Source organism: Hypanus sabinus, chromosome 2 (genome assembly GCF_030144855.1).
Source record: "Hypanus sabinus isolate sHypSab1 chromosome 2, sHypSab1.hap1, whole genome shotgun sequence".
In the NCBI taxonomy this organism is placed as follows: Eukaryota; Metazoa; Chordata; class Chondrichthyes; order Myliobatiformes; family Dasyatidae; genus Hypanus; species Hypanus sabinus.
The window spans coordinates 192,518,684-192,590,772 of NC_082707.1; positions in this window are offsets into that span (position 1 = coordinate 192,518,684).

Genomic DNA, 72,089 nt, shown 5'->3' on the forward strand with positions numbered 1-72,089 from the left:
TTAGGGAATGAAATAGGTCAGGTGATGGAGGTATGTGTTGGGGAGCACTTCAGGTCCAGTGATCACAATGCCATTAGTTTCAATATAATTATGGAGAAGGACAGGACTGAACCCAGAGTTGAGATTTTTGATTGGAGAAAGGCTAACTTTGAGGAGATGCGAAAGGATTTAGGAGTAGATTGGGACAATTTGTTTTATGGGAAGGATGTAATAGAGCAATGGAGGTCATTTAAAGGTGAAATTTTGAGGGTACAGAATCTTTATGTTCCTGTTAGGTTGAAAGGAAAGGTTAAAAGTTTGAGAGAGCCATGGTTTTCAAGGGATATTGGAAGCTTGGTTAGGAAAAAGAGAGATATCTACAATAAATATAGCCAGTATGGAGTAAATGAGGTGCTCGAGGAATATAAAGAATATAAGAAGAAACTTAAGAAAGAAATTAGAAAATCTAAAAGAAGATACGAGGTTGCTTTGGCAAGTAAGGTGAAAATAAATCCGAAGGGTTTCTACAGTTATATTAATAGCAAAAGGATAGTGAGAGATAAAATTGGTCTTTTAGAGAATCAGAGTGGACAGTTATGTGTGGAGCTGAAAGAGATGGGGGAGATTTTGAACAATTTCTTTTCTTCGGTATTCATTAAGGAGAAGGATATTGAATTGTGTAAGGCAAGGGAAACAAGTAGGGAAGTTATGGAAACTATGACGATTAAAGAGGAGGAAGTACTGGTGCTGTTAAGGAATATAAAAGTGGATAAATCTTCAGGTCCTGACAGGATATTCCCCAGGACCTTGAGGGAAGTTAGTGTAGAAACAGCAGGGGCTCTGACAGAAATATTTCAAATGTCATTAGAAACAGGGATGGTGCCAGAGGATTGGCGTATTGCTCATGTGGTTCCATTGTTTAAAAAGAGTTCTAAGAATAAACCTAGCAATTATAGGCCCATCAGTTTGACGTCAGTGGTGGATAAATTAATGGAAAGTATTCTTAGAGATGATATATATAATTATCAGGATAGACAGGGTCTGATTAGAACAGTCAACATGGATTTGTGTGTGGAAGGTCATGTTTGACAAATCTTATTGAATTTTTTGAAGAGGTTACTAGGAAAGTTGACGAGGATGTTGTCTATATGGACTTCAGTAAGGCCTTTGATAAGGTTCCACACAGAAGGTTAGTTAGGAAGGTTCAATTGTTAGGTATTAATATTGAAGTAGTAAAATGGATTCAACAGTGGCTGGGTGGGAGATGCCAGAGAGTAGTGGTGGATAACTGTTTGTCAGGTTGGAGGCCGGTGACTAGTGGTGTGTCTCAGGGATCTGTACTGGGTTCAATGTACTGGGTCATATACATTAATGATCTGGATGATGGGGTGGTAAATTGGATTAGTAAGTATGCAGACGATACTGAGATAGGTGGTGTTGTGGATAATGAAATAGGTTTTCAAAGCTTGCAGAGAGATTTAGACCAGTTAGAATAGTGGGCTGAGCGATGGCAGATGGAGTTTATTTTTTTTTCAAATCTTTTTATTATTATTATTCAAAATACACAGGTACATTGAAGTAACAACACTTACAATGCCTTAAAAAATTACCTTAAAGATTGAAAATTTTTGTGAATAAAAAAACCCCTACTAAGCAAGAAAAGAGATTTAATGCTGATAAGTGTGAGGTGCTACATTTTGGTAGGACTAATCAAAATAGGACATACATGATAAATGGTAGGGCATTGAAGAATGCAGTAGAACAGAGTGATCTAGGAATAATGGTCATAGTTCCCTGAAGGTGGAATCTCATGTGGAAAGGGTGGTGAAGAAAGCTTTTGGTATGTTGGCTTTTATAAATCAGAGCATTGAGTATAGGAGTTGGGATGTAATGTTGAAATTGTACAAGGCATTGGTAAAGCTGAATTTGGAGTATTGTGTACAGTTCTGGTCACCGCATTGTAGGAAAGATGTCAACAAAATAGAGAGAGTACAGAGAAGATTTACTAGAATGCTACCTGGGTTTCAGCACCTAAGTTACAGGGAAAGATTGAACAAGTTAGGTCTTTATTCTTTGGAGCATAGAAGGTTGAGGGGGGACTTGATAGAGGTATTTTAAGTTATCAGGGGGATTGATAGATTTGATGTGGATAGGCTTTTTCCATTGAGAGTAGGGGAGATTCAAACAGGAGGACATGAGTTGAGAGTTAGGGGGCTAAAGTTTAAGGGTAACACGAGGGGGAATTTCTTTACTCAGAGAGTGGTAGCTGTGTGGAATGAGCTTCCAGTAGAAGTGGTAGAGGCAGGTTCGATATTGTCATTTAAAGTAAAATTGGATAGGTATATGGACAGGAAAGGAATGGAGGGTTATGGGCTGAGTGTGGGTCAGTGGGATTAAGCATTTGGCACAGACTAGAAGGGCCGAGATGGCCTGTTTCCGTGCTGTAATTGTTATATGTTTATATGGTTATATTTGTTAGACATGAGCTCCCACACACAAAGCCATTGTTGACTATCCCTAAATACTCCCTGTTTAGCCAAGTACTTATATATTTAGTCTCTCTGAATACCTTTCAATAACCTTCCCACTATTGACATCAGGCTCACTGGCTTATAATTTCCTAGCTTATTTTTAGAGCCTTTTTTAAACAACAGAACAACATCATTTATCTTCCAGTCCTCACTCATCTCACTTGTGGCTAAGGACATTTTGAACACCTCTGCTTGGGCCACTGCAGTTCCTGCACTAGCCTCTCAAAAGGTCTGAGGGAATATCTCGGCAGGCCCTGGGAATTTATCCACCCTAAATTGCCTCAAAACAGCAAGCACCTCTTCCTCCTCTGTAATCTGTATCCAGTCCATGACATCACTACTGATTCGCCTCAGTTCTATAGACTCTGTGTCTGTCACCCAAGCAAATAGAGGTGCAAGCAAACCATTTAAGATCTCCCCAGCTCTTTTAGCTCCACACATGAATGCCATGCTGCTCTTCAAGAGAACCAGTTTCACCCGTAACTATCTGCAGAGGTCCTCGGCGTTCGCCTTCACCTTGTCTGGGGAGCAAACCCCTTTTTGCCCTCCCGATTTTCTCTTGCATTTCATATACCCCTCAAGTACATCATTTGTTTCCCGCTGCCGATACTTGCTTTACATCTCCTTCTTCTTAACCGGTGTCTCAATATCCTTCGAGAACCAAGGTCCCCTGAACCTGTTATCCTTGTCCTTTATTCTGATAGGAACATAGGAAGTCTGTACTCTGTTCATTTCTGAAGACCTCCTACTGAAGGGTCTTGGCCTGAAACATCGACTGATTATTCCCCCTTCCATAGATGTTGCCTGACTCGTTGAGTTCCTCCAGCATGATGTGTGTGTTACACAATCTCTGTGCAAGAAATACAGCACTGTGCAAAAGTGTTGGGCACATATATATAGCTGGCAAGCCCAAGAAGTTTGCACAGTGCTGTGTACTATGTCTTTCCAGTTACCAAATAATACTAATACTACTGAGCTAAATCAAAGCTAAGTACGCTTACTTCTGTTTTCCAGCCACCTTCCTATTTTAACCAATATACAGTACTGTATAAGGGTGGCGGGTTGATAGCTTATTCATATATTTCCTATAGATAGACCAGAACTGCACACAATGCTCCAACACACACAAAATGCTGAAAGAACTCAGCAGGCCAAGCAGCACCTGTGGAAAAGAGTACAGTTGATGCCTCGGCCCGAAATGTTGACTGTACTCTTTTCCATAGGTGCTGTCTGGCCTGCTGAGTTCCTTCAGCCTTTTGAGTGTGTGATGCTCGGATTTCCAGCATCTGCAGATTTTCTCTTGTTCACAACGCTCCACATTAGGCTTCACCAACACCATTCTTAGTACCGGAGGGTGGGGCCCCTTCTGGTCTGAATGTCAGCCAACCACAGCTCTCCCTCTTCTGGGTTTGTACCTATTCTGACTCTATCTCTTTTTCATCTCAGGAGGCTGCAACATGCTAACACAGGTCACTTCATCAACCTCGCCCCATTTTACAGAACCGAAAGTCAGCCTTTTCGAGATGCTTCTGGGGTGATAAGACGTCATTGCAAATGCGAGGCAGTTCTCACTGGAGCTCTGCTGTGCCGTGTACGCTGTCAGCAGCGTAATGCTGGTTAAGTGCTTGGGATTGGCTGTATTTTTGTTAGTATCTTAGAATCGTACATCACAGAAACAAGCTATGGTGTTTACTGCTGTTTTCTGATTTGCTTGTATTAGACCCATACCTCTGTACACTTCTATGTCTGTATAAATGTTGTAATTATATCTGCCTCCATCATCTCTTCTGGCAGCTGGTTCCGATTTCACCAGCCTTACCTCTCTGATCCGGAATCAAAGTCAGGTTTATCATCATCGGTGTGAAATTTATTGTTTTGCAGTCCATGGGATGCCGTCCAGGGAGCAAGGGGGCTTGTCGCTTCCATTTCGAGGCATCTCACTTACCTTTGGTCCTTGCTGGACACTCGGTTCCCCCCTGTGGCTCCAAGTAGCTGTTTGCACGCAACAGTGGCTGCACCCTGGTACACCACTTCAACAGACGGGCCAAGTCAGGTGAGGGTAGCTGGTGGCCTCACACCCTGGTGAGATAGGGACAGGCCTGTCCTAGCATGTGAAGTCAGCTCCGGCTGCTGGGTGGATGAGATCTACAGTGAGATCCAACGGCCACTAAGGCGGTACTGCCGCGCTCCACAGAGAGCGAAAGGTGTGACACGGCACAGAAGATGTCATGGTCACCCACTGCACCCAAGACCCCTGTTTGTGGCGCTTGTTCGTATACTGTAGGTGGACTTGGACTTCTGGGGTCACGAGAGTGGAACTGTCGTAGTGCAATAGCTTTTCCACTTCAAACACTCTCCCACACAGGTTTCCTGTCATCGTCGGACTTGATGGACAATCACACGGTGCAATATGTAAATTACAATAGGAATCACACAAGAAATAAAAATGTAAAGACAGAACAGAGTAGTGAGGCAGAGTTCATGGATTCATCGACCATGCAGAAATCTCATGGTGGAGGGGAAGAAGCTGTTCCTAAGATGTTGAGTACAGGTTCCTGTACCTCTTCACTGATGAGAAGAGGGCATGACCTGGGTGATGGAGATCCTCAATGATGGATGCCGCCTTTTTGAGGCATTGGCTTTTGAAGATTTCTCTTTAAATTTCTCCCTCTCTCACCTTAATCCTGTGCTCAGTAGTTCTGGACACCTCCCTCCCCCTACCGTGACCCCCCACCCATCCTTGGTAAAAGACAGTGACTATCTAACCTGTCTCTGCCCCTCATAATTTTATAAACCTCTATAAGGTCCTCTATGTTCCAGTGAGGATAAACCCAGCCTATCCTCTCTGACCACAGCCCTCCGTTCCAGGCTACATCCTGGTGAATCTCTTCTGCGCCCTCTCTATTGCTACCACATACTTCCTGTGACTAATCCAGGTAGGCAGATGGGGGAAGCAAATGATGAGTATGCCTTGCCTTGATTGTCCAGAAAGGTTGGGGGGGGGCAAGAGTGTAATAGGTGTAATCACTTTGTGGTTTGTCTCCCATTTTCCCTATTTCCTACTTATTCCCCTCCTCATGTCTGACAAACTGTGAATTGGTGCTGATAGTCTGAGGAGCATGTAAATGTTCAGGTGGCCCTGACAGAAGAGTGATGGCATTTTGAGGGCACTGGTGAACTTTATCATTGATACCCTCCTTCCAATGATAAAAAAGCTATCATTTTATCATTGACAGCTTCTTCGAAGATAACTATCCCGAATTCAACCACAGCCAATCCTAACCTCACATGAGCCCAACCACAGCCAACCAAAACCTTATGTGAGCCCAACCTCAACCAATCAAAACCTGACCTCAGTCCATTGATGGCCAATCCCAAATTGACCCAAGCCCAATCACAGTAAATACAAACCTTACATGAACCCAACCAGAACCAATCTAAATCTTACATGAGCCCAAACACAACCAATCCAATCCTGACCTGAAACCAGTCACGGCCAATCCCAACTTGACCCAAGGCCAATCCAAGTCTCCATCCAAACCCAATTACAGCCAATCCCAACACAGCCAAACCTAACCACAGTCAATCCCAACCACATCTGCATCTAACCATAGTTAATTTTGTCTCTAACCAACCCAACCACTACCAGTCAAAATCCAACATGAGTTCAATCACGGACAACCCCACCCTGATCCAAATCTAACTACGGCCAAACCCAACCTGACCTGAATTTAGCCATAACCAATCAAAACCCATCTGAGCTGGAGACTTACTGTATCTGTACTCGTCTGGGACCAATTTATCACACTGCTGTAAATTTAACAATCTCTAACCAATGTTACCTAAATGTCTCTCCCCTCCCTCCACCTTTCAAATCTACTCCTCAGCTTTATTTCTCCAGTCCTGCTGAAGGGTTTTGGGCCGAAATATCGACTGTACTTTTTTCCATAGATGGTGTCTGGCCTGCTGAGTTCCTCCAGCATTTTGTGTGTGCTACCTAGAGCAGTCCTGGTAAAAGGTCTCGGCCCAAAATGTCAACTCCCTATTCCTTTTCAAAGATGCTGCCTGACCTGCTGAGTTCCTCCAACATTTTGTGTGTGTTGCTCTGGATTTCCGGCATCTGCTGAATCTCTTGTGTCTAGAATAGTCTGTCTTTTTCACACACACACACACTCGCATACTAAAGTACACACATATGCACACACTCACACATATACAGTACATGCACACACACAAACTGAAACAGACATGCCCACATGCAAGTGCACTTGATATAAAGGTAGAGAGAATTGAATGTGCCCTCACAGGAACCTGCAGGTGTGGTCGTCAAAGTTTACAATCCCAGCGTAATAATTAAGGAGAAGGTTTCATTTTTGTGATGTGGCAAAGTTTGTACACCCTAGCTATCATGATAGCCCAGCACATGGGGAAACCCGATAAGCAATTCCAATAGCTTAAACTGTGGAAGCTAAATTAGTAAGTGATTCCATTTCAGATTGCAGCTTGGATCTATTTTCAAGATTAAAATCCAAGAGGCTGGCAGCGCTGAAAGGGTCCGGCAGTTCAATATGATTACTTGTGTCAGTGGACACCGTGCACTGTTAGTCTCTCTGATTCTCTCTGCGGTGGCTCAGGGCTCTGTTCAACACAAAATGGGGGTTACCTCCTGCATACATGTGGAGCAACTCTGCAACACTCACACACACACACACACACACACACACACACACTCACTCACTCACACACACACACACACACACTCACTCACTCACTCACACACACACACACACACACACACACACACACTCACTCACTCACACACACACACACACACACACACACACACACACACACTCACTCACTCACACACACACACACACACACACACACACACACACACACACACACACACACACACACCACACACACACACACACACACACACACACACACACACACACACACACCACACACACACACACACACACACACCACACACACACACACACACACACACACACACACACACACACACCACACACACACACACACACACACACACACACACACACACACACACACACACACCACACACACACACACACACACACACACACACACACACACACACACACACACACACACACACACAATGATGGAGGAATTCAGCAAGTCAGGCAGCATCTATGGAGAAGAATAAACAGTCAAGGTTTTGGGCTGAGACGCTTCATTAGGACTGGGAAGGAAGGAGGAAGAAACCAGAATAAAAAGGTGAGGTGAAGGGGAGGGAGTACAAGATGGTGGGTGATAGATGAGACCAGGTGAGGGGGAGGTTTGGTGGGTGGGGGAGAGCGGGATGAAGTAAGAAGCTGGGTGGTGATATGTGGAAGAGATAAAGGGCTGAAGAAGAAGAAATCTGATAGGAAAGGAGAGTGGACCATGGGAGAAAGAGAAAGAGGAGGAGAACCAGACGGAGGTGAAACGCAGGTGAGGACAAGAGAGCGGAGACTGAATGGGGAATATCACCTCCTAGATTATCACTTCAACCCCTGTTACCCATCAACCTGTCTTTCCCCTCACCTTCTTTCACTTCTTCTTATTCTGGCTTCTGCAAACTTCCTTTCCAGTTTGGTCACAGCTCGAAACGTTGACTGTTTATTCGCCTCCAAAGATGCTTCCTGCCCTGCTGGGTTCCTCCAACATTTTGGGTGTGTTAATCAAGCTTTGCAGAATCTTGTGTTTAGAATCAGCTGACTGAGCCTTCTTTTGTGCCATAAGTTCTGCAAGAAGAAACAGGAGGGTGGTTAAAAAGATGGTGTTTTGGAAGAACATTGTGGCCCCAGGCACCTATGAGCATTTGGTCACAATAGCTGGTCCCAAACTGTACTGAATCATCGAGGACAATGTGTGGCAATGTAGAAGCTTACAGAGCTTTTCTACACGATGTCAAAGTTCAAAGTAAATCTATTATCAAATTACGTATATGTCAACATATGAGATTCATTTTCTTGCAGGCATTCACAGTAGAGCAAAGAAATACAGTAGAATCAGTGGAAATCTACACAGAAAGAAAGATGGACAAACAAGCAATGTGCAAAAGTAGCCAAATTGTGCCAAAACAAAACAAACAAACAAACAAACAAATAAATAAATAAAGAGATAGTTAAATAAATGTAGTTTATCACACAATTGACTAGTTAGGTATTTGCAATAACGAGCAGGTGTACAGATGTATCTAATAAAGTGGCCAGTGAGCATATTTGCTCATGTTGCATATGGACAGTTTGCTCGGGTGGAATATGGGAGGGAAGAAGTGGGAAGATTTCCCCTCTCCTGTCAAAGAGTTGAAGCTAAGGGACAGGAATTTTAAGGATGGGGTCAGAACTGGGGTGAAGAATTGAGGGAATGGGATGAGTGCTGGTGCAGAGAGAGGGAGTTGTAAGAGGGTGGGTGGGTGGAGGAAGTGAGAATCTTATAAACAGAACAGGAAGGAGGTTCAGTAGAATTTTGAAAAACTGTCCAGCTTCTGCCCTTATCTTTCAACCAGTGAATGATGGGTGTCACCAGGAGCCAGATCCATTGGGTGACTGATGGGTGTCACCTGGGATTGGATCCATTGGGTGAATGATGGGTGTCACCAGGGGCTAGATCCATTAGGTGAATGATGGGTGTCACCTGGGATTGGATCCATTGGGTGAATGATGGGTGTCACCAGGGATTGGATCCATTGGGTGAATGATGGGTGTCACCTGGGATTGGATCCATTGGGTGAATGATGGGTGTCACCAGGGGCTGGATCCATTAGGTGAATGATGGGTGTCACCAGCGGTTGGATCCATTGGGTGACTGATGGGTGTCACCAGGGTTTGGATCCATGGGGTAAATGATGGGTGTCACCAGCGGTTGGATCCATTAGGTGACTGATGGGTGTCACCAGCGGTTGGATCCATTGGGTGACTGATGGGTGTCACCAGGGTTTGGATCCATGGGGTAAATGATGGGTGTCACCAGCGGTTGGATCCATTAGGTGACTGATGGGTGTCACCAGCGGTTGGATCCATTGGGTGACTGATGGGTGTCACCAGGGTTTGGATCCATGGGGTAAATGATGGGTGTCACCAGGGGTTGGATCCATTGGGTGACTGATGGGTGTCACCAGGGTTTGGATCCATGGGGTAAATGATGGGTGTCACCAGGGTTTGGATCCATGGGGTAAATGATGGGTGTCACCAGGGGTTGGATCCATTGAGTGACTGATGGGTGTCACCAGGGGTTGGATCCATTGGGTGACTGATGGGTGTCACCAGGGTTTGGATCCGTGGGGTAAATGATGGGTGTCACCAGGGTTTGGATCCATGGGGTAAATGATGGGTGTCACCAGGGGTTGGATCCATTGGGTGACTGATGGGTGTCACCAGGGTTTGGATCCATGGGGTAAATGATGGGTGTCACCAGGGTTTGGATCCATGGGGTAAATGATGGGTGTCACCAGCGGTTGGATCCATTGGGTGACTGATGGGTGTCACCAGGGTTTGGATCCATGGGGTAAATGATGGGTGTCACCAGGGTTTGGATCCATGGGGTAAATGATGGGTGTCACCAGGGGTTGGATCCATTGAGTGACTGATGGGTGTCACCAGGGGTTGGAACCATTGGGTGACTGATGGGTGTCACCAGGGTTTGGATCCATGGGGTAAATGATGGGTGTCACCAGGGTTTGGATCCATGGGGTAAATGATGGGTGTCACCAGGGATTGGATCCATTGGGTGACTGATGGGTGTCACCAGGGTTTGGATCCATGGGGTAAATGATGGGTGTCACCAGGGGTTGGATCCATTGAGTGACTGATGGGTGTCACCAGGGGTTGGATCCATGGGGTAAATGATGGGTGTCACCAGCGGTTGGATCCATTGGGTGACTGATGGGTGTCACCAGGGTTTGGATCCATTGGGTGACTGATGGGTGTCACCAGGGGTTGGATCCATTGGGTGACTGATGGGTGTCACCAGCGGTTGGATCCATTGGGTGACTGATGGGTGTCACCAGGGGTTGGATCCATTGGGTGACTGATGGGTGTCACCAGGGTTTGGATCCATGGGGTAAATGATGGGTGTCACCAGGGTTTGGATCCATGGGGTAAATGATGGGTGTCACCAGTGTTTAGATCCTTTTGGTGAATGATTGTTGTCTCCAGCTGTTGAATCCATTGGTGCTAGCTACATTCAAGCCAGACTCTTATGCCTGTTCATTCTCTGGAGGTCCAGCAGTATAGACAGACACTTTATTGATCCCAAAGGAAACTACAGTGTCACAGTAGCATTACAAATTCACAGATACACAAATATTAGAAGTAAGAAGAATAAAAAATAAGTTACCTTAAAAATAAGATGTACAATATTTCCAAGTCAAAGATTACAAGATCTTCAAGATTTCCAAGTTCACACTGGTAAGATGGTAATGCAAGTATTACCATAATATTATACAGCAATGGATGCACATTCACATTGTCTAGATAAGAAGTGATGGTTTTATTGCACAGTATGGCACAGGGTGTTCGTGATAGCAGGGTGTGGTAAACAGGGCTAAACAGAGCTCTGGTAAACAGAGGCTAACAACAGTCTAACAGGAGGGCTCATCATTTCTCCGGCTGTAGGTTGACTCATTGTAGAGTCTAATGGCTGAGGGTAAGAATGACCTCATATAGTGCTCTTTGGAGCAGTGCATTTGGTCTGTATTATTCAAAGTGCTCCTCTGTTCAGCCAAGGTGGTATGCAGAGGGTGAGAAACATTGTCCAGAATTGCTAAGATTTTCTGAAGGGTCCTTTGTTCTACCACAGCCTCCGGTATGTCCACTTCAACTCCTATGACAGAGACAAACTTTCTAATCAGTTTATTAAGCCTGTTGGCATCAATTGCGTTGACGCCATTGCCCCAGCGCACCACCATATAGAAGATTGTAGTGTCGACAAAAGATTGGTAGAATATATGAAAGAGAGGACTGCATACTCCAAAGGACCTCAGTCTCCTCAGGAAGAAGAAGTAACTCTGGCCCTTCTTGTACACAGCCTCTGTGTTGGAGCTCCACTCAAGTCTGCCATCCAGGTGAACCCCCAGGTACTTGAAGGCCCTCCCCACTTCCGCGTCCTCACATCAGTAGTAACAGGGACCAGTGCAGGCTTAGTCTTCCTAAAGTCCATCACCATCTCCATTGTCTTACTGATGTTGAGCTGGAGATGATTCAGCTTTCATCATTCGACAAAGTCCCCAGGGCACAGTATTCATCCTCCTGTCCTTCCTTAATACACCCAACTATTGCTGAGTCAACAGGGAATTTCTGAAGATGACTTGACTCAGTGTTGTATCTAGTCTGAGGTATACAGGGTAAACAGGGAGGGAGCCAATACAGTCCCCTGTGGGACCCCAGTGCTGCCTGTAGTACGTCTGACACACGGCCCTGAAGCTGCACAAACTGTGGTCTGCCAGTCAGGTAGTCCACTATCCAGGAAATACAATGGAAATACCAATCTGCATTGAATGGAGCTTCTCCCCCAGCAATGAGGGCTGTACGGTATTGAAGGCACTTGAGAAATCAAAATCCATGATTCCCACAGTGCTGTTTGCCTATCCAAATGGGAGAAAGCTCTGTTCAGCAGTTTCACATCTAACACTCTTGTATGCCAGGAGTGTGGTCCATTACTGAAGTTTGAAGATTTTTATCAACAGATTGTATGATATGGAAAAGAAAAATCCAAAATTCCTCTCTCCTCCTGGTAATGCTGTTTCTTATCTGTAACCTGTTACCTCCCTGCAATGCCCTTTGCACATTTCACCATTGATTTGACCATCTTGCCTCTTGAGTTACAGACTCCGCATTCAAAGTGTATTCAGAGAATTTAAGTCACGATTCTGGGGCACTTTAGTCCTGTGCCGAGGGAGTGCCTTGGATCAAACCTTAAACAAATCCTTATCTGCTCCACTGGGTTGGTGAACAAGGATCACAGTGCTCTACGGAGGATAAGGACGTGATCCCTCATGTCCTGGCCAATATTTGTGAGTGTAATATAAATGATTATCCTGCTTTTAGTTGTGGTACTGGTTTATTATTGTCACATGTACCAACATGGTCTTGCATATTGTTCATACAGATCAAATCCATTACATAGTGCATTGAGCTAGAATAGGACAACAACAATGCAGAATAAAGTGTAAAAGCTACAGAGAAAGTGAGGTGCAAGTGATTGGAAAGCTGAGTCTACTGGGCCTGAACACCTCCCTCTGCAACTGGATCCTAGACTTCCTGACTGGGAGACTTCAGTCAGTCCGGATCAGGAGCAGCATCTCCAACACCATCACACTGAGCACGGGGGCTCCCCAGGGCTGTCTGCTCAGTCCACAGCTGTTCACTCTGCTGACCCACGACTGTGCTGCAACACACAGCTCGAACCACATCATCAAGTTCGCCGATGACGCGACTGTGGTGGGTCTCATCAGCAAGAATGACGAGTCAGCTTACAGAGAGGAGGTGCAGCAGCTAACGGACTGGTGCAGAGCCAACAACCTGTCTCTTAATGTGAACAAAACAAAAGAGATGGATGTTGACTTCAGGAGGGCATGGAGTGACCACTCCCCGCTGAACATCGACAGCTCCTCAGTAGAGATCGTAAAGAACACCAAATTTCTTTGTGTTCACATGACGGAGAATCTCACCTGGTCCCTCAACACCAACTCCATAGCAAAGAAAGCCCAGCAGTGTCTCTACTTTTTGCGAGGGCTGAGGAAAGTCCATCTCCCACCCCTCATCATCACATTCTACGGAGGTTGTATTGAGAGCATCCTGAGCAGCTGCATCACTGCCTGGTTCGGAAATCTTGGATTGCAAGACCCTGCAGCGGATAGTGAGGTCAGCTGAGAAGATCATCGGGGTCTCTCTTCCCGCCATCACGGACATTTACACTATACGTTGCATCCGCAAAGGAAACAGCAAAATGAAGGACCCCACGCACCCCTCATACAATCTCTTCTCCCTCCTGCCATCTGGGAAAAGGCTCCAAAGCATTCAGGCTCTCACGACCAGACTGTGCAACAGTTTCTTCCTCCAAGCTATCAGACTCCTCAATACCCAGAGTTGGACTGACACCTTGCCCTATTGTCCTGTTTATTATTTATTGTAATGCCTGCACTGTTTTTGTGCACTTTATGCAGTCCTGTGTAGGTCTGTAGTCTAGTGTAGCTTTCTCTGTGTTGTGTTTTCTTTAATTATGTAGTTCAGTCTAGTTTTTTGTACTGTGTCATGTAACAACATGGTCCTGAAAAATGTTGTCTCATTTTTACCATGCACTGTACCAGCAGTTATGGTCAAAATGACAATAAAAGTGACTTGACTTGAACAATAAGATGCAAGATCATAACGAGGTACATTGTGAGGCGGAGTCCACAAGAGTCCGGTCGCAGTGGGACAGAAGCTGACCTTTAGTCAGACACTACATGCTTTCAGGTTTCTGTATCTCTTGTTTGATGGGAGAGGGGAGAAGGGAGAATGTCCAGGGTAGGTGGGCCTTTGATGAAGCCGGCTGTTTTACTGAGCCAGTGAGAACTAAAGGCAGAGTCCATAGAGGAGAAGCGGATTTCTGTGACGTGCTGAGCACAGTTCTCTGCAGTTCCTGGCCGTCGTGTCCAGAACAGTTATCAAACCGGCTGTTATGCATCCAGATAGGATGGGGCATCGATAAAAACTGGCAGAGCTCAACGGGGGTATGCCAGATTTCCTTAGCCTTCTGAGGAAGTATTGGTGTTGGTGTGCTATCTTGGCCCTGGTGTCATCATAGATGGACCAGGACTTACTGCTGGAGATGTACACTCCTAGGGACCCGAGGCTCTCGGTAACAATCACAAAATGCTGGAGCAACTCAGAAGGTCAGACAGCATCTATGCAGAGGACTAAACAGTCGACATTTTGGGCCAAGAGCCTGCATCGAGACTCGACCTGAAACGTTGACTGCTTTCTTTTTTCCATAAATGCTGTCTGTTCTGTTAAGTTTTTTTGTGTGTTATTCTGGATTTCGAACATCTGCAGAATCTCTTGTGTTTATGGTTTGAATCTCTCAATCTCAAAACTGTTCATGCAGACCCTTCCTAAAGTCAGTGACCAGCTCTATTGTTGACATTGTTGGATGCTGCTCTCTTGTGGCAGTGCTTCACGTGATGTACTCAATGAAACCATTTTGGAGACATCATCTGCTGTCCTATCACATTGAAACCACAGCTATAAAGAAGTCTGGCTTTCCAGCTCTGTACTGATCTACTGCTTGAATTATTCACTGTCCGGAATATACTTTCTTCAAGCATAAAACCTGCAGGCAGTAGAGTGGAGGAGCTGGGAGATAAAGGGATGTGTACTGCTCTCAGTGTATCTGCAACGATGCTGATGATTAGGACTTGAATTTGAATTAAATGCAATTTTATTATCTGCAGCATTACTTCTTTACAACTAGACATGGAAAAAGGGATGAGATGTGAAGTAAGTTAACTCCTTAAGCAACACTTGTCCTTCGAGAAACCTTCACTGTGGAAATGCTCTTTTTCTTCTCCTTTTACGTTCGTTTTATATATATTGTTATTTCTTATTGTAATATATAATATCTTTATGTATTTCACAATACTGCTGCAAAACAACAAATTTCAAAGGTTCAAAGTACATTTATTATCAAAGTATGAATTCAGTGTACAATCCTGAGATTTGTCTTTCCACAGACAGTCAATTAATAAAGAAATACCATGGAACCCATTCAAAGAAAAACAACAAACGCCAAAGGCATAAACAAATGAATAAATCGTGCAAATGACAAAAAAATGAGAGCAAAAAACACGGAGTATATAACGTCAAATTACAAATTCATCAAAACAGTCCAAGAATTCCAGTTTAGATCAGCTCAGCTTAACCTAGCCTGTGTTGTTCGTTGACTGCAGGCCCCAGAGCCAGTCCAGCCAATCAAAATGACACAAAACAGCAACATAAAAGGGGCAACCAAAAACGCTTCATAAGATGAACTACAGCCTACAGTCCACAATCCGTGTCGATTAAACCTTGTCCAGGATCCAGGACTCCAGCACCATCACGACAATAGAGATACTAAACCTGGTTATGATTCTGCAAATCCTGCATTTGGACAGCCAAAGAGATCATGAGTTTTAAAGTAAAAAAACCCCAGAAAATGTTGGAAACACTCAACAAGTCAGGCCACATCCATGGGAGGAAAAGCAGCAACCTGACCTGCTGAGTCATTGTTGGTTCCCAAGTATTTTCCAATCCTCTGTCCCAGCATTAATCTGAACAACATTCCTCTTCTTTCCCAGTCCTAATAGTCTCAGCCTGAAAGATCAGCTGCTTACTCATTTCCATAGATGCTGCCTGACTTGCTAAGTTCCTCCAGCATTTTGTGTGTTGCTCAGGCTTTCCAGCATCTGCAGAATGTCTTGCGTTTCTATTCTGCGTATTTTCTTTCCACTTGATTCTATTTTTAACTTCCTTATTTATCCACAAGCGATTCACCCTCCTTAAGGTGCTTTCCTTTTTCAGTACTTTACGCTAGAATAGAAGCAGAAGAATTTTGCAGATGCTGGAAATCCAGAGCAACACACACAAAATGCTGGCGGAACTCAGTAGGTCAGGTAGAATCTACAGAGAGGTATAAGCAGTCACCATTTTGGGCTGAGACCTTTCATCAGGTTTTAGACTAGATTAGATTATTTGTCACATGCATCAAGTCTGTCTCAAGCCCTCCTGGCATCATCCATAGCAGATAACCTTGGGAGAAGGACCATAATACTAGTCCTCGTAGAGACGCAGTGCAATTGTCACATCAAGGACACCCTACATTGTCTGTGTAGCAGTTAGAGTCATAGGACACTACATCGCAGAAACAGGTTCTTCAGCCCATTTAGTCCATTCGGAACTATTATTCTGCCTAATTCCATCATCTCATGATTCGACCATAAGCCTCCAGGTACCTATCCAAACTTCTCTTCAATGTTGAAATCAAACCTGCATCCACAACGCTTGCAGTTCGTTCTATACCGTCACTGCCCTCTGAGTGAACACGCTCCCCCTCACGTTCCCCTTAAAGATTTCACCTTTCACCCTTAACCCGTGACCACTAGTTCTAACATGAACGCTTACAGCACATGGCTTCTAAATGGGTGATCTCAGAACCAGACCTTTGGTTATACTGCACTTGGAGTACTGTGTGCAATTCTGGTGGCTCCATTTTAGGAACGATGTGAAGGCTCTGGTACATCTTCAGAGGAGGTTTATGAGGACGTTGCCTGGTTTAGAAGGTATAAGCAATAAGGGGGGGTTTCCTGCAACAAGACGGTCCAATCGAGGGGTGATGGGAGACAGCGATACTCGAAGGGGGTTCCTTATGTCCAGTCTATTCCGCAATTTAGTCTTTGTGGCTCTTAGCACTTGCTTCTGCCCCGCTTGCTCACGTTCTTTCCACTCAAAAAACTCAACGGGTTTGTCTTCAAGTGCAGGGTGCTTGGACTTAAGGTGCCGAAGCAGTTTTCATTGCCTCATTAGACAACCTCCCGACTGGAAATCCAGTCTGCCCCCCCCACCTGCCGCCAGATGCCTTGGCCAGCCACGGTTGGATGTGGGTGAGGTGAGAGGACAAGGTAAGGGCTGGAGGTCCCCGCGGCGGTCGCAATCCGGAGAGCGCGACCGACTGAGCGACGAGGAGTGTGACAGGGCGTGTGCCCGCTCCCCCTGTAGGATCTATCGGCTGACAAAAGTTTGGCTCGAGGGATGACTTTCAGTAGATCGCAGCGAGGTAGCTGCTCTGCTACTTACGAAACCTTGAGCCCGAATTAGGTCGTCTGCGAATATTTTAGCACCGGATTCCCCACGAACATTCGGTGTGCTAAACAGGGTTGGAGGCGGCGTCCATCTGTCCGCGCTCCAGGCCAGTAGCAACGGCACTTCCCTCCGGCCGCACGCGGTGGCCGGTTACCTGAGGCCAACCAGTGATCCCTGGCGCGAGGGTATCACTGCGCTTAGGCGACTGATGACCTCGTGTATGTAATGACCTCGCGTGCATTCAAGTGGGCGTGACAGGGGATGAGGAAAGGTGCAGCTGACTCATATTGTTTCTTCTGGCCAAATCATATCGTATCCTCGCACATGCTTTGCGAGGATGTGCAAAGTTTGGTTGGGGACCACTGCGTTAGGAGACTCTCTATTTACATGAAATGGAGCGCTGCCCTCTAGAGAGCAATGACTCTGTTTACAATCAGTACACGCACCTCCTTTATGGTTAATCCTAACGGGTATGGTTTGTTCAACATTTCCATATTTGGTATTGCCCTAAGCAAGCTAAAGAAAAAAAACACATCGCCTTGTGGTGTACAGCTGCAAGTGAGAGAGCAACACCATGTAACTTTATGCCTACAGCAGCAGGGTACAGACAGACAGGCAGACAGACAGACATACTTTATTGATCCCGAGGGAAATTGGGTTTCGTTACAGCCGCACCAACCCAGAATAGTGTAGAAATATAGCAATATAAAACCATAAAAAATTAAATAATCAAACACGAGGAAATCTGCAGATGCTGGAAATTCAAACAACAACACACACAAAATGCTGGTGGAACACAGCAGGCCAGGCAGCATCTATAGGGAGAAGCGCTGTCGACATTTCGGGCCGAGACCGAGACACACAATGGGGAGCTCTCCCTCTCTCACTGGGGAACTCTCCCTCTCTCACTGGGGAACTCTCCCTCTCTCACTGGGGATCCCTTCCTCTCTCACTGGGTGAGCTCTCCCGCTCTCACTGGGGAACTCTCCCTTTCTCACTGGCGATCTCTCCCTCTCTCACTGGGGAACTCTCCCTCTCTCACTGGGGAACTCTCCCTCTCTCACTGGGGACCCCTTCCTCTCTCACTGGGTGAGCTCTCCCGCTCTCACTGGGGAACTCTCCCTCTCTCACTGGGGAACTCTCCCTCTCTCACTGGGGATCCCTTCCTCTCTCACTGGGTGAGCTCTCCCGCTCTCACTGGGGAACTCTCCCTCTCTCACTGGGTGAGCTCTCCCTCTCTCACTGGGGAACTCTCCCTCTCTCACTGGGGAACTCTCCCTCTCTCACTGGTGAGCTCTCCCTCTCTCTGGGTGAACTCTCCCTCTCTCACTGGGTGAACTCTCCCTCTCTCACTGGGTGAACTCTCCCTCTCTCACTGGGTGATCTCTCCCTCTCTCACTGGGTGAACTCTCCCTCTCTCACTGGGGAGCTCTCCCTCTCTCACTGGGTGAACTCTCTCTCACTGGGGAGCTCTCCATCTCTCACTGGTGAGTCCCTCTCTCACTGGGTGAACTCTCCCTCTCTCACTGGGTGATCTCTCCCTCTCTCACTGGGGAGCTCTCCCTCTCTCACTGGGTGAACTCTCCCTCTCTCACTGGGTGATCTCTCCCTCTCTCACTGGTGATCTCTCCCTCTCTCACTGGGTGAACTCTCTCTCACTGGGGAGCTCTCCATCTCTCACTGGGTGAACTCTCCCTCTCTCACTGGGGAACTCTCCCTCTCTCACTGGGTGATCTCTCCCTCTCTCACTGGGGAGCTCTCCCTCTCTCACTGGGTGAGCTCTCCCTCTCTCACTGGTGAACTCTCCCTCTCTCACTGGGTGAACTCTCCCTCTCTCACTGGGGAACTCTCCCCCTCTCACTGGGTGAGCTCTCCCTCTCTCACTGGTGATCTCTCCCTCTCTCACTGGGTGAACTCTCCCTCTCTCACTGGTGATCTCTCCCTCTCTCACTGGGGAACTCTCCCTCTCACTGGGTGAGCTCTCCCTCTCTCACTGGGTGAGCTTCCCTCTCTCACTGGTGAACTCTCCCTCTCTCACTGGTGATCTCTCCCTCTCTCACTGGGTGATCTCTCCCTCTCTCACTGGTGATCTCTCCCTCTCTCACTGGTGAACTCTCCCTCTCTCACTGGGGAACTCTCCCTCTCTCACTGGGGAACTCTCCCTCTCTCACTGGGTGAGCTCTCCCTCTCTCACTGGCGATCTCTCCCTCTCTCACTGGGGAACTCTCACTCTCTCACTGGGGAACTCTCCCTTTCTCACTGGCGATCTCTCCCTCTCTCACTGAGGAACTCTCCCTCTCTCACTGGGGAACTCTCTCACTGGTGATCTCTCCCTCTCTCACTGGGTGAGCTCTCCCTCTCTCACTGGGTGAACTCTCCCTCTCTCACTGGCGATCTCTCCCTCTCTCACTGGGGAACTCTCACTCTCTCACTGGGGAACTCTCCCTTTCTCACTGGCGATCTCTCCCTCTCTCACTGAGGAACTCTCCCTCTCTCACTGGGGAACTCTCCCTCTCTCACTGGTGATCTCTCCCTCTCTCACTGGGGAACTCTCCCTCTCTCACTGGGTGAGCTCTCCCTCTCTCACTGTTGATCTCTCCCTCTCTCACTGGGTGAACTCTCCCTCTCTCACTGGGTGAACTCTCCCTCTCTCACTGGGTGAACTCTCCCTCTCTCACTGGGGAACTCTCCCTCTCTCACTGGTGATCTCTCCCTCTCTCACTGGGGAACTCTCCCTCTCTCACTGGGTGAGCTCTCCCTCTCTCACTGTTGATCTCTCCCTCTCTCACTGGGTGAACTCTCCCTCTCTCACTGGGTGAACTCTCCCTCTCTCACTGGGTGAACTCTCCCTCTCTCACTGGGGAACTCTCCCTCTCTCACTGGGTGAACTCTCCCTCTCTCACTGGGTGAACTCTCCCTCTCTCACTGGGTGAACTCTCCCTCTCTCACTGGGTGAGCTCTCCCTCTCACTGGGGAACTGTCCCTCTCACTGGGGAGCTCCCTCTGTCACTGGGTGAACTCCCTCTCTCACTGGGTGAGCTCTCCCTCTCTCACTGGGTGAACTCTTCCTCTCTCACTGGGTGAACTCTCCCTCTCTCACTGGTGATCTCTCCCTCTCTTACTGGGTGAACTCTCCCTCTCTCACTGGGGAACTCTCCCTCTCTCACTGGGTGATCTCTCCCTCTCTCACTGGGGAGCTCTCCCTCTCTCACTGGGTGAGCTCTCCCTCTCTCACTGGTGAACTCTCCCTCTCTCACTGGGTGAACTCTCCCTCTCTCACTGGGGAACTCTCCCTCTCTCACTGGGGAACTCTCCCTCTCACTGGGGAGCTCTCCCTCTCACTGGGGAACTCTCCCTCTCTCACTGGGTGAACTCCCTCTCTCACTGGGTGAACTCTCCCTCTGTCACTGGGTGAACTCCCTCTCTCACTGGGTGAACTCTCCCTCTCTCACTGGGGAGCTCCCTCTCTCACTGGGGAACTCTCCCTCTCTCACTGGGGAACTCTCCCTCTCGCACTGGGGAACTCTCCCTCTCACTGGGGAGCTCTCCCTCTGTCACTGGGGAACACTCCCTCTCTCACTGGGGAGCTCCCTCTCTCACTGGGTGAACTCGCTCTCTCACTGGGTGAACTCTCACTCTCTCACTGGGGAACTCTCCCTTTCTCACTGGCGATCTCTCCCTCTCTCACTGAGGAACTCTCCCTCTCTCACTGGGGAACTCTCTCACTGGTGATCTCTCCCTCTCTCACTGGGTGAGCTCTCCCTCTCTCACTGGGTGAACTCTCCCTCTCTCACTGGCGATCTCTCCCTCTCTCACTGGGGAACTCTCACTCTCTCACTGGGGAACTCTCCCTTTCTCACTGGCGATCTCTCCCTCTCTCACTGAGGAACTCTCCCTCTCTCACTGGGGAACTCTCCCTCTCTCACTGGTGATCTCTCCCTCTCTCACTGGGGAACTCTCCCTCTCTCACTGGGTGAGCTCTCCCTCTCTCACTGTTGATCTCTCCCTCTCTCACTGGGTGAACTCTCCCTCTCTCACTGGGTGAACTCTCCCTCTCTCACTGGGTGAACTCTCCCTCTCTCACTGGGGAACTCTCCCTCTCTCACTGGTGATCTCTCCCTCTCTCACTGGGGAACTCTCCCTCTCTCACTGGGTGAGCTCTCCCTCTCTCACTGTTGATCTCTCCCTCTCTCACTGGGTGAACTCTCCCTCTCTCACTGGGTGAACTCTCCCTCTCTCACTGGGTGAACTCTCCCTCTCTCACTGGGGAACTCTCCCTCTCTCACTGGGTGAACTCTCCCTCTCTCACTGGGTGAACTCTCCCTCTCTCACTGGGTGAACTCTCCCTCTCTCACTGGGTGAGCTCTCCCTCTCACTGGGGAACTGTCCCTCTCACTGGGGAGCTCCCTCTGTCACTGGGTGAACTCCCTCTCTCACTGGGTGAGCTCTCCCTCTCTCACTGGGTGAACTCTTCCTCTCTCACTGGGTGAACTCTCCCTCTCTCACTGGTGATCTCTCCCTCTCTTACTGGGTGAACTCTCCCTCTCTCACTGGGGAACTCTCCCTCTCTCACTGGGTGATCTCTCCCTCTCTCACTGGGGAGCTCTCCCTCTCTCACTGGGTGAGCTCTCCCTCTCTCACTGGTGAACTCTCCCTCTCTCACTGGGTGAACTCTCCCTCTCTCACTGGGGAACTCTCCCTCTCTCACTGGGGAACTCTCCCTCTCACTGGGGAGCTCTCCCTCTCACTGGGGAACTCTCCCTCTCTCACTGGGTGAACTCCCTCTCTCACTGGGTGAACTCTCCCTCTGTCACTGGGTGAACTCCCTCTCTCACTGGGTGAACTCTCCCTCTCTCACTGGGGAGCTCCCTCTCTCACTGGGGAACTCTCCCTCTCTCACTGGGGAACTCTCCCTCTCGCACTGGGGAACTCTCCCTCTCACTGGGGAGCTCTCCCTCTGTCACTGGGGAACACTCCCTCTCTCACTGGGGAGCTCCCTCTCTCACTGGGTGAACTCGCTCTCTCACTGGGTGAACTCTCCCTCTGTCACTGGGTGAACTCCCTCTCTCACTGGGTGAACTCTCCCTCTCTCACTGGGAAGCTCCCTCTCTCACTGGGGAACTCTCCCTCTCTCACTGGGGAACTCTCCCTCTCGCACTGGGGAACTCTCCCTCTCACTGGGGAGCTCCCTCTCTCACTGGGTGAACTCTCCCTCTCTCACTGGGTGAACTCTCCCTCTCTCACTGGGTGATCTCTCCCTCTCTCACTGGGGAACTCTCCCTCTCTCACTGGGGAACTCTCCCTCTCTCACGGTGAATCCCTCTCTCACTGGGTGAACTCCCTCTCTCACTGGGTGAACTCTCCCTCTGGGTGAACTCCCTCTCTCACTGGGTGAACTCTCCCTCTCTCACTGGGGAACTCTCCCTCTCTCACTGGGGAACTCTCCCTCTCGCACTGGGGAACTCTCCCTCTCACTGGGGAGCTCTGTCACTGGGGAACTCTCCCTCTCTCACTGGGGAGCTCCCTCTCTCACTGGGTGATCTCTCCCTCTCTCACTGGGTGAACTCTCCCTCTCTCACTGGGGGAACTCTCCCTCTCTCACTGGGTGATCTCTCCCTCTCTCACTGGGGAACTCTCCCTCTCTCACTGGGGGAACTCTCCCTCTCTCACTGGGTGATCTCTCCCTCTCTCACTGGGGAACTCTCCCTCTCTCACTGGGTGAACTCTCCCTTTCTCAGTGGGGATCTCTCCCTCTCTCACTGGGGAACTCCCCCTCTCTCACTGGGTGAACTCTCCCTCTCTCACTGGGGAGCTCTCCCTCTCTCACTGGTGATCTCTCCCTCTCTCACTGGTGATCTCTCCCTCTCTCACTGGGTGAACTCTCCCTCTCCCACTGGGGGAACTCTCCCTCTCTCACTGGGTGATCTCTCCCTCTCTCACTGGGGAACTCTCCCTCTCTCACGGTGAATCCCTCTCTCACTGGGTGAACTCCCTCTCTCACTGGGTGAACTCTCCCTCTGGGTGAACTCCCTCTCTCACTGGGTGAACTCTCCCTCTCTCACTGGGGAACTCTCCCTCTCTCACTGGGGAACTCTCCCTCTCGCACTGGGGAACTCTCCCTCTCACTGGGGAGCTCTGTCACTGGGGAACTCTCCCTCTCTCACTGGGGAGCTCCCTCTCTCACTGGGTGATCTCTCCCTCTCTCACTGGGTGAACTCTCCCTCTCTCACTGGGGGAACTCTCCCTCTCTCACTGGGTGATCTCTCCCTCTCTCACTGGGGAACTCTCCCTCTCTCACTGGGGGAACTCTCCCTCTCTCACTGGGTGATCTCTCCCTCTCTCACTGGGGAACTCTCCCTCTCTCACTGGGTGAACTCTCCCTTTCTCACTGGGGATCTCTCCCTCTCTCACTGGGGAACTCCCCCTCTCTCACTGGGTGAACTCTCCCTCTCTCACTGGGGAGCTCTCCCTCTCTCACTGGTGATCTCTCCCTCTCTCACTGGTGATCTCTCCCTCCCTCACTGGGTGAGCTCTCCCTCTCTCACTGGGTGACCTCTCCCTCTCTCACTGGTGATCTCTCCCTCTCTCACTGGGTGATCTCTCCCTCTCTCACTGGGTGAGCTCTCCCTCTCTCACTGGGTGATCTCTCCCTCTCTCACTGGGTGAGCTCTCCCTCTCTCACTGGGGAACTCTCCCTCTCTCACTGGGTGATCTCTCCCTCTCGCACTGGGGAACTCTCCCTCTGTCACTGGGGAACTCTCCCTCTCTCACTGGGTGAGCTCTCCCTCTCTCACTGGTGATCTCTCTCTCATTGGGTGAGCTCTCCCTCTCTCACTGGGTGAGCTCTCCCTCTCTCACTGGGTCATCTCTCCCTCACTGGGTGAGCTCTCCCTCTCTCACTGGTGATCTCTCCCTCTCTCACTGGTGATCTCTCCCTCTCTCACTGGGGAACTGTCCCTCTCTCACTGGGGAACTCTCCCTCTCTCACTGGGTGTGCTCTCCCTCTCTCACTGGTGATCTCTCCTTCTCTCACTGGGGAACCCTACCTCTCTCACTGGGGAACTCTCCCTCTCTCTCTGGGTGAGCTCTCCCTCTCTCACTGGGTGATCTCTCCCTCTCACTGGGTGAGCTCTCCCTCTCTCACTGGTGATCTCTCCCTCTCTCACTGGTGATCTCTCCCTCTCTCACTGGGGAACTGTCCCTCTCTCACTGGGGAACTCTCCCTCTCACTGGGTGATCTCTCCCTCTCTCACTGGTGATCTCTCCCTCTCTCACTGGGGAACTCTCCCTCTCTCACTGGGTGAGCTCTCCCTCTCTCACTGGGGAACTCTCCCTCTCTCACTGGGGAACTCTCCCTCTCTCACTGGGTGATCTCTCCCTCTCTCACTGGGTGAGCTCTCCCTCTCTCACTGGGTGATCTCTCCCTCTCTCACTGGGTGATCTCTCCCTCTCTCACTGGGTGAACTCTCCCTCTCTCTGGGTGAACTCTCCCTCTCTCACTGGGGAACTCTCCCTCTCTCATTGGTGATCTCTCCCTCTCTCACTGGGTGAGCTCTCCCTCTCTCACTGGGTGATCTCTCCCTCTCTCACTGGGAAACTCTCCCTCTCTCACTGGGTGAACTCTCCCTCTCTCACTGGGGAACTCTCCCTCTCTCACTGGGGAACTCTCCCTCTCTCACTGGGTGAATTCTCCCTCTCTCACTGGGTGAACTCTCCCTCTCTCACTGGGGAACTCTCCCTCTCTCACTGGGGAACTCTCCCTGTCTCACTGGGGAACTCTCCCTCTCTCACTGGGTGAACTCCCTCTCTCACTGGTGATCTCTCCCTCTCTCACTGGGTGATCTCTCCCTCTCTCACTGGGTGAGCTCTCCCTCTCTCACTGTTGATCTCTCCCTCTCTCACTGGGTGAACTCTCCCTCTCTCACTGGGTGAACTCTCCCTCTCTCACTGGGTGAACTCTCCCTCTCTCACTGGGGAACTCTCCCTCTCTCACTGGGTGAACTCTCCCTCTCTCACTGGGTGAACTCTCCCTCTCTCACTGGGGAACTCTCCCTCTCTCACTGGGTGAGCTCTCCCTCTCACCGGGGAACTGTCCCTCTCACTGGGGAGCTCCCTCTGTCACTGGGTGAACTCCCTCTCTCACTTGGTGAGCTCTCCCTCTCTCACTGGGTGAACTCTTCCTCTCTCACTGGGTGAACTCTCCCTCTCTCACTGGTGATCTCTCCCTCTCTCACTGGGTGAACTCTCCCTCTCTCACTGGGGAACTCTCCCTCTCTCACTGGTGATCTCTCCCTCTCTCACTGGGGATCCCTTCATCTCACTAGGTGAACTCTCCCTCTCTCACTGGGTGAACTCTCCCTCTCTCACTGGGGATCCCTTCATCTCACTAGGTGAACTCTCCCTCTCTCACTGGGTGAACTCCCTCTCTCACTGGTGATCTCTCCCTCTCTCTCTGGGTGAACTCTCCCTCTCTCACTGGGGAACTCTCCCTCTCTCATTGGTGATCTCTCCCTCTCTCACTGGCTGAGCTCTCCCTCTCTCACTGGGTGATCTCTCCCTCTCTCACTGGGAAACTCTCCCTCTCTCACTGGGTGAACTCTCCCTCTCTCACTGGGGAACTCTCCCTCTCTCACTGGGGAACTCTCCCTCTCTCACTGGGTGAATTCTCCCTCTCTCACTGGGTGAACTCTCCCTCTCTCACTGGGGAACTCTCCCTCTCTCACTGGGGAACTCTCCCTGTCTCACTGGGGAACTCTCCCTCTCTCACTGGGTGAACTCCCTCTCTCACTGGTGATCTCTCCCTCTCTCACTGGGTGATCTCTCCCTCTCTCACTGGGTGATCTCTCCCTCTCTCACTGGGTGAACTCTCCCTCTCTCACTGGTGATCTCTCCCTCTCTCACTGGTGATCTCTCCCTCTCTCACTGGGTGAACTCTCCCTCTCTCACTGGTGATCTCTCCCTCTCTCACTGGGGAACTCTCCCTCTCTCACTGGTGATCTCTCCCTCTCTCACTGGTGAGCTCTCCCTCTCTCACTGGGGAACTCTCCCTCTCTCACTGGGGAACTGTCCCTCTCTCACTGGTGAGCTCTCCCTCTCTCACTGGGGAACTCTCCCTCTCACTGGGGAATCCCTCTCTCACTGGGGAACTGTCCCTCTCTCACTGGGGAACTCTCCCTCTCTCACTGGGTGATCTCTCCCTCTCTCACTGGGTGAACTCTCCCTCTCTCACTAGGTGATCTCTCCCTCTCTCACTGGGGAACTCTCCCTCTCTCACTGGTGATCTCTCCCTCTCTCACTGGTGATCTCTCCCTCTCTCACTGGGGAACTCTCCCTCTCACTGGGTGAGCTCTCCCTCTCTCACTGGGTGATCTCTCCCTCTCTCACTGGGTGAACTCTCCCTCTCTCACTGGTGATCTCTCCCTCTCTCACTGGGGAACCCTCTCACTGGGTGAGCTCTCCCTCTCTCACTGGTGATCTCTCCCTCTCTCACTGGGTGAACTCTCCCTCTCTCACTGGTGATCTCTCCCTCTCTCACTGGGGAACTCTCCCTCTCACTGGGTGAGCTCTCCCTCTCTCACTGGTTGAGCTTCCCTCTCTCACTGGTGAACTCTCCCTCTCTCACTGGTGATCTCTCCCTCTCTCACTGGGTGATCTCTCCCTCTCTCACTGGTGATCTCTCCCTCTCTCACTGGTGAACTCTCCCTCTCTCACTGGGGAACTCTCCCTCTCTCACTGGGGAGCTCTCCCTCTCTCACTGGGTGAGCTCTCCCTCTCTCACTGGGTGAACTCTCCCTCTCTCACTGGCGATCTCTCCCTCTCTCACTGGGGAACTCTCACTCTCTCACTGGGGAACTCTCCCTTTCTCACTGGCGATCTCTCCCTCTCTCACTGAGGAACTCTCCCTCTCTCACTGGGGAACTCTCCCTCTCTCACTGGTGATCTCTCCCTCTCTCACTGGGGAACTCTCCCTCTCTCACTGGGTGAGCTCTCCCTCTCTCACTGTTGATCTCTCCCTCTCTCACTGGGTGAACTCTCCCTCTCTCACTGGGTGAACTCTCCCTCTCTCACTGGGTGAACTCTCCCTCTCTCACTGGGGAACTCTCCCTCTCTCACTGGGTGAACTCTCCCTCTCTCACTGGGTGAACTCTCCCTCTCTCACTGGGTGAACTCTCCCTCTCTCACTGGGGAACTCTCCCTCTCTCACTGGGTGAGCTCTCCCTCTCACCGGGGAACTGTCCCTCTCACTGGGGAGCTCCCTCTGTCACTGGGTGAACTCCCTCTCTCACTGGGTGAGCTCTCCCTCTCTCACTGGGTGAACTCTTCCTCTCTCACTGGGTGAACTCTCCCTCTCTCACTGGTGATCTCTCCCTCTCTCACTGGGTGAACTCTCCCTCTCTCACTGGGGAACTGTCCCTCTCTCACTGGTGAGCTCTCCCTCTCTCACTGGGGAACTCTCCCTCTCACTGGGGAATCCCTCTCTCACTGGGGAACTGTCCCTCTCTCACTGGGGAACTCTCCCTCTCTCACTGGGTGATCTCTCCCTCTCTCACTGGGTGAACTCTCCCTCTCTCACTGGGTGATCTCTCCCTCTCTCACTGGGTGAACTCTCCCTCTCTCACTGGTGATCTCTCCCTCTCTCACTGGTGATCTCTCCCTCTCTCACTGGGGAACTCTCCCTCTCACTGGGTGAGCTCTCCCTCTCTCACTGGGTGATCTCTCCCTCTCTCACTGGGTGAACTCTCCCTCTCTCACTGGTGATCTCTCCCTCTCTCACTGGGGAACCCTCTCACTGGGTGAGCTCTCCCTCTCTCACTGGTGATCTCTCCCTCTCTCACTGGGTGAACTCTCCCTCTCTCACTGGTGATCTCTCCCTCTCTCACTGGGGAACTCTCCCTCTCACTGGGTGAGCTCTCCCTCTCTCACTGGGTGAGCTCTCCCTCTCTCACTGGGTGAGCTCTCCCTCTCTCACTGGGTGAGCTCTCCCTCTCTCTCTGGGTGAACTCTCCCTCTCTCACTGGGTGATCTCTCCCTCTCTCACTGGTGATCTTTCCCTCTCTCACTGGTGAATCCCTCTCTCACTGGGGAGCTCTCCCTCTCTCACTGGGTGAGCTCTCCCTCTCTCACTGGGTGAACTCTCCCTCTCTCACTGGCGATCTCTCCCTCTCTCACTGGGGAACTCTCACTCTCTCACTGGGGAACTCTCCCTTTCTCACTGGCGATCTCTCCCTCTCTCACTGAGGAACTCTCCCTCTCTCACTGGGGAACTCTCCCTCTCTCACTGGTGATCTCTCCCTCTCTCACTGGGGAACTCTCCCTCTCTCACTGGGTGAGCTCTCCCTCTCTCACTGTTGATCTCTCCCTCTCTCACTGGGTGAACTCTCCCTCTCTCACTGGGTGAACTCTCCCTCTCTCACTGGGGAACTCTCCCTCTCTCACTGGGTGAACTCTCCCTCTCTCACTGGGTGAACTCTCCCTCTCTCACTGGGGAACTCTCCCTCTCTCACTGGGTGAGCTCTCCCTCTCACCGGGGAACTGTCCCTCTCACTGGGGAGCTCCCTCTGTCACTGGGTGAACTCCCTCTCTCACTGGTGAGCTCTCCCTCTCTCACTGGGTGAACTCTCCCTCTCTCACTGGTGATCTCTCCCTCTCTCACTGGGTGAACTCTCCCTCTCTCACTGGGGAACTCTCCCTCTCTCACTGGTGATCTCTCCCTCTCTCACTGGGGATCCCTTCATCTCACTAGGTGAACTCTCCCTCTCTCACTGGGTGAACTCTCCCTCTCTCACTGGGTGAACTCTCCCTCTCTCACTGGGGAACTCTCCCTCTCTCACTGGTGATCTCTCCCTCTCTCACTGGGTGAACTCTCCCTCTCTCACTGGGTGAGCTCTCCCTCTTTCACTGGGTGAACTCTCCCTCTCTCACTGGGTGAACTCTCCCTCTCTCACTGGGGATCCCTTCATCTCACTGGGTGAACTCTCCCTCTCTCACTGGGTGAACTCTCCCTCTCTCACTGGGTGAACTCTCCCTTTCTCACTGGGTGAACTCTCCCTCTCTCACTGGGTGAACTCTCCCTCTCTCACTGGGTGAACTCTCCCTCTCTCACTGGGGGGCTCTCCCTCACTGGGTGAACTCTCTCTCACTGGGTGAACTCTCCCTCTCTCACTGGGGAACTCTCCCTCTCTCACTGGGGAACCCTCTCTCACTGTGGAGCTCCCTCACTCACTGGCGAGTCCCTCTCTCACTGGTGAACCCTACCTCTCTCACTGGTGAACACTCCCTCTCTCACTGGGGAACTCTCCCTCTCTCACTGGGGAACTCTCCCTCTCTCACTGGGGAACCCTCTCTCACTGTGGAGCTCCCTCACTCACTGGTGAGTCCCTCTCTCACTGGTGAACTCTCCCTCTCTCACTGGGGAACTCTCCCTCTCACTGGGGAGCTCCCTCTGTCACTGGGTGATCTCCCTCTCTCACTGGGGAACTCTCCCTCTCTCACTGGGGAACCCTCTCTCACTGTGGAGCTCCCTCACTCACTGGTGAGTCCCTCTCTCACTGGGGAACTCTCCCTCTCTCACTGGGGAACTATCCCTCTCTCACTGGGGAACCCTCTCTCACTGGGGAGCTCCCTCACTCACTGGTGAGTCCCTCTCTCACTGGGGAACTCTCCCTCTCTCACTGGGGAACTATCCCTCTCTCACTGGGGAACCCTCTCTCACTGTGGAGCTCCCTCACTCACTGGTGAGTCCCTCTCTCACTGGTGAACTCTCCCTCTCTCACTGGGTGAACTCTCCCTCTCTCACTGAGACTTTATAAAACTGTTATATGTTATGGCTTTTTGATATGTTCACATAGGAACACATTCCAATCAATTCCCTTTCCTCTGCAGTTTCTAGACATTACACTGCTCTTCGGTGATCAGTTGCCTGGAACAGCTCACTTTGGTTATTTAGATTAAATCATTGTACATATCACTCACCCACCTTCCCCTGTCTCACTGGAACAAGCCCCTCTTCAGCTTCCCCTGTCTCACTGGAACAAGCCCCTCTTCGCCTTCCCCTGTCTCTCCGGAACAAACCTATCTTCACCTTCCCCTGTCTCACTGGGACAAACCCTTCTTCACTTTCACCTGTCTCAATTATGATTAACTTTATAATAATAAGTTAATCATGCCAAGTGTGCAGCTGCATGCTTTTCTGCTGATCCAGGCCTTAAGCAATACAAACACACAATTCTATAGTCTTGCAAAGATATTCACCCGACCCCAGTTGGTTAAAAGCATCCACAGCTGGTGAAGCTGCATTAGGAGTACTGTGTACAGTTTTTCAAGAAGGCTATATTCTTTTAGGAGATTGTACGGAGAAGGTTCAACATGTTGAGTCCTGATTTTGACATATGAAAAACGGCTGAGAAGTTTCATTTGGTATTCATTGGAGTTTGGAAAAATCTGAGGCAATCCTATTGAAACACAACAGAGGGATTAACAAGGTGGATGTTACCCTCAGACATTTACCCAAAACTAAGGGGGCATTGTATACTCTCGGTGTGGGAACTGAGTCTGTATTTTCAGATGATGTCACAGTGGCAAACCAACAAGGGTAGGTGTGGACGAGAAGGAGATCTTCAGAGGGACAGAAATGTATAAATAGATAGCAAGTGAAGTTAGATGTAGCTGACAGGAAGAACAAGGAAGCCCCATTAAACAGTAAGGTCAAAGGGAGCAGGAGAGCAAGGATTTCAATCGGCACCAACACATCATTAAATCTGTCAGTGCAGGTGGAGGAGGCCATGAAACATTAGATAGAACTTTTGACTTTCAGAATAATAATAAACCATTTCAGCAGAGAAATGATATCGAACTTACAAGATCTTTGTTCCTCTTGCAGCTCTGGTTCAGGCTTGCAATGGTGTGTGTGCAGTATGGATCTACCCAGATATTATCAGGGCTGAGGTGATGAATGGAGACTTGAGAAATTAATGTCACTTTCACTTGAAAAAGGTCAAGTGGCATTGTGAGAAGTTACATCAGATACAGTGTATGGGTGGTAGATTGCTTCGAGCTGGCAGGAGTTTAATGAGACGCAAAGACGTTAGATAATCACTGGGGAGGTAACAAAGCAATATTTAATATCCCAGAATCTCCTCTAGGTCACTCTCCAAGGTACTGGAAGGAAATGTCTATAATGAATCAATAGGTCAACAATGTACTGAGGGCAGTTGGTCACATTCTACAATTTCTAAAGATGACTTAATCAATATTTCATTCTATGTTTCTCCTTTATTAATGTAAATAAAGAAAAGAAAAACCAAAGAACTGAAACAAAAATGAACAAACCGCTGGAGGAACTTAGCAGGTTGAGCAACATCTGTGGAGGCAGAGGGATGGGTGACGCTTTGGGATGAACCCTTGCATCAGGACTGAGACTGAGTGAGGCCTTATAAGGCATTGTTCAGACCACAACTGAGAAGCTTTGGGCTCCTTATTTAAGAAAGGATATACTGGCATTGAACCAGAAGAGGTTCATGAGAAGGAAATTCCCAGATTGGAGATGATATAGAAGAGATTTATGAGGATGTTGCTTGAATTAGAGAGCTTGATTTATAGAGACAAATTGGCCATGCTGGACATTTATTCCTTGGAATGAAGGAGAATAAGACCATAAGACCATAAATTAGAGGAGCAGAATTAGGCTATTTGGCCCATCGAGTCCACCCCGTCATTTCATTATGGCTGATCTATTTCTTTCTCAGCCCCAATCTCATGCCTTCTCCCCATATCCTTATATGCCCTGACTAATCAAGAATCTATCAACCTCTGCCTTAAGTATACCAAATGACTTGACCTCCACAGTCACCTGTGGCAATGAATTCCACTCTGGCTAAAGAAATTTCTCCTCATCTCTGTGATGAATGAGAGGTGATCTTATAGAAGTTTATAAAATCAAGAGGGGTATGGATAAGATGGACATTCACAGTTGTTACCCCAGGGTTAGGAAGTCCAAAACTTGAGGACACAGCTATAAGATAAGAGGTAAAAGATTTAAGATATCTGAGAGTTAACAACCTCACACAGAAGGTAGTGAATACCTGGAATGAGTTTCCAGAGGAAGTACAAATGCAACATTTAGGAAGCATTTCAGATGGGTACCTGGAGGGGAGGGCTACGTGTTGAAAGTGGCCAACTGTGACTCGCGGGGGGGGGGGGGGAGGGGGTGAATTCTGTGGTTGTCAGAGACCAGTTGGACCGAAGGGCCTGTTTTCGTGTGGTATTACTCCACGACTCCAGGGAACTCTTCCCTGGCCTTATGGTGGAAGGGAGTCACGGACGAAGTGGCTGAGAATTATCGGGACTGTATCACCTCCTTCAGGCTATCCTGTGGCTGGGGTGTTTGTCCGCTCTGGTGAGTTTACCCTCACATAGCCAGTGGTAGGAGTTACCAGGCATGGCACCAGCTTGAATGCAAACTCTCTGCCAACAATTCTATTCTGCACAGGTGACTCAGTGTAGGGACCATTTCTGTGGACGACCTGTGGCTGCGTGGTCCATCTGGACCGTAGGGCACAGGTGAGCACGCATCAGTAATTAGTTTAAAGGCTTCTTGTTGCAACAGCGCAAGGTCACCACATCCACCCCTGTACATTGACACAAAGATTATTGTGAACGCCTTAGCGTCGGGTTTTAAGACGAGCTGCCCCATCACCACTGCAGACAAAACCCTGACCTTATGACCAACTGCTCTGAAAAGAGATAAGGAGACCCTGATGGGCGGGATGAGGAGAGCCTGTTGCAGTTTTGTTCAGTTACAACTCCAATAGGTGGGATGGGGAAAGTTGAAAGGAGATGTGCAGGGCAAGTGTGGTGCGTGCCTGGGATGCACTACCAGGGATGGCGGTGTATGCAAATATGATAAAGCACTTAAGAGGGTTTTAGATAGGAATATAAATGTGCAAGGACTGGAGGGATATGGTCATTGTATATGTAGAAGGGACTAGTTTAGTTAGACATTTGATTAGTAGTTAGTTGGTTGGGCCAAAGTGGGCTGCAGTGTTCACTCATGCTACCCTTATTGCTGGCACCCCTTCTCTGCTGCCTGTCCCACACCCCTCCTGTGGCATTCCACCTTCAGCATTCCCAACAACTTTTGTTCCTGTCAGATTCACAAACTCGCTCTTCACCCCATGTTGACAAGTACAAAACTGTACAAAAATCTTAAGCTATACATATAGAAACATAGAAAACCTACAGCACAATACAGGCTCTTCAGCCCGCAAAGCTGTGCTGAACGTGTCCCTACCTTAGAAATTACCTAGGGTTACCCATAGCCCTCTATTTTTCTAAGCTCCATGCATCTATCCAGGAACCTCTTAAAATACCCTATCGTATCTGCCTCCACCACCGTTGCCAGCAGCCTATTACATGCACTCACCACTGTTTCTGTAAAATATTTACCCCTGACCTCCCCACTGGACCTACTTTTGTACTTCCAAGCACCTTAAAACTGTGCCCTCTTGGGTAAGCCATTTCAGCCTTGGGAAAAAGCCTCTGACCATCCACATGATCAATGTCTCTCATCATCTTATACACCTCTACCAGGTCATCTCTCATCCTCCATCGCTCCAAAGAGAAAAGGCTGAGTTCACTCAACTTATTCTCATAAGGCATGTTCCCCAATCCAGGCAACATCCTTGTAAATCTCCTCTGTATCTTTTCTATGGTTTCTATATCCTTCCTGAAGTGAGGCGACCAGAACTAAGCACAGTACTCCAAGTAGGGTCTGACCAGGGTCCAGTATAGCTGTAACATTACCTCTCAGCTCTTGAACTCAATCACATGGTTGATGAAGACCGATGCACCATATGCCTTCTTAATCACACAGTCAGCAGCTTTGAGTGTCCTATGGACATGGACCCCAAGATCCCTCTGATCCTCCACATTGCCAAGGGTCTTACCATTAATATTATATTCTGCCAATCCATTTGACCTACCAAATGAACCACCTTACTGTTATCTAGGTTGAACTCCATCTGCCACTTCTCAGCCCAGTTTTACATCCTATCAATGTCCCGCTGTAACCTCTGACAGCCCTCCACACCATCCACAACACCCACAACCTTTGTGTCATCAGCAAATTTACTAATTTACTAATAAACCTCCACTTCCTCATCCAGGTCATTTATAAAAATTATGAACAGATGGGGTTCTAGATCAGATCCCTGAAGCACATCACTGGTTACCAACCTCCATGCAGAATATGACCTGTCTACAACCACACTTTGCCTTCTGTAGGCAAGTCAGTTCTGGGTCCACAAAGCAATGTCCCCTGGGATCCTATGCCTCCTTACTTTCTCAATAAGCCTTGCATGGGGTACCTTATCAAATGCCTTGCTGAAATCCATATACACTACATCTACTGCTCTACCTTCATCGATGTGTTTAGTTACATCCTCAAGAAATTCAATCAGGCTTGTAAGGCCCGACCTACCTTTGACAAAGCCATGTTGACTACTTCTAATCGTATTACGTCTCTCCAAATGTTCATAAATCTTGCCTCATAGGATCCTCTCCATCACCTTACCAACCACTGAAGTAAGACTCACTGGTCTATAATTTCCTAGGCTATCTCTACTCCCTTTTTTAAGGGAACAACATCTGCAACCCCTCAATCCTCCTGAACCTCTCCTGTCCCCATTGATAATGCAAAGATCATTTCCAGAGACTCAGCAATTGCCTCCCTCACTTCCCACAGTAGCCTTGGGTATATCTCATCCATTCCCAGTGATTTATCCAACTTGGCACATTCTTAAAACTCCAGCACATCCTCTTTCTTAATGTCTATGTGCTCAAGCTTTTCAGTCCACTATAAGTCATCCCTATAATTGCCAAGGACCTTTTCAGTAGTGAATACTGAAACGAAGTATTCATTAAGTACCTTCGCTATCTCCTCTGGTTCCAAACACACTTTTCCACTGTCACACTTGATTGGTCCTATTCATTTTTGTCTTATCCTCTTGCTCTTCACATACTTGTAGAATGCCTTGGGGTTTTCCTTAATCCTACTCGCCAAGGCCTTCTCGTGGCCCCTTCTGGCTCTCCTAATTTCTTTCTTAAGCTCCTTCCTGCTAGCCTTATAATCTTCCAGATCTCTATCATTACCTAGTTTTTTGTACCTTTTGTTAGCTTTTCTTTTCTTCTTGACTAGATTTCCAACAGCCTTTGTACATCACGGTTCCTGTACCCTACTATCCTTTCCCTGTCTCATTGAAACGTACCTATGCTGAATGCCACACAAATATCCCCTGAACATTTGCCACACTTCTGCCATACATTTCTCTGAGAACATCTGTTCCCAAGTTATACTTCCAAATTCCTGCCTGATAGCTTCATATTTCCCCTTACTCCAATTAAACGTTTTCCTAACTTGTCTGTTCTTATCCCTCTCCAATGCTATGGTAAAGGAGATAGAATTGTGATCACTATCTCCAAAATGCTCTCCCACTGAGAGACCTGACACCTGACCAGGTTCTTTTCCCAATACTGGATTAAGTACAGCTTTATCTAAATATTGTGTCAGGAAACCTTCCTGAAAACACCTAACAAATTCCACCCCAACTAAACCACTTGTTCCAGGGAGATGCCAATCAATATTGGGGAAATTAAAATCTCCCACCATGACAACCCTGTTATTATTGCATTTTTCCCGAATCTGTCTCCCTATCGGTTTCTTGATGTCCCTGTTACTATTGGGTGGTCTATAAAAAACACCCAATAGAGTTATTGACCCCTTCCTGTTTCTAGCTTCCACCCATAGAGAATCCCTCCTTTTCTGCAGACGTGACACCATCTCTGATCAGCAGTGTCATGCCCCCACCTCATTTCCTGAAGACTTTTGCACAGTACAACATGTTAGAACATAGAATAGTACAGTACAGTACAGGTCTTTCAACCCCGATATTGTGCTGACCCTTTAAACCTACTCTAAGATCAAACTAACCCTTCCCTCCCACATAGCCCTCTCTTGTTCTATGTTCTAGCAGAGAAAAAAGTATTTTTCCTAGGATGAAAACATCAAATACCGAAGTGCGTAGCTTTACAGGGGAGAAAAGGAAAGTTGAGAGGAGATTTACATGGCAAGTTTTTCTTTTACTCAAGAGAGTTGTAGATGACTGGAACACACTGCCAGGGAAAGCAGTGGAAACAGATTGAATAACAATGTTTAAGAGGCATTTAGACAGGCAGAGATTTAAGCATTAGGGACCAAGTGCAGGAAAGGGTGCAGTTTAAATTGGTCTCTTGGTTGGAACAAGCTGAAGGGCCAGCTCCTGCGCTATACTGTTTGATGTTCTATGTACTATATTCTGTATTCCCCAAAGTCAGTTTGCACAGAGTTGGGGTAAAATGTTGCCTGTCTTTAAAGAGATGATGTGAAATTTCTCTGTGGAACACTATAAGAAGATTAATCCTTCTGAGGTCTGGGGACTGGGAACTGGGTCTCAATCCTCGGTGTCATGGGGGGGGGGGGTGGTGGCGCGTCGGGACTCTTATTTCGTGATTGTGATCTTGTGTGTGCTGTACTGTGTGTAATGTGTCTTTGCACCTGGACCCTGGAGTAACACTGTCTCATACAGCTGTACAGTATTCATGAGTGTTCATGTATGGTTGAATGACAATTGAACTCGAATTGAATTGAATTAATTATATTCACTAGTGAATCCTGTTAAACCCAGCCAGCGAGTCCAATATCCACTTCCCTCTGAGCTAATATCCCTGCAGTTGAGACATTAATAGGTGGGGTAAGGAGGAGGGAGAACACAGGTAGAAAGCGAGAGGCAGGTGTGACAATGACGGCATCACCTGTCTGAAAGTGCTAACACCCCAGGCTCCAGTGGTATAATTAGGGTGTAAACTAGCAAATTTCTACAGGTTCACCGTGGAGCTCATTACAACTGGTTGCATCATCATCTGGTATGGAAGGACCACTGCATAGAATTGGAAAAATCTGCAGAGAGTTACAAACTCGGCCAGCTTCATCGTGGGCACTTGCCTCCCCACCATCCAAGGCATCTTCGAAAGGCGATGCTTCAAAAAGATAGCATCCATCACTAAGGACCCTGATCACCCAGGAGTGCTCTCTTCTTAGTATCATCATCAAAGTGGAGGCATAGGAGCTTGAAGGCGCACACACACACAATGTTTTGGGAACAGCTTCTTCCCCCTCTGTCATCAGATTACTGAATGGACAATAGACACCACCTCACTATTTTTGCTCTCTTTGTGACCTACTTATTGAATTTAATTTTTGAATACGTTTCTTTTTGTAATTTATAGTTTTTACTTAAAAATGTTTTGCACTGTACTGCTGCCACAGAACAACAAATTTCACGCCATATGCCCGTGGTATTAAACCTGATTCTGATATACAGCCTCTGGCAAGGTTGGAGAAGGTCCCTTTAAAAAAATCCAGCCCATGATGTGCCCAAATGGAATGGGCGGCTTTTTGGTTTCATTTACAGCTGGTACCTTTTTAAATTCTTGGCTACAATTTTTAAAAGCTGCAGCAAATTTCGCTCAGCTCTGGGAAAGTAGTAGATGGTAATTGCAATTTGTTCTGCAATTGTACTTCTGTCTGTGTTTCAATCAGCGATCTGCAAGCTGCGTTCCTGGACTGGCCATCAGAGCTCTTTACACAGAAGATGAGATCAAAAGAAATGGCTTGAAAGAAAAAGAAATCCCACTTATCTGGGCCAGTTGCCATGAAACCCATTAACATGCTGAGGTTTTGATGTGTACTGATGATCTATTTATGGAAATTAGTTCTCATTGTCTCTCTTCCCCACATTGCTGCTGGAGTTTTTCAGAGGGTCAGGCAGCACCTGTGGAGGCAGAGGAATGTTGATAGGTCCTGATGCAAGGTCTCAATCTGAAACATAGCGAGATGGCAGAACATTCAGTCCAACACCTTACAGATCTGATGATCCCTGATTGGCGATTACCTATAATAATAACTTCATTTATATAGCTCCTTTCATACATTAAGAGCCAGGCTCAAAGTGCTTTACATTGACTGTAAAGATAAATCAATATAGTTATAAAAATATGAAACAAAATTTAAAATCAAAGGAAATAGTCATAGAGTCATAGAAAAGTACAGCACAGAAACAGACCCTTCAGGCTATCTAGTCAGTAATGAACCACTGAAACTGTGTATTCCCATCACCCTGCACCAGGACCATAGCCCTCCATACCCCTAACATCAATGTGCTTATCCAAACTTCTGTTTATCAATCTTTTTATTAGTTAAATAAAAAAGTACATATATATAAACAAGAGGAGAATTATCACAAATATCTATATCAATAACAGTTCAAATAAAAGGAAAAATAAACATTATCAAGATTATAGTATTAATCCAATAGTATATAAGAAAGAGAAAGGTAGTTGATTCTCCTCTTATCCATAAACAGAAAAAAAAGATAAAGAAACTTTTAAAATTGACATGTACAGAAAAAAAAACCCAAAACACAAAAAGATAACCAAAAAAAGAGAACTGGACAGCTCAAACTGAGAGTGAAAGCTAAAAAAACCAAGGAAAAACTTTCTGATCAAATCCAAAACTTCAAAAAGGTAACTGGAAGGGCCATAAGTCAGAGCGTATGAAAATATTGAATAAACGGTCGCCAAGCTTCCTCAAATTTAGAGGATGTATCAAATGTCCGACATCTGATTTTCTCTAAACTTAAACAGGACATAACGGAGGTAAGCCAATAAAGAGCAGTAGGCGGATTAGAATCCTTCCATTTAAGTAAACTGGCTCTCCTAGCCAATAAAGATGTAAAAGCTATTATCCGTTGAGTGGAAACAGGAATATCTCCTGCTTCCAATGGAATGATCCCAAAAACCGCTGTAAGTAAATTCGGTTGTAGATCCAAATTCAGAACCTTTGATAAAATTTTAGACTTTCCAAAGATTATCTAACTTGATGCAAGACCAGAACATACGTGTTAAAGTAGCCACCTCAATATTACATCTATCACCAATATATCCAAACTTCTCTGAAATGTTGAAATCAAGCTCACATGCACCACGTGTGCTGGGAGCTTGTTCCACACTCTCACCACCCTCTGAGTGAAGAGGTTTCCCCTCGTGTTCCCCTGTGTAAAGACAAACATTATGTAGAATAAAATGTAATCGAAGGTACCAAATTATATAAATGTAACCAACATCAATAGGCATTAACTAATCCTATGAGTGGGCCAAATTAAAGAAGTAGGTTTTTCGAAGTGTTTTTAAACTATTCCACAGTACTAGCCTGGTGCATCTCTGTCAGTAGAGTATTCCAGGCTTTTGAAGCATAAGAGCAAAAGAGCACATCGTCAGTTCTTGCATGCTTGGATAAAGGACAGGCATTCTCAACCTGAGCCCTTGCTTAATGGCATTGGCTCATGTCATAAAAAAGGTTGGGAACTCCTGCTTTAGGAACACTAAGCAAATTAGTATTCACAGATCTAAGATTACAATTAGGGGTGTAAGAGGACAGACTCTCCAATATATATGGAGTAGCTAGATTATTCAGTCTTATATACAATTAAGAGTATTTAAAATCGATCGTGAAGGGTACAGGAAGCCAATGTGTAATGATGCCAAAAATGCTGAAATATGCTCAGATTTTGGTACTTCCCCACCGCTGTCTGTGGGGAGTTTGTACGTTCTCCCTGTGACCGTGTGGGATTCCTCTGGGTGCTCTGGTTTCCCCCCCCACATTCCAAAGATGTACGGGTTAGGGTTAGGAAGTTACGGGCATGCTATGTGTAATGTCCTTTTAAATCATTGGTTCATCTGGGGTCACCTGGTGAAACTTTCCTTAAGCAATGTGCCTTCTTTCAACATATAAGTTATCTTCCTGTAGAATCTTACCTTATGTTTTAAAGTCCTTTAAGGTTTCTGAACTTGCTGACGAACTCGAGGTGATTACCCAGTGTCACTTTGAAATGCGACATGTAGTGTAATACCTGGGTTGACTGGAAGCACGTGCCGAGAGCGACAAAGGTGCTGCATAGCTGACCTGCAGATGGATAAAATCAGTCCGTAATATCAGACACCATTCACACGAGTCTGCCTCTCCCATTTCAATCTGATTCTACTTCAGGTTGCTTCAGGTGTGATGGAGTCGGAGGGACAAGAGGGGGAGGTGTTGCGTTGCTTGTCAGAGAAAATATTACAGCGGTGCTTTGGCAGGATAGATTAGAGGGCTCATCTAGGGAGGCTATTTGGTTGGAATTGAGGAATGGGAAAGGTGTAGTAACACTTATAGGGGTGTATTATAGACCGCCTAATGGGGAGTGGGAATTGGAGGAGCAAATTTGTAAGGAAATAGAAAATATTTGTAGTAAGCACAAGTTTGTGATTGTGGGAGATTTTAATTTTCCACACATAGACTGGGAAGCCCATAATGTAAAAGGGCTGGATGTTTGGAGTTTGTAAAATGTGTGCAGGATAGTTTTTGCAGCAATACATAGAGGTACCAACTAGAGAAGGGGCAGTGTTGGATCTTTTGTTAGGGAATGAGATAGGTCAGGTGACAGAGGTATGTGTTGGGGAGCACTTCGGGTCCAGTGATCACAATAGCATTAGCTTCAATATAATTATGGAGAAGGACAAGACTAGACCCAGGGTTGAGATTTTTGATTGGAGAAAGGCTAACTTTCAGGAGGTCCGAAAGGATTTAGAAGGAGTGGATTGAGACAAGTTGTTTTATCATAAGGATGTAATAGAGAAATGGAGGTCATTTAAAGGTGAAATTTTGAGAATCTTTACAGAATCTTTATGTTCCTGTTAGGTTGAAAGAAAAGGTTAAAAGTTTGACAGGGCCATGGTTTTCAAGGGATGTTGGAAACTTGGTTTGAAAAAAGAGAGAGGTTTACAATAAATATAGGTAGCATGGAGAAAATGAGGTGCTCGAGGAATATAAAGAATGTAAAAAGAATCTTAAGAAAGAAATTAGAAAAGCTAAGATATGAGGTTGCTTTGGTGAGTAAGATGAAAATAAATCCAAAGGGTTTCTATAGTTATATTAATAGCAAAAGGATAGTGAGGGATAAAATTGGCCCCTTAGAGAATCAGAGTGGACAGCTATGTGTGGAGCCAAAAGAGATGGGGGAGATTTTTAACAATTTCTTTTCTTCGGTATTCACTAAGGAGAAAGATATTGAATTGTGTAAAGTAAGGGAAACAAGTAGGGTAGTTATGGAAGCTATGATGATTATAGACAGTAGACAGTAGGTGCAGGATTAGGCCATTCGGCCCTTCTAGCCAGCACCACCATTCACTGTGATCGTGGCTGATCATACACAATCAGTACCCCGTTCCTGCCCTCTCCCCATAACCCTTGACCCCGCTATCTTTAAGAGCTCTATCTAACTCTCTCTTGAAAGCATCCAGAGACTTGGCCTCCACTGCCTTCTGGGGCAGACCATTCCACATATCCACCACTCTCTGGGTGAAAAAGTTTTTACGCATCTCTGTTCTAAATGGCCTACCCCTTATTCTTAAACTGTGGCCTCTAGTTCTGGACTCACCCATCAGCAGGAACATGCTTCCTGTCTCCAGCATGTCCAATCCCTTAATAATCTTATATGTTTCAATCAGATCCCCTCTCATCCTTCTAAATTCCAGTGTAATTTAGAAAGAAGTGTAATTTAAAAAGAAGAGGAAGTACTGGCACTGTTAAAGAATATAAAAGTGGATAAGTCTCCGGGTCCTGACAGGATATTCCACAGGACCTTGAGGGAAGTTAGTGTAGAAATAGCAGACGCTCTGACAGAAATATTTCAAATTATTCAATAATTGATACCAAGAAGTGGTAGAGGCAGGTTCGATATTGTCATTTAAAAAAAATTGGATGGGTATATGGACAGGAAAGGAATGGAGGGTTATGGGCTGAGTGCAAGTCGGTGGGACTAGGTGAGAGTAAGTGTTCGGCATGGACTAGAAGGGCCGAGATGGCCTGTTTCCATGCTGTAATTGTTATACTTAGAGATACAGCATGGTAAACAGGGCCTTTTGGTCCAACAAGTCCTTGCCATCCAATTATTCCCAGGTGATCAATTAACCTGACAACTTGATTGTCTTTGTAATGTGGGAGAAAACTGGAGCATCCAGAGGAACCAAATGTGGTCACTTGGAAACGTACAACTTCTTACAGACGGTGGCTGGAATTGAACGCAGATTGCTAAGTAGTGTTACACTAACTGGTATGCCACGTGCCTCCTTATCTCTGATGCAGTGTGAAACACAGCTTCTATTCAGAACATATAATGTGGCATCACCAAAAACTGTATACTAGACGCAAGAGTGAAACTTAGTTGTTAGTTTACATTTGTTTGAGGTTGCTGACAGCAATCGCCCTAAGCTCAGTGAAAAATTATAATTAGCTGTTGACCAGGGAATATTATTAAATGTGAATCTGCTCGCCAATGTAGGTTGACATCTCCACTGCTCTACATTTCCTCACTGTTCCAGTCCGGGTCTCCTCTGGGACAGAGAACAAAGCTGTGCCAGTTCCTCACTACTGAAGCTGATGAACTCTCCTGGGAACTTGAACCAGGTCAAACTAGGGAATACAGCTCCATCCATTTCAGGAGATCAGACTGCCTGCAGGGTTTATATCAGGTAATCTAGATCTTTTTGCATTAATTTAGTAAATGTTCTTAATTATTTTTAAGTACCAGGGTTCTTGTTTCTTTTAAAACTTTAATATTTCATTGCTTAATTGAATTTTAATAGTTTTAGAATGTTTTAGAATGTCAGAGGCATTTGAAATTTTAATTTTTTATTGTTTGATTTTAATGGCTTTTAAATGTCAGAGGAACTTGAAATTGTTTGATTGATTTTTAATAGGTTTTGAATGGTTTTGAATGTCAGGGCATTTAGGAACATTCAAAGTTTCTGACAGATTTGACAGGCTGTTAAGCCAAGCAGAATGGGTTTCAAAGAGATTTCTGGTCTTTGAAGGCTGTGGGTCCTCCAGGCATTGGCATTCTGGCATGCAATGCCCTGCCAATGCACAGTTTTCACCACTGAGACACAGGCAGCGTCTTGGCAGGTGGATGTCACTGAACCTGCCAATGGTTCGTTGGAAGTTACTGAGTGAGTCCAGTCAGCTTACATACTTGCAAAACAAATTCTGTGACATAATCATCATTTATTTGCCCCACTGTAGCATTAACAATTTGGAGATGCTTATTGTCTCCCCTCATCCAATCTGCATTGTCTCCATTAGGTGTAGCCCAGCTGGAACATTCACAACTTCATATCTGAGGTACTAAGACCCATTCCAGAGACCTGGGGCTTCAAGGAGAGTTCAGAACATGTACTACCTGGCACAAGGGCAATTTCGATCCTGCTGTTATAACAACCAGAATCAAGAGTATACATATAAAAGACATATAAAATATACCATGAATTATAATAAATATATATTTAAAGAAATTTGTTGAGCAGTGCAAAAAAAAGACCAAAAATAACAAGGTCATTGCTGTTCAGAAATCTGATGGCGGAGGGGAAAATATGTTCCTAAAGCATTGAGTGTGTGTCTTCAGATGGTGGTAATTAGAAGAGAGTACACATTGAGTGGTGGAGGTCCTTAATGATGGGTGTTGCCTTTATGAGGTATCATCTTTTGCGCCCATGATGGAGTTGTTTGAATTTACAACCCTCTGCACCTTTTTCTGACCAGACAGTGATGCAAACAATCAGAATGCTCTACATGCTACATCAGTAGAACTTTGCTAAAATCTTTGGTGACAGAGATCTCCTCAAAACTCCTAATGAAATATAGCCACTGATCTTCCTTCTTTTTAATTGCACTAGTGTGCTGGGCCCAGGGTAGGACTTCAGAGATGCTGGCACCCAGGAACTTGAAACTGCTCACCCTTTCCATTGCTGATTCTTTAATGAGGACTGGTGTGTGTTTCCTCGACTTCCCCTTCCTGAAGTCCACCATCAATTCCTTGGTCTTCCGTGATGTTGAGTGCAAGATTGTTGTTGTGGCTTTTGAGTAGAGCTCTGATATGATAAAGATGAATTCGTAGTCTCCCAATCTACCTTGTCATGGTGTCAGGACACTGGAACAGGGATCCAATCACAGACCCAGTTCTGTGCACACAGTGATATTAATTGAGTAACAAATCCTTTTCTTTTTCAATCTTTTTATTGAGTTTCATATAAATATAAAAAAAACATAACATAATAATGAATAGGTTATGAATACAATAGACTTAAGATTACATTAATAATAGGATAATGATATCCTATTAAACATCAACAACAAAAAAGTACATTAATCAATCAAGTCTATATAATTATATATATAAAAAAACAAAACTAATCATCAAAAGAAAAAGAAAAAAAAATTAGAGATGTGTGAAAGAAAATATATATATGAAACAAACACTAAACTAAAACTAACATGGGCAATAATAACAGTTTATATGTATATGATAGTGTCAAAGAACTCCGGAACTCCATACCTGAACAAGAATAAACAGAGAGAAGGTCTGGGAAAGGCCAAATTAATTCATATGGAAATGTCGAATGAACGGTCCCCAAGTTTCTTCAAATTTAATTGATGAGTCAAAAATAGTGCTTCTAATTTTTTCCAAACTCAGATAAGAAATAGTTTGAAAAAGCCACTGAGACGTGGTAGGAGAGTTTACTTCTTTCCAATTTTGTAATATAGACCTTCTGGCCATTAATGTTACAAAAGCAATCATTCGTCTGATTGAAGGAGAAAACTGATTACCATCCTCATTTGGTATACCAAAGATTGCAGTAATAAAGTTAGGTTGTAAATCGATGTTCCAAATTGAGGAAATGGTAACGAATATGTCCTTCCAATAGTTATGTAAAGTGGGACATGACCAAAACATGTGGGTCAGTGAAGCGGGTAACAAATCCTGAGGTGCAAACAAAATTGGTGTCAAAGTTCAGGCAGAGATCAAAACATCCAGAGAAATCCAAATTCCAGAATCAGGAAACAGGCAGAGTCGATATTTAGACAGCCAGCATACAGATACAAATGCTGGCAAGGCTCAGGAAAACTCACTGTCACAATCTGGCAACAAACAGGTGAAAATACAGGACTGAGCAATAAACAGAGAGGCAGGTGATAGGTGGAGCACAATGAGACACGGGTGGCAGCAAAACAGGTAATAATGAGAAACAGATGAGAGACGGAGAACTCGGCGATACAGGGGCCGGAGTAGAGCAGGAGCAGGGACAGGAGCACATGGCAATGCAAAACCACAGACTGACAGCTAGGGGGAAACACACAAAAAAAAAGACAGAGTTCAACTGGAGGTACTGAAACATGGCCTTGTCTGCCTGCTTGCCCTTTCTCTGTAACACTATATTCTCCATTCAGTATCTTTTTTCGATTGCACTACTTTGTATGAAATGATGGTATGCAAGCAAAAGCTTTGCACGGCATCTCGTCACACGTGACAATAATAAACCAATTAGCAACAAGTTGAGTGAGTGGAAAAATTAGCAGCAGATGCAGCATAATGTGGATAAAAGTGAAGTTATCCCCCTTGGTAAGCAAAGCCAGACGACTATTATTTATAGAGTAAGAGGTGAGAGATATTGTTGTATGGAGGGAGCTGGGTGCCCACAGAACATAAGATATAGGAGAAAAATTAGGCCAGTTGGCCCATTGAATCTTATCCACTATTCAATCCTCAAGGATATTTCACCTGCCTTCCTCTGATCCAATCAAGAACTTACCAATCTCTGCCTAAATACATCCAATTACTGGTCTCTTTAGCCCTCCGAGGGGACAAATTCCACAGAATCACCACACCCGGCTGTAGGTTACCCCTAGGCTGTGTTAGTGAGTAGTGGAACCTGGGGGAGTTGAAGGAAGTGTGGGGAAATTAAAAGAAACTGGATTCACAGAAGATTGGTGAGAATGGGTGGTTGACAGCCGAAGGGCCTGTTTGTCTCCATGTTTAACACTGCCCTAATTCAATTTACTATTTGTTGTTTAGCAATTGATTGTACTATTGTCACACATACTGAGAGACAGTGAAAAGGAACACACGCGAAAAGCTGAAGGAACTCAGCTGGCCGGGCAGCATCTATGGAGAGGGATAAACAGTTGACCCTTTGGGCCAAGACCCTTCATCAGGGCTAAAAGGAAAGGGAGCAGAAGACAGCATATGAAGCTGGTGGGAGGGGGAGTTGGGTGGAGGAGGAGTACTGTATGCTGACAAGTGATAGGTGAGACCAGGTGGGGGTGAAGGGTGGGTGAGCAGGTGAAGGGGATGAAGTAAAAAGCTGGGAGGTGATAGGTGGAAAAGGCAAAGGGCTGAAGAAGATCTCTGGAAGGAGAGGAGAGTGGACCATGGAAGAAAGGGAAGGAGGAGGGGCACCAGAGGGAGGTGACAGGCAGGTGTGTAGAAGAGAAGGGTTAAGAGTGGAGCTGGAATAAGGAATGGAAAAAGAGAGAAGGTCAGTGGGAGAAATTACTGGAAATTAGTGGCATTGAGGTTTATGCTGTCAGGTTGGATGTTACCCAGACGAATATGAGGTGTTGTTCCTCCAACCTCACCAAGGCAGTAGCGGAAACTGTGGACCACCATGTTGGAATGGGAATGGGCTGTTTTATCGAGGCAGAGTGAGGTGCAGAGTCAATGGAAGGGAGACTGGTTTGTGTGAACATAGACAGTAGGGCTTGCCTGATCAATTATCTCATTACAACTAGTGGAGCCTCACTCTGTGACACTGGGTTTCCCACATTACAACTTCGCAAATCCTTCTGAGTTTGGGCAAAGTGCCTCCTCAGGTATTTTCAGTTAAGAAGCATTCCCTGGAACCCAGGCCTCTAAAGTGGCTTGTATTTTTGCTATTAAGCGTTGGTATGGGACTTGGTCACAAAATTTCCCTTAGTAACGATGTAAGCTATCGGATGGGTTTCTACTGCTCTGTAATATTTTTTTCATTAAACTTGAAAATGAGGAGAGACCTCTATCAATGCTCAAATGTCCGGAAGGCATTTGCTAAAATATTTTTAGAATTGCAAATTTAAGAGAATTTAAAAAAAAGTTACAAAGATAAATTTTCCAACTCTCTTGATTATTTTTTCTTTCATCTTTCTCTTTGTGACGTTCCCACTATTACTTTCCATCTCACTTTGAAGCAGTTAATCTCACCGCCTGGGGGGGAGGTTGGGGGATGAGGCAGCAGGACGAATCCGAGTGTGATTGTGGATTTTGAACTGGAGATAGAGAAATCTCTCCAAGGATTTTCGGAGATAAAAACAAAGTAAACTCTCACTGTTGTTAACAGCATTGTACAAAAGTACAACAGTCAATTAAATAGAAAGGAAGCAATGAGATAAGAGCCCCATTAATTTTGAACTGATTTAGTCATAGTCACAGAGTACTACAGTACAGAAACAGACCTTTTGGCCCATCTAGTCTATGCTGAAGTGTAATTCTGCATAGACCCTTATTTAGCTCATATCCCCTCCCTCACTGCTTCTCCCATCCAAGTTGTTATCCAAACTCTTTTAAATGTTGAATTCAAACCTGCATCCACCACTTCCACAGGCGTCCTGTTCCACGTTCTCACCACACTCTGAGTGAAGAAGTTCCCCCTCAGGTTTCTCTTAAACATTTCACCTTTCACCTTTAACCCATGACCCCTCATTCCAGTTTCACTCAGCCTCAGTGGAGAAAGTATGCTAGCCCTAACCATACCCCTCAAAATTTGGATACCTCTATCCAATCTCCCCTTGTTCTCCCGTGCTCCAGTTGGAGCTGTTGAGAGTACCAATCCTAGATTTCGTGGCACAGGAGACCATTCAGCCTATCCATCACATTCGTCCATGTCCTTGTGAGTTTTTGCATGTAATTTGTTAACTTTGGTCAGGGTTTCTACCTCCATCAGTCAGTTAGTTCCAAACTCCCAGTGGAAAAAATCGTAGTAGTTACACCACTGGTGTTTAGGGCAACAGTTTTTTTTTGCTGTTTTCATAACAACTCTTTTGACCAGTCAGGGTTGTTAGCCCTGAGTAGAGGACTGGTGGACCACTCTTAGACTGACCTCTACCCTTTGGCCTTTTTGTCATGGGTGACTTCACTAAGAGTCAAAGCACTAGGCCCAACTCTAGCCAACATAGCTCTCCAGGTCATTGAGACACACATGCTCCCAAACCCTACTTCAAGCCTGTGGTCCTCTTTGAGGGAGAAAATGGTGACTCTCAGTATCTTCTTTAACATCTCAATTCAAGAGTGTATGTGTCAAGAAATTCTCCTTCTCTCTACATTTCAAAATGCCCTTTTCACTGGTAAGCCTCTCATCTGTATATTTCTATATACATGCTGGCATATGAGACATTCCTTTGCTGTCTCTACATTGTAATATGCCTTGTTTTACAGGGACAGTCTCCCTCCCGTGCCAATTAGAATATTTATTGCGTTACTAGGATGATTCATCTTCTATGTATAGTGTAAAGCCTGCCCTGTTTTACTGGGACATTTTCCTGTTCCAATTATAATGCACCATTTTGCTGGGATAGCCTCTTTATGGTATACATTACTTTTCATTGTACTCTTTACAAATCTACATGGCTTGTATTGGGACTGTCACTTCTCAATGTGTATTTGAGTGTCTATCTTCATTGACTTTCTTTTTGTTCATATATTACCTTTGCTTTATTTAAAATGAACGATTAATCAATGTATCTGCTGAGCAGCTGAGATTGGAGTTAGTGCCTAGTATGTGCTAACGTGCAGCATAATTTCTTAGCTGATGCTCGCCGTGCAGAGAGAGGGGCTGATGCACTTCACTGTGACAGATCTAATCCATTACAGTCCCTGAGCAATTCACAGCGAATTTGATTACAAGCGACACTGGGTGAAAAATATATGACGTGTAATCAAAATTGCCTCACAGGACCCTTGTGGAATCAGCGAGGCTTTGAATTGGATTCGATGATAGTCAAAGAACCGTTTAATGTGGTTTGGTTTGAAGTATTCTGACAGTGAGACAAAGGCCGGGAAGTTTGATGACCATAAGATGTCGGAATAGAAGCAGGTCATTCAGTTTATTGAGTCTGCTCTGCCATTTAATCACTACAATCTGTTTTGCCATTCAACCCTGTTCTCCTGCCTTTTCCCCCTAACCATTAATGCCCTTACTAATCAAGGACCTATCAACCTCCTCTTTAAGTATACCCAATGACCTGGCTTCCTCAGCCGTCTGTGGCAATGAATTTCATAGATTTGCCCTGCTCTGGCTAAAGAAATTCCTCATCATTTCTTTTTTAAAGGGACATCCTTGTATTCTGAGGCTGTGCCCTCTGGTTCTGGACTGTCCCACTATTGGAAACATCCTCCCTATGTCCGCTCTGACTAGGCTTTTCAATATTCAGTGACGTCCCCCCTCATTCTTCCAAACTCTGATGAGTACAGACCCAAAACCATCAAACACTCCTCTGTGTTAACCCTTTCATTTTCAGGATCAGTCTCATGAACCTCCTCTGGATTCTCTCCTATGCCAGAATGTTCTTTCTTAGATATGGGGCCAAAATTGAACACAATTCTCCAACTGTGGACTGAGTGATGCCTTATAGAGGTGCATAAGATGATAAGAGGCATAGAGTGGACATCCTGCACCTTTTTCCCATGGTGGTGGGGCAGGGGAAGAGTGAAATGGCTAATAAAGAGGGCAGATTTTAAAGTTTTTGAAGAAAATATAGGTTTTTTTTTAACAGAGTGGTGGCTGTGTGGAACACGTTGCCAGGGATGGTGGTAGAGGCAGATACCATAGAACTATAGAACACTACAGCACAGCAGAGGCCCTTCAGCCCTCCATGTTGTGCTGACCCATATAATCCTTAAAAAAAGTACTAAACCCACACTACCCCAAAACCCTCCATTTTTCTTTCATTCATGTGCCTGTCCAAGAGGCTCTTAAATACCCCAAATGTTTTAGCCTCCACCACCATCCCTGGCAAGTCATTCCAGGCACTCACAACCCTCTGTGTAAAAAACTTACCCCTGATGTCTCCCCTAAACTTCCCTCCCTTAATTTTGTACCTATGCCCTCTGGTGTTTGGTGCCCTGGGAAACAGGTACTGACTATCCACCCTATCTATGCCTCTCATAATCTTGTAGACCTCTATCAAGTCCCCTTTCATTCTTCTATGCTCCAAAGAGAGAAGTCCCAGCTCTGATAACCTTGCTTCATATGACTTGTCTTTCAAACCAGACAACATCCTGGTAAATCTCCTCTGCACCCTCTCCACAGCTTCCACATCCTTCCTATAATGAGGTGACCAGAATTGAACACAATACTCTAAGTGCGGTCTCACCAGAGATTTGTAGAGTTGCAAAATGAACTCTCTACTCTTGAACTCAATCCCCCTGTTAATGAAGCCTAGCAACCCATAGGCCTTCTTAACTACCCTATCAACCTGTGCGGCAACCTTGAGGGACGTATGGATTTGAACCCCAAGGTCCCTTTGTTCATCCACACTCTTAAGTAATTCTTTTTCTTTTTAAATCTTTTTATTAGTTTTAAACAAACATAAATGAAACATGAATACAAAATGTTTGAGAGTACATAATTAATAGTTTAAATAGACATTCAGATATGTAATAATAAAAATATATAACCTCTCAAACCCAGAACAATAATGAACAAAGAAGTGAAAAGAGAAAAAAAAGAAAAACCCCAAAAAAAAGAGAGAAAAAAAAAGCAAAAAAAAACACTAACCAACATGGGCCATTGAATAATATTAAGTACATATACAGTAGTGCCAATAACTCCGAACCTCCATCCAACTGATTAAGGATAATATAAGTAAGGTTTAGGAAAAGACAATTCAACTCATGTGAAAATGTTGAATAAAAAGTCTCCAAGTTTCTTCAAATTTAACTGAAGGATCAAAAACCACACTTCTAATTTTTTCTAAACTCAAACAAGAAATAGTTTGAGAAAACCACTGAAATACAGTTGGAGGATTAATTTCTTTCCAATTCAATAAAATAGATCTTCTAGTCATTAATGTAACAAATGCAATCATTTGTTGAGATGCAGCAGATAAACGATTATTATCCGTCATTGGTAAACCAAAAATTGCAGTAAAAGGATGCGGTTGAAAATTAATATTTAAAACTTTTGAAATAATATTGAAGATATCTTTCCAATAATTTTGTAGCACACTCTTAAGTAATTGACCATTAATCCTGTACTTAGTCTTCTGGTTTGTCCTTCTGAAATGCATCACCTCACGCTTGTCCAGATTGAACTCCATCTGCCATTTTTCTGCCCAACTCTGCAGCCTGTCTATATCCTCTTGTAACCTTCGACCACCTACAGCTCCATCCACAACTCCTCCAATCTTTGTGTCATCCGCATACTTACTCACCCATCCTTCCGCCTCTACATCCAGGTCATTTATAAAAATCACAAATAGCAGGGGTCCCAGAACAGATCCCTGCGGCACTCCACTAGTCACTGACCTCCAGGCAGAATACTTTCTTTTCACATCTACTTTCTTCCTTTAAGCCAATTTTTTATCCAAACAGCCAATGTTCCACTTATCCCATGAAAGTGGACTTTCTGCATGAGTCTCTCATGAGGGACCTTGTCAAATGCTTTTCTAAAGTCCATGTAGACCACATTCACTGCCCTACCCTCATCAATTTCTTTTGTTACCTCCTCAAAAAACTCAATCAGGCTCATGAGGCACGATCTTCCCTTCACAAACCCATGTTGACTATACATGAGTAGACTGTACTTCTCCAAATGCTTGTAGATCCTATCCTTAAGAATCCTTTCCAGTAGCTTGCTTACCACCGATGTCGGACTCACCGGTCGATAGTTCCCAGGTTTCTCCCTATTACTTTTTTTAAACAAGGGAACTACATTTGCCATTCTCCAGTCCTCCGGCACCTCCCCTGCAGCCAAAGAGGATTCAAAGATCATAGCTAATGCTCCTGCGATCTCTTCTCTCAATTCCCACAACAACCTGGGGTGTATCATATCCAGCCCTGGGGATTTATCAATCTTAATGCTTTTAAGAAGATCCAGCACTTCTTCCTTAATCTCCACATTGTCCAGCACCCAGGCCTGCTCTACTTCGACCTCATCCTGATCAAGATCCTTTGCACTTGTGAATACTGAAGCAAAGTATTCATTTAGGACCTCCCCAACCTCCTCCACCTCCAGGCACATGTTGCCCTCTTTATCCTTTAGTGGTCCCACCTTCGTTCTCGTCATCCTCCTATTCTTCACATACGCATAGAACGCCTTGGGGTTCTCCTTAATTCTATATGCCAAGGCCTTCTCATGCCCCCTTTGAGCTCTCCTAAGTCCTTTCTTTAGCTCCTTCCTGGCTACCCTATATTTCTCATAAGCCCCTTCTACTTCCTGCTTCTTATATCTAACATATGCTTCCTTTTTCCTCTTGATGAGCTGCCTCACATGTTTTGTCAGCCACGGTTCCCTTTTCCTACCATTTTTTCCTTGCCTCAGTGGGACAAACCTATCCTGAACCCAGCACAAGTGGTCCCTAAACTTCTCCCACATTACTTCTGTGTTTTCCCCTTTGAATATCTGTTTCCAATTTACTCTTGCTAGTTCCTGCCTCATCCCTTCAAAGTTAGCCCTTCCCCAGTTAAGCACTTTACCATTTCGTCTGATTTTATCCCTTTCCATAGCTATGCTGAAGCTAAGGGAGTTGTGGTCACTCTCACCAAAATGCTCCCCCACCAAGAGGTCTGTCACCGGACCAGGTTCATTACCCAGAGCTAGATCCAGTATAGCCTCTCCTCTCGTCGGCCGGTCCACATGCTGTGTCAGGAATCCTTGAACACACCTGACAAATTCAGCCCCATCTATCCCCCTTGCACTCAGGAGGTGCCAGTTAATATGAGGGAAGTTGAAATCACCCATAACTACTACCCTGTATTTCCTGCACCATTCTAAAATCTGCCTGTTTACCTGCTCCTCAGTGTCCTGAGGGCTATTTGGGGGCTTATAGACTACTCACAGCACAGTGATTGATCCCTTCCTATTTCTGACTTCCACCCAGACTGACTCAGTGAACACTCCTACTTCAGGTCCCCTTTCTATAGCCATGATACTATCCCTGACCAGCAATGCCACTCCCCCCACCCTTTTCTACCTCCCATCCTATTCCTTTTAAAACACCTGGATCCCGGGACCTGCATCATCCAATCCTGCCCTTCCTCCAACCAAGTTTCAGTAACGGCCACAACATCGTGATTCCACGTTCAAATCCATGCTCTAAGTTCATCCTCCTTGTTCCTAATATTCCTAGCATTGAAATAGACACTTTTCAACCCCTTTAACTGGCTACAATTATGTTCTGTCCCCTGCCTGTCCTTCGTCATCAACTGAGAACTCTTAGCATCATGCCCTTGTCCTTCTACCTTAACCCTGCACTCACATTCTGATTCCCACTCCCCTGCCAAACTGGTTTAAACCCTCCCCAACAGCTCTATCAAACCTCACGGCCAGGATATTGGTCCCCCTGGGATTCAAGTGCAACCCGTCCTTTTTGTACAGGTCACACCGGCCCCGAAAGAGGTCCCAATGATTCAGAAATCTGAATTCCTGCCCCCTGCTCCAATCCCTCAGCCACGCATTTATCCTCCACCTCATCCTATTCCTATTCTCACTGTCGCATGGCACAGGCAGTAATCCGGAGATTACTACCTTTGAGGTCCTGCTTTTCAACTTCCTTCCTAACTCCCTGTAGTCTTCTTTCAGGACCTCTTCCCTTTTCCTACCTATGTCATTGGTACCAATATGTACCAGGACCTCTGGCTGTTCTCTCTCCCACCGCAGGACTTCTTGGACGCGATCTGAAACATCCCAGACCCTGGCACCTGGGAGGCAAACTACCATCCGAGTTTCTTTCCTGCGTCCACAGAATCAAATTGTCTGAACCCCTAACTATAGAGTCCCCTATCACTACTGCCTTCCTCTTCCTTTCCGTACCCTTCTGAGTCACAGGGCCAGTCTCTGTGCCAGAGGCACGGCCACTGTCGCTTCCCCCAGGTAGGCTGTCCCCACCAATGGTACTCAAACAGGAGTACTTATTGTCAAGGGGTACAGCCACAGGGGTTCTCTCTAGAACCTGACTCTTCCCCTTCCCTCTCCTGACTGTGACCCATTTCTCTGTCCCCCGTGGCCCTGGAGTGACCACCTCCTCACTCTCCCTGACCAGACGAAGGTCATCGAGCTGCAGCTCCAATTCCCTAATGCGGTCCCTTAGGAGCTGCATCTCGATGCACCGGGTGCAGATGTGGCCGTCCGGGACGCCGGGAGACTCCAGAACCTCCCACATCTGACACTGACCACAGAAAACATACTACCTCCTTTTGCAATCAACAACTGCCTCACCTCGTCCCGTTACCGCCGAAGCCCATGGAGCCAAAGCCCCTTCACTCTGCTGCCTGTCACTCCGCTGCCTGTCACTCCGCTGCCTGTCACTCTGCTGCCTGTCACTCTGCTGCCTGTCACTCCGCTGCCTGTCACTCCGCTGCCCGCTGGAGATGGCTGCCTTCTTTTTAAACTGTTCGCGCTCAACTGGCGGACGTCACGTGCCTGCACAGTCTGGCCTCTCTCTTCCCCCGAGAACTCAAAATGTCTTCCCGCTGGAAATCCTTAGGTGCTCTCCCACTGCCTTCTTGTTCCGAATCGTTAGGGACATTACGGAAGTTTGAGAGGTTTTTAGATAGGTATATGGATGAAGGGAAAATGGAAGTCTATGTGGAAGAGAAGCGCTGGAATGATCTTGGAATAGCTTAAAAGTTTGGCATAACATTTCGGACTGAAGGCCTGGACTCTGCTGTTTCATCATATATTCTGTGTTATTAAGTCTCAGCTTTTATATTCTAGCCCTCTCAAAACGAATACTAAAATGGCATTTGTTTTCCCTACTACTGATTCAGCTTGCAAGTTAGCCACTGGTGAATTGTGCACTAGCACTCCCAAGTCTTTTTGCACCTCCGTTTTCTGAATTTGCTCTTAGTGTAGACAATAGTAGATAGTAGCTGTCTGTCATAGTACATGGCTCAGCTTCCAATGTGACATGGCAGGAGGGATTCATTACAAGCCAGGAGCACTTAGCCTGTCAGGAGGGACACAAACTGCTGCTCACGAACCCAGGATGCATGTCAGAATCAGAATCAGGTGATTATCATCGACATTTGCCGTGAATTTTTTTTTTTGCTTTGTGGACAGCAGTACATTGCAAGGCACAACAGTTACTATAAGTTACAAAATTAAACAAATAATGCAGAAGATAAATAAGGAGGTGGTGTTCGTGAGTTTGTGGACCCCACCCTGTCGATGGGAGTGGGCAGTTTAGATGGTCCGGCACGGACTAGGTGGACAGCTTCGGAGCTGTGACTCTATGACAGAACAGAAATCCGATGGCGGAGGGGAAGAAGCCAGTGCTGAATCACTGGGAGTGGGTCTTCAGATTCCTGCCCTTCCTTCCTGATGGTGGTAATGCAGGGAGGCCGTGACCTGGGTGATGAGGGTCTTTGACGAAGGATACTGCCTTTTGGGGCACCACATTTTGAAGATATCCTCAAAGGTGGGGAGGGTTTTGCCTGTGATAGAGCTGACTTGCGATCCAGTGCACTGAAGCTTCCTTTCCAGGCTGTGATACAGCCCATCATAATGCTCGCTCCTGGACATCTATAGAAGTTTGCCAGAGACCTTGGTGACCTCAGGCTCCTACTGAAGTAGAGTCATTGGACACTTTCTTTGTAACTGCATCAGCATGTCCTAAGACAGGTCCTCTGAGATGTGGAAGCTGCTCACCCTTTCCAGCTCTGACCACTGAGAGTGAGGACTGTTGTGCATTCTCCCTCCCAGTTCCTGAAGTCCACAATCAATCCCCTGGGTTTGCTGACGTTGAGTGCAAGGCTGTTGCTGTGACACTTCCAACTAGCTGATCTATCTCATTTCTTTACACCTCCTCACTGGCATCTGAAATTCTGTCAACAGTGGTGTCATCAGTGAATTTATAGATGGTGTTTAAGGTATGACTAACCACACAGGGGTGGATGAGGTGCTCATGGAAGGGGTAGCACCTCTGCTGAAGGGGCATGTTGTGTCCATTCCCAGGCAGCTCTCTCAGCTTTGTCCCCACCGGCCACTCAGCTCTCAGCTGTGGCTCCAAGGATCTGTTTGTATGCTTGTGGTCACACCCTGGTGCACTGCTCACACCCCAGTGAGAGAGGGACGTGCCTGTCCAAGCACGTGAAGCCAGCTCTGGTGGACTGGGTGGATGAGACCTACATTGAGCTCCAACGGCTAGGTAGGCAGAACTGCAAAGCTCTGTGACAAGGGCATGACAGAAGATGTCATGTTCATCCACTGCTAGGAGGACCCCAGTTTGCGATGCCTGTTTGGACCACTGGACCCAGATTTCTGAGGTCAAGAGACTGGAACTGCCCCACTCTAGTGGCTTTTCCCACTTTAAAAACCCTCCTGCACAGGACTCAATGGACAACCACCACCATAAGTCAAGAGCAGAGGGCCAAGCACATCTCCTTGAGGCGTGCCTGCTTTGATTGTAAATGAGGAGGAGAAGTTATTATTGATCTGCATTGCCAATGAGGAAGTCAAGTGCCTGAAACATTGACAAATCCGTTACTCCAACTGATGTTGCTCGTTCCTCAGCAGGTCAGGCAGTAGCTACGGAGGGGAATGCACTGTTGACGTTTTGGGCCGAGACTCTTCATCAGGACTGGAAAAGAAAGGACAAAAAGAGTATGTGTGTGTGTAGGGGAACAGAGGGGAGTGGTTATCAGAGAATTCATGCCATTAGGGTTGAAGTCTCCTCAGGCAGAACATAATGTGTTGCTATTCCAACCTGGCATTTAGCCTCACTGATGTAATACTTCTTGTGTTGGTTTCTCATCAAATGAAACTGATGATGAACAGCTGGGCACTCTTTGAAGGTTTTGGAGATGAGTTCCTGCTGGTGTTACTGATTGTTTGTCCGACTCTGGCAGTTTGCCCCCGGCCGCGGCTGGCCAGCTAGAGACATAGAAACATAGAAAGTAGGTGCAGGAGTAGGTCATTCGGCCCTTTGAGCCTGCACCGCCATTCAGTATGATCATGGCTGATCATCCAACTCAGAACCCTGTACCTGCTTTCTCTCTACCCACTGATCCCTTTAGCCACAAGGGCCATATCTAACTCCCTCTTAAATATAGTCAATGAACCAACCTCAACTGTTCCCTGTGGCAGAGAATTCCACAGATTCACCACTCTCTGTGTGAAGAAGTTTCTCCTCAGTCCTAAAAGGCTTCCCCTTTATCCTTAAACTGTGACCCCTCGTTCTGGACTTTCCCAACATCGGGAACAATCTTCCTGCATCTAGCCTGTCCAATCCCTTTAGAATTTTATGCGTTTCAATAAGATCCCCCCTCAATCTTCTAAATTCAGAGAAGTAGAAGTGATTTGCATAGGGTATCCTTTCCTGTCTGCCCTAGTGCACTACCCAGTGAATGAGGTACTTCCGAAAAGACACGGCTGTCATGACATCAGGGAGATGTCAGCAATCCAGTGCACAGTAATAACACGATGAAGCTCGGGGGACCCACTGGGAATTTCAGGAAGATCTTCCCAGCTTTGGGTGCTGGACAACAAGGCGGTGCAGTGGTAGAAACACTGCCTCACATCTCCAGTGACCTGGGTTCAATCCTGACCTTGACGTCAGTCTGCATAGGATTTGTACATTTTCACTGTGTCTGTGTGCTGCTCTGTCTTTGTTCCTGGTAGGTAGGTGAGAGGTTTCATTGATCACTGTAAACTGTGCCTACCTGAAGGGTGGTGAACCAAAGGCACACATGTCCAAGGTGGCAAGCGCAGAAGTTTAGTTGGCATGAGGCATTCGTGACTATCCTACTGCACCCATAATAAAACGATACATTATGATTACCTTTACCTCCAAATGAAGTAGCAAATTATAATTTTATAACCCTAGAGCTCTGAAACATCTAATACCGGCTTGGCACCAGCTCGACAGATCCAAGGACACATGACATTTGGATAATACATTTTGAAATCCCTGCAGACACATCAGTATTTAAATAGTAAACTATTTGGAAATAATGTTATGTTTCAATTGTCTTTTCAGAAGATGTACAGTAAAGTATATTAATAATTTTTGAACAGGTTTTCTAAAGTGCTTCATTTATTATAATCTGTCTGTGTTATACTATTATTAATCGTAAAACATTGAATACTCATAAGTAAGCAACAGGACCCATCCTTTTTCCTTACAAATGTCTGTAATTATTGTTACTAATTCATTAATCAATGATAACCACCATGGCATGCGAGGTATTTTTTCAGAAGATTAAAGATTTTTTTTGCGAGGACACAGTCTCTGTCCATTTAGAACAGAGATTAGGAGGAAATGATGGAGCAGAGTAGATGGGCCAATGGCCTAATTCTGCTCCTATATCTTATGGTCATCTTATTGCCAATTTGGGCTCATGCTCCCATAAAGGTTTACTACCCTTTCCCTAGTGTGTAGGTGAGTGACAGAATCTTGTGGGGCTGCAGGGAACCTGAGGAAGATACATTGGAGATTGTTGTGTGTTGGCATTTGATGGTCAGTGTAGACTCAATAGGCCAAAGGGCCTGTTTCCCTGCTCTGTGGATTTGTGATTTGTGTGGCCATTTACATTCACCTGTCTTAGAAGCACGTTGAAACAAATTTACACACTGAGCTGATGCTCAGAAACCTCTCAATTATGTTTAACTTCTTCCTCTACTTCTGTTTCTTAAGATTTTATAAATAATAAATGCTAATTTTGTCAGTTTTGTCATATTGTAACAGCAACACAAAAAAAAAAGCCCAGTCTCATCCTTAACTAAAGTAAATCCCAGCAAGGGGAAGGTGGTTTTCCATTCATTGAACATAAAAACATAAGAACTTAAGAAATAGGAGCAGGAGTAGGTCATCCGGCCCATCGAGCCTGCCCCACCATTCAATAAGATCATGGCTGATCTGTCCGTAAATTCAGCTCCATCTTCCTGCCTTTTCCCCATAACCCTTAATTCCCTTACTATGTAAAAACCTATCTAACTGTAACTTAAATATTTTTAGTGAGGAAGCCTTAACTGCTTCCCTGGGCAGATAATTCCACAGATTCACCACTCTCTGGGAAAAACAGTTTCTCCTCATTTCCATCCTAAACCTTCTCCCCTGAATCTTGAGTCAATCACCTCTAGTTCTTGTCTCACCTACCAATCGAAACAACTTTCCTACTTCTATCTTATCTATCACTTTCAAAATTTTGTACATTTCTATAAGATCCCCTCTCATTCTTCTGAATTCCAGCGAGCACAGTCTCAGGAGACTCAATCTCTCCTCATAGGTTAACCCCTTCATCCCTGGAATCAACTTGGTGAACCTCCTCTGCACTTCCTCCAAAGCCAGTATACCCTTCCTCAAGTAAAGAGACCAGACCTGCACACAGTACCCCAAGAATCATTGGACTCTGGCATGGTTCCGGAGGACTGGAAAATGCTGCAAATATTACTCCATTCTTTAAGAAAGGAGGGAGGCAGCAGAAAGGAAATTATAGACCAGTTAGCCTGACCTCAGTGGTTGGGAAGATGTTAGAGTCAATTGTTAAGGATGAGGTGATGGAGTACTTGGTGACACAGGACAAGATAGTATGAAGTCAGCATGGTTCCCTTCAGGGAAAATCTTGCCTGACAAACCTGTTGGAATTCTTTGAGGAGATTACAAGTAGGATAGATAAAGGGGATGCAGTGAATATTGTATTTCTGGATTTTCAGAAGGCCTTTGACAAATTGTCACTCACGAGGCTGCTTAACTCTAACCCAATAGCTTTATTTGACATATGTAAATTTAAACATATAATTAAATGCATCATATTGTGTCAAATTAAATTAGGGAGGATTATCTTGGGCAGTCTGCAAATTTCAACATGCTTCCAACACCAACATAGCATGCCCAGAATTCACTGACCTTAGCTGTACGTCTTTGGAATGTGGGTGAAAACTGGAGCACCCAGAGGAAATCTAAGTGGTCATCACAAGATCACACAAGACAAAGGAGCAGAAGTAGGCCATTCAGCCCATTGGGTCTGCTCCGCCACTCCACCATGAGCTAAACTATTCTCCCATCTAGTTCCAATTTCCAGCTTTTTCCCCATATCCCTTGATACTCTCACTAATTAGATATCTATCAATCTCCTCCTTAAACACCCTCAATGATTGGGCCTCCACAACTGTATGTGGCATTGAATTCCATAAATCCATGACCCTCTGGCTAAAAAAATTTCCTCTCATCTCTGTTTTAAATGGGTACCCTCTAATTCTAAGACTGTGACCTCTTGCCCTGGACTCACAAGGGAATCAGCCTTTCCACATCTACGCTGTCCAACCCTTTCACCATTCGAAATGTTTCTATGAGATCCCCTCTCATTCTTCTATACTCTAATGAATACAGTCCAAGAGCTGACAAACGCTCCTCATATGTTAGCCCCTGCATTCCCGGAATCATCCTCATAAATCTTCCTTGAACTCTCTCCAACATCAGTACGTCCCTTCTAAGATAATGGGCCTAAAACTGCACACAGTATTCCAAATGGGGTCTCACCAGTGCCCCATAGAGCCTCATCAACACCTCCTTACTCTTATACACTATTCCTCTTGAAATGAATGCCAACATAGCATTCGCTTTCCTTACTGCCGATCCAACCTGGTGGTTAACCTTTAGGGTATCCTGCATGAGGACCCCCAAGTCCCTTTGCACTTCTGATTTTTTGAATTTTCTCCCCACCTAAATAATAATCTGCCCGATTATTTCTTCTTTCAAAATGTACAACCGTACATTTCTCACCATTGTATCTCATTTGCCATTTCTTTACTCTCTCTTCTAAACTGACCAAGTCTCTCTGCAACCTTTCCGTTTCTTCAACACTTTCTGCTCCTCAACCTATCTTGGTGTCATCCGCAAACTTAGCCTCAAATCTATTTAATCCATAATCTAAATAATTGATATACAGTGTAAAAAGAAGGGGCCCCAACACCGATCCCTGTGGAACACCACTAGTAACCGGCAACCAACCAAAATAGGATCCCTGTATTTCCACTCTTTGCTTTCTGCCTATCAGCCAATGCTCCACCCATTCCAATATCTTTCCTGTAATTCCATGGGCTCTCATCTTATTAAGCAGCCTCTTATGCAGCACCTTATCGAAGGCCTTTTGAAAATCCAAATTCACAACATCCACAGTCTCTCCCTTGTCAATCTTATTTGAGATTACCTCAAAAAATTCCAATAGGTTGGTGAGGCAATATCTTCCCTTCATGAAACCATGCTGGCTTGGGCCTATCTTGTCATGCACCTCGAGGTATTTCAAAACCCCGTCCTTGATGATCATCTCCAATAACTTTCCAACTACTGATGTCAGACTAATAGGTCTGTAATTTTCTTTTTGCTGCCTCCCTCCTTTCTTAGACAGCGGAGCTACATTTGCGACTTCCAGTCCTCTGGAACCATGCCAGAGTCCATTGATTTCTGGAAGATCATTTCCAATGCCTCCACAATCTCCAAAGCCACCTCCTTCAGAACCTGTGGGTGCACCTCATCCGGTTTGGGAGGCTTATCTATCCTTCGCCTATTTAGCTTCCCAATCACTTTCTCTCTAGTAATCTTGATTGTATCTAATTCTAATCCCTGAAACCTCTGGCTATCAGGTATGTTGCTAATGTCTTCCACTGTGAAGACTGATGCAAAATACTATTTAGTTCCTCTGCCATCTCTTTGTTACCCATTATAATTTCTCAATTGGTCCTATATCTACCCGTGTCACTCTTTTACTCTTCATATATTTAAAAAAAACTCTTAGTATTAACTCTTAGCTAATTGCCAACTTCCTTTCATAATTCATCTTTTCTTTCCTAATCACTTTCTTAGTTTCCTTCTGTAAGTTTTTAAAAGTCATCCAGTCCTCAGTTTTCCCACTAATTTTTGCTTCTTTTGCTTTTATTTTAGCCTTAACCTCTCTCGTTAGCCACATTTGTGCCATTTTTCCATTCATGATTTTCTTTTTTCTTAGAATATATTTTTCCTGCACTTTCCTTATTTCTTGTAGAATTTCATCCAATTCTGCTCTACTGTCCCTCCATCGAGCTTACTTTTCCAATCAACTTGGGCCAGTTCCTCTCTCATTCCACTGCAATTTCCTGTATTTCACTGAAACATTGATACACCTGATACCAGCTTCTCCTTTTCAAATTTGAAACTGAACTCGATCCTATCATGATCACTACTTCCAAGGGGTTCCATTACCTCTAGCTCCTTAATCGCCTCAGGTTCATTACACAGCACTCAATCCAAAACAGCCGATCCCCTGGTGGGCTTATGGACAAGCTGCTTCAAAAAGCCTTCCTGTAGGCATTCTACAAACCCCCTCTCCTGAGATCCAGTATCTTCCTGACTTTCCCAATCCATTTTCGTATTAAAATCCCAAATAACTATCTTGACATTTTCCTTCTGACATGCTTTTTCTATTTCCGGCTGTAACTTGTCCACATCCCGGCTGCTGTTTGGAGGCCTGTAGATAACTGCTATTAGTGCCTTTTTACCCTTGCCATTTCTTAACTCGACCCATAAGGATTCTATCTCTTCTGATCCTATGTCCCTCCTTTCTAGTGATTTGATATCATTGCTTACCATCAGGGCTACACCACCCCCTTTACCCACCTTCCTATCTTTCCTATATACTGTGTATCCTTGAACATTCAGCTCCCAATCACATCCATCATTTAGCCATGACTCGGTGATGGCCATAATGTCATATCTTTTAACCTGTAGCTGTACATCAAGGTCATCCACTTTATTTCTAATGCTGTGTGCATTTAAGTACAGTACATTTAGATCAGTATCTGTTACTGATTTTGCTATATTTCTATTGCACAGCAAATTATCCCGTCTATTCACCTGCCTGTCCTTCTTGCCATCTTTGCTGCACAGTATCTTTGATTTATTTCTATTTTCCTCTTCCTCAGCCCTAACACCCTGGTTTCCTTCCCCCTGTCAACTTAGTTTAAACCCTCCCTAACAGTTATATTAAACAATCCCACCAGGATATTAGTACCCTTTGATTTCAGCTGTAACCCATCGTTGTTGTGCCTCCCCCAAAATAGATCCCAATGATCCAAGAATTTGAAGCCCTTCCTCCTGCACCAGTTACTTAGCCACACATTCATCTGCTTAATTCTGCTATTCTTACCATCATTAGCACATGGCTCAGGCAGTAATCCTGAGATTATTACTCTGGAGGTCCGGCTTTTCAATTTTCTTCCTAGCTCCCAGTAATCTTCCTTCAGGACCTCCTCTCTTTTTCTGTCTATGTCATTGGTACCAATACGTACCAAGACTTCTGGCTGCTCTCCCTCTCTCCTCAGAATACTCTGGACCCGATCCGAGATATCTCGTACCCTCGTACTAGGGAGGCAACACCCCATCCGGGTATCCTTGTCCGTCTTTCAGAATCTCTTGTTTGTTCCCCTCACGATGGAATTCCCTATAACTACTGCATTTCTCCTTGCTCTCTTGATCATGGCACTGGGCAGAGTCCCAGAGTCCCGTTCATTGTGGTTTTCCTCTGTCAGGTCAACCTCTCCAACAGTATCTAAAACTATACATCGATTCCTGAGGGGGACTATCACAGAGGTGTTGTCCACTATCTCTCTACAGGTATTAACAATCACCTCCTCACTTTCCCTAATTTGCTGAAGGTCATCAAATTGCAGCTCCAGATCCCTAACATGGTCCTTAAGGAGCCTCGTCTCAATGCACCTGGTGCAGATGTAATCATTGGGGAGGCTGGGAGTCTCTCAGGGTCCCCACTCCAAGCCCAACACTAATCCTAGATGCCTACCTCTAATGCTACTGTTATTACTAAATAAATAAACCTGTAACGTACCCCTTCACTATAAGACTCAACGGTCGCAGGAAGCCTCTTCCCGTTTCCGCCTAACGCCATGAGGACATTGGACCAACTTCTTACAGTGGTGGAAATCCAGCCTGGTCTTACAGCCAGTGCTATAAAGCGTCGTGCTAACCACTACGCTCCCGTGCCACCCACAGCAAACCTCGTCTGCTGCTGAAAACAGCGTGTAGCTCCAAGTACAACTCTGCTTCATTTAATTATAAATGACACCCCCTCTTCCTTCGGTCACATTTCTGACAACTGCCAAGTAATTAAAGCCACGGGGGCGGTGAGAATCGGGCAGAAACCGTGACAGTATGAGCAGAATAACACACCGTGTTTGTCAGTGGTGTGGATATTTTGATTTTCCGTGTCGTTTTTGCTGCGTGCAGGGTGGGAAGGAAGCCCATTCACCCTACTGGAGGTAGAGCAGGCTGGAGAAGCTTCAATCAGTCCCCCCCTCTCTCTTTAATAATGAAGAGTCTTCACTTGTTCTGTAAGCATTGTAAGCAGACCAGTATCCACAGGCAACGCAGATGAACACGTTGATGGGTTGCTATTCTACTGCCCTCTTTCAGAGCCTTATCTTTTGAACTCACTGCTTATACATTTTTGGAAACCAACTCTGCTCGCGTTAATGAATCCAGTATAACATACTCAAGGCTATTTCATGACAAACCTTTTAGCCACACTGAGCTCTCATATCAAAGAGACAGGAGATGGAGTTGGTTCCTAGATCTACAAATGAGCTGACATATCTCCGACTAAAGCACCTTGCCTTTCTGTCACTTTCTTTTGTAGGTATCGCCTCCCTTTTGGTTCCCATGGCGATTGTGGCTCTCAGGTCCTGGCCCATTCTGATTTGTGACCCTTTGCTGTTTTAACACCAGCTATGTAGGATTTACCAGAAAACGCAGGAAAGGTTCAGCAGGTCAGCTGGATTAATAACACAAAATGCTCTGCAGATGCTGGGGTCAAAGCAACCCGCACAACACGCTGGAGGAACTCAGCAGGTCGGGCAGCATCCGTGGAAACGAGCAGTCAACGTTTTGGGCCGAGACTCTTTGTCAGGACTGAAGAGGGAGGGGGCAGGGGCCCTATAAAGGAGGTGGGGGGAGGGTGGGAAGGAGAAGGCTGGTAGGTGCCAGGTGAAAAACCAGTAAGGGGAAAGATCAAGGGGTGGGGAGGGGATAGGCAGGAGAGGTGAAGAAGGAATGTAAGGGGAAAGCACTATGGGTAATAGAAGGAGGCAGAACCATAAGGGAGGTGATAGGCAGCTGGACGAGGAGGCAGAGTGAAACTGGGATGGGGGAAGGGAGGGGGACAGAATTACCAGAAGTTGGAGAATTCAACGTTCATGTCAAGGGGCTGGAGACTACCCAGATGGTATATGAGGTGTTGCTCCTCCAAACTGAGTTTGGCCTCATCATGGCAGTAGAGGAGGCCATGTATGGGCATATCCGAATGGGAATGTGAAGCAGAGTTGAAGTGGGTGGCAACTGGGAGATCCTGTCCATTGTGGCGGATGGAGTAGAGGTGCTCGATGAAGTGGTCCCCCAATCACCTGGATTAATGATTTCTAATCTGAACTGTTAAGAACTTCACACCACTGTCATGTCTCCTTATGACAGAGGAGGAAGGCTTTTACCCAACTGAGACATTGCTATTAGTCAGGGCGTCAATGGTTATGGGGAGAAAGCAGCAGAATGGCATCGAGAGGGATAATAAATCAGCAATGGCAGAGCAGACTCCATGGAGCAAATGACCTTGTGCTTCTCCTATGTCTTATGGCCTTATGATCAGAGAGATCCTTCTAAATCTATCTCATTGTAGCTTTTGCACCTTGCTTGTTCATCTGCACTGTGCGTTGTCTACCATAGGAACACTATATCTGACACTTACTGATTTCCTTTTGTACCAACTCAATGTATTCATGAATGCTTGGAACGAACTGTCTGGACAGCATGCAAACAAAGCTTTTCACTGTAGCTCTGTAGACAATAATATTCCAATTTACCATCCCAGGCTTGGCTGTGAAAGCAGGAGGGTTGGGCATGGGTCCAGCAACCATATCCTGTTAAAAAACAAGAGCTGCAGAAACAGCACACACAAAATGCTGGTGGAACACTACAGGCCAGGCAGCATCTCTAGGGAGAAGCACTGTTGACGTTTCAGGCCGAGACCCTTCGTCATTTTTCCTCATCTTTCCTTTCAGTTAGTCCTGACGAAGGTTCTCAGCCCGAAACGTCGACAGTGCTTCTCCTTATAGATGCTGCCTGGCCTGCTGTGTTCCACCAGCACTTTGTCTGTGTTCTTTGAATTTCCAGCATCTGCAGATTTCCTCGTCGTAGCTGCAGAAACAGAAATGCCAATGGGAGCTCCAAAGACCTCATCCCTGGGAGAGGTAGGATGCACCAAAAAGATGGGCCACTTCTGGGGACAGCTTGAGAGACTGGTCCAGGATGGAGGACGCTGGAAAGCAGCTGTCAGTGACCTATGCCCCAGTAGGGGTGATGGCGTACAGGGGCCATCCCATCAGTCTTTGTTTTCCTGTTATGTATTCTCACTCAAATGTTCGTCAACTCTCCATGTATATTAGGGAAAGCTTCGATAATTTCAGCCAGTTTATCAGCTAGAATCTTTCAGGGGTGTAGGAGGAAACTGGAGCATTGGAGGGAAACGCAGACGAGGGAAGTGAGACAGGCGAGCTCCATCACAACTACCTCACCTTATTTTACTTTGAATGTCAGCCACTGATATAACATAGACAACCAGGACAGCTATTTAAACACAGTGAGCTCCCACAAAGAACAATCCATTGTTGCTGCGGAGGGAGGAGTAGGACAGGATACTGAGGGACCTCCCTGCTGTGTTTACCTCAAGGGATCCAATAATCTGCACAAACGTTTTCAGAGAATATCATAATGCAAAAAGTAAAAAAAATAAATACTGAGAATAGGAATCCCAGAGTTCTTGCAAGTGAGTCTTTTGGTGGTGGAATCAATTCAGGTGAACAAAGTTCAGGAGCCTGATGGCTGTAGGGTAATAACTGTTCCTGAACTAGATGGCGTGGGACCTAAGGCTCGTGTAGCCTTACCCAATGGTAGTAGCGAGAGAGGAGTTTGGATGGTGGGGGTCCTTGATGATGGATGCTGCTTTCTTACAGCAGTGCTCCTTGAAAATGTGCTCAGGGTGGGGAGGGTTTTGCCTGTGATGGACTGGGGTGTCTCCATCACTCTCTGTAGAATTTTACATACTGGGGCTTTGGTGCTTCCATACGAGGCCCTGATACAACCAGTCAGGGCACTCTCTACTCTGCATCTATAGAGGACCCAGAGGAAACCCACACAGCCAGGAGGAGACTACAAACCCCTGACAGACGGTGGTGGTTACAGATGCTGATGCTCTAAGTGTTGTGCTAGCTACCATACTACCAAAAGTTTTGGCATGGATTGAAACCTGAATTCTATTGATGAAGAACTCTTTACATTGTCCCTACCTGCAACAGCAGTTCATCAATGAGATGTCAGTAAAGAAATTAATTTGTTACGAAGATTGCTATTAGTGTTCATTTAAGGTCGCCAATTAACTCCTCTTCTCTTACCATAGATGCTCTTTATTATGCCAAACATCTCCAAAACCTAGTATTTTATATTTTTAGCTTCAACATTATTTTGCTTTTTCTGTTGCTGTGACGGGAATCTAGAGTTTCCAGTACTTCCTGATTGTCCCCACATCTCCAGGAATTGAGTATTAACTTCTTGGAATGCATGTGAAGCAACCCCAGGAGGAAATTTTTAAAAAAAATTGTGAAATTACTATTGAAAGACTTTGCACTCGCCTCATTCCTGTTCAACTTTTCAGTTGTTGTATAGAAGTACTGCAGTTGAGGAACCAAACCAACAGCCAAGAATGATCCAATCAGGACACAAGGCATTGGAAGGTGAAGCTCTGTTAGATAGAAGGGTTGAGAAATGTCTTCCAGTAGGATTTTGCAACTTGGACTTCCTGTATATCGCCAGATATGGGAAGATACCACCAATGCCATCTCTGCAAAATCCTCCAAATTGGAAGGAGAAGTGTCTTCTAGGCCAACAATGTACTGAGGCTCTGGTTATACTCAGGTGGTCAGGGCCCATCATTTCCTGACCAACACCACACTCCTGAAAATCTCTCTCTACTGACTTCTGTCACAGGAAGCAATCACCAGGCAGACAGAAGAAGAGATTATACCAATGCTATGCTCAAATGTGCTCAAAAGCTCCTGAAAAAGATCAAATATTTCCCCTGACTCCAGGTAAGCTCCATCCTAGGAGAACTCAAAGTAAACAAGGAGCTTGTGGGATGATGTTGGGAACCTTGAGATCATGTATCAGGATTAGACAGAAACCCTACATAGAAGGCAGATGGATTGGGCACACCGCCCACCTGCCAAACCCATCGGGCATCTTCTGCTTCATCCGTGGAAGAGTCCCCATGTATTTCTCAGTCAGAGTCCACAAAGCCGGATTGTGAGCAGGTCATCGTCAATCCTGCTGGACTGCTGGAGAAGGGAGCGGCTGGTCAGCCAGCAGCAGGATACCCATGATCATATGATGACATCTCAAAGTAAGTCCAATCAGATTTATCAAGCCGACTGTGGGTGTAGTTTGACAAAGTCAGAATTAACTGGGACTTAGTAGATTTGCACGAATGCATGAAGTTGCAGAAAGTAGTAGACTCAGTCCAGTCTATCATAGACACATCCTGCCCCACCACTGGTAGAATGTATAGGAGGTGCTGCCCCAAAAGGACTATATCATCAGAAGTCCCGTCCTTCCCAGTCTTGACATCTACTTGCATTGGTCCATTGGGCAAGAGGTACAGAAACCTGAAGTCCCACACCACCAGCTTCAAGAACAGTTATTTCCCTTCAACCGTTCAGTTCCTGAATCAACCTGCACCATGCTAATCACTACCCGGTACAGTAACACTACGACCACTTTGCACTACATGGCAAACACGAGGAAATCTGCAGATGCTGAAAATTCAAACAACACACACAAAATGCTGGTGGAACACAGCAGGCCAAGCAGCATCTATAAGGAGAAGCACTGTCGACGTTTCGGGCCAAGACCCTTAGTCAGGACTAACTGAAAGGAGAGATACTAAGAGATTTGAAAGTAGTGGGGGGGAGGGGGAAATGTGAAATGATAGGAGAAGACCGGAGGGGGTGGGATGAAGCTAAGAGCTGGAAAGGTGATTGGCGAAAGTGATACAGAGCTGGAGAAGGGAAAGGATCATGGGACGGGAGCCCTCGGGAGAAAGAAAGTGGGGGGGAGCACCAGAGGGAGATGTTCCCATTCTGATATGTCAAAAGCAGGATCTCCCAGTGGCCACACATTTTAATTCCATGTCCCTTTCCCATTCTGATATGTCTATCCATGGCCTCCTCTACTGTCAAGATGAATCTACACTCAGGTTGGAGGAACAACATCATATATAATGGCTGGGTAGCCTCCAACCTGATGGCATGAACATTGACTTCTCTAACTTCCGTTAATGCCCCTCCTCTCCTTCTTATCCCATCCTTGACAATATTTAGTTGTTGGTTTTTTTCTCTCTCTCTGCCCATTGCTCTGCCTGTTCTCCATCTCCCTCTGGTGCTACCCCCCTCCCCCATTCTTTCTCCCGAGGCCTCCCGTCCCATGATCCTTTCCCTTCTCCAGCTCTGTATCACTTTCGCCAATCACCTTTCCAGCTCTTAGCTTCATCCCATCCCCTCCGGTCTTCTCCTATCATTTCGCAATTCCCCCTCCCCCCACTACTTTCAAATCTCTTAGTATCTCTCCTTTCAGTTAGTCCTGACGAAGGGTCTCAGCCAGAATCGTCGACATCGCTTCTCCCTATAGATGCTGCCTGGCCTGCTGTGTTCCACCAGCATTTTGTGTGTGTTGTTGGCACTACATGGGCTTTTTTTGTTTTAATTGTGTTCTTTCTTGTATAATTTATGTTTAAATTTTGCTTTTCCTGTGAGTGTTGTGTATCAGGTGCTATGTGTCTGTGATACTGCTGCAAAAAGCTTTTCATTATTCCTGAACATGCAAGTACTTCTCATGGCCCATTCCGAGAGAGAGTAGAATACAAATCACCTCAGCCACATGGTGCTGTAGGAGTGCTGCATTGTCCAGGGAGCTGCCTATCGAGCAAATGTGAAAGGGAGCCTCACTCTGAATGGAAAAGATGGCATGGTGCTACAGAAGAGAGTGCAATCTCTATTATTCCCACCACTGCCCCAAAAAACTGACTCTTTATTTCTTTCACCTGCAGGTGGGAAATTTTATCTCACCCGGTTCCTCAACACCTCCTCTTTCGTCAAGAAAACACAGCAGCATCTTCACTTCCTGAGGAGACTGAGGCAAGCAAAGTACCCCCCCTCCCTCCATTCTAACCATTTTTTACAGGAGCACCATCAAGAATGTCCTGACCAGCTATATCACCGTCTGCTAGGGGAATTGCAAGGCCCTACGAAGGACTATGAAGAGCATTGAGTGGATCATTGGGACCTCTCTTCCACGCATCTGGGATATCTATCAGGAGTGCTGCATACGCAGGGCCCTTAGCATTGTCAATCATTCCTCCCATCTGTCCAACAATCTCTTTGACCCCCTAACATCAGGCAGAAGGTACTGGGAAACAGCTTTTTCTCCCAGGCTATGAGACTTCTGAACTTCCTGTCTCCATCAAGGTCTCATCATGTATGAAGCGACCATGGTGTTATGCTGTTTATTTTTTAACTTGTGTTGTAAATGCACCTTATTATTTGTCAACATATTTATGGTAATATTACTTTATGCGTTGTGTGTATAAGTAATAAGTACAATTCTATACACCTTGGTCTGGAGGAACATTGTTTCGTTTGGTGGTAAACATGTGTATGGTTGAATGACACTGAACTTGAACTTGATCTATGTTCTTCACCACAGCTGGTAGACTCAGGTTTTGAAACCACTCCTGCTCCAGCCTACATAGAGTACCAAGCTTGACCTTTCATGTCTTGATGAAGGGTCTCGGGCAGAAACATTGACTGTTTATCCCCTTCCATTGATGCTGCCCGACATGCGGAGTCCTGCAGCGTTTTGTGTGTGGCACTGCCACTACTAATGCCCAAGGCTAACAACTGAAATCGGGTGAGTTGGCCTCTATCACTTTTGTAGAATGTGCTGCGTACACATTGCTGGCAGCATTTCCTCCATTAAATGAGCAATATACTTCAAATCTACGTCATCGGCTGTAGAATGCCTAGCACCCTGCATGTGCTATAGAAAGACAAAATCCCTTTTGGTGCTGGCTGATCTTTACTGTTCCCTAATCACTTAACACCTCCCTCCACTCCTCTCCACCCCTTACACCCTCAACCGACATGATCCTCTCACCGAGTGTGTGCGCTTCCCCTTCTCTGCTGCTTCCACTGATCATGGAGATACTTGTGAGAAGCCATGTGCTGGGACTAGAGGAGATGGCAACATTAATGTTGACTGAAACCTTCACTAATGCACATGTTTTCCAGGGCTCTGCTCTCGTCACAATTTGCATTGAACAACGCTTGGGAAAATCACCAGGAGAGGCCTAGAGGTCCGACTCATTAACACACCAATGGGATCACTTGGGTCAACGGTGACTGAACTGCTTGTGCTCTGGATCAGGTA